General features: G+C 34.4%; 1 protein-coding gene and 1 pseudogene across 3 annotated transcripts; one reads left to right on the top strand and one right to left on the bottom strand.

Annotated features, from left to right (window-relative positions):
* Positions 1-17,510: 17,510 nt before the first annotated feature.
* On the bottom strand, positions 17,511-27,884 carry LOC113766467 (annotated as a pseudogene).
* A 20,531-nt stretch (positions 27,885-48,415) lies between these two features.
* Positions 48,416-65,766, top strand: LOC113764448 (small G protein signaling modulator 1-like). 3 transcript variants are annotated; one of them, XM_027308356.1, is made up of 12 exons: positions 48,416-48,562; positions 49,335-49,584; positions 51,389-51,487; positions 54,379-54,482; positions 56,142-56,956; positions 57,053-57,175; positions 57,294-57,382; positions 57,467-57,667; positions 60,886-61,287; positions 61,898-61,981; positions 62,454-62,696; positions 65,416-65,766. In XM_027308356.1, exons 2-11 carry the CDS (start codon positions 49,378-49,380, stop codon positions 62,493-62,495), a joined length of 2,166 nt encoding a protein of 721 aa, XP_027164157.1. In that variant the 5' UTR covers positions 48,416-48,562; positions 49,335-49,377; the 3' UTR covers positions 62,496-62,696; positions 65,416-65,766. The 3 variants fall into 3 exon arrangements, with proteins under 3 accessions (XP_027164157.1, XP_027164158.1, XP_027164156.1); XM_027308357.1 differs by having other exon boundaries at positions 49,335-49,596; positions 57,065-57,175; XM_027308355.1 differs by having other exon boundaries at positions 49,335-49,596.
* Positions 65,767-72,089: the final 6,323 nt, after the last annotated feature.

The raw sequence follows: 72,089 nt of genomic DNA, 5'->3' as shown, positions 1-72,089 counted from the left end.
GGTTATACCACATAGGTTGAAATTGTTTAAATCCATACAAAGATCTTTGCAATTTTATAGAATAAATATCTTTGGAATTTGATTTACATGCTTCAGGCATGTTAAATCCTTAAGAAATTTTTATATAAATATCGTTATCAAGATTCCCATATAAGTAGTGACTATATCCATTAGACACATATCTAAATGTTCATGCACTACTAAACTCACAAGATATCTGAATGTAATCGTATCCAGGTGAATACGTCTCATCATAATCAAATTCAGGTCTTTGTGAAAATCATTAGACTACAAGCCTTGCTTTGTATCTCATAATTTCATTTTTCTTATTTCTTTTCTTCACAAATATCTATTTATATCTTACTAAATTTACACTTTCAGGTGTTCGAACTACAGGTTCAAAAACTTTTCTTTTAGTCAATGAGTCCAATTTGGACTGAATAGTATCTTTCCATTTCGGTCAATCATTTCTTCGCTGACAGTCATCAACTGATCGAGGTTCATGATCCTCATCTTTTTTCATAATTTTAAGTGCTACATTATATGTAAAAATATCATCAATAATTATTTTTTTTCGATTCTAACTTTTTCCTGTAGTGACAAAATTATTAATATTTCAATAATTTCATCCTCTTCAGGGGTCTACTCCTCAGGAGCTAACTTTTTGGGAGCAAATTTTTCAGGAGGTTGAATTTTGTCATTTGTAGTATTTTGAAGTCTATGATCAATTAGTGACATCTCGATTTTAATGTAATTTAATTATCCTTTCGTTTGAGAATTTTTATCCTTGGAGCCAAGAGAACTTCCACGCTTTAGGCATGCTTTAGATTAATTAACACTTGTAATTTGTTCTTTTGGAATATCAATTTTAACCAAAACATTTTTTTGCAGGAATATATGATTTAGTAACTCTTCTAATGTGAGGATCCGTAAATTTTTTTTTATTTCATAATATTTTATTTTATTTTTCACATGCATTTTCTTCATTATACCCTATTATATTGATTTTTCAGAGATTTTTATAAGTGACTATAGGTTTTAAATCATTTTCATAGTATAAGTTAGTTCATGATAAGTTTGAAGTACGTTGTAGACATGGGACCCGCTAGTGCGCTAAGTGCGATAAATTTTTTATAATTAGTTGAAGTTTTGTAAAGGAATATTATTTTACAAGGTGTTAGGAGATGATTAGAGGTTAGCTAGATAGATTAACCTTTGAGAGAAAGAAGATAAGCTTAAACATTTAAGGTGCCACGTGTCGTGATCCGATTCGTAGTTGGACTTTGACCTAATTCTTTACTTTTACTAAAAATCAAATTTTGAACAAATTTCCTCTCATTTTCCTATGGTCTTGGCCGAAACTTGAGGAGCAAATAAGGAGAGAAAAACTTCATCTTGTTTCTTCAAATCCAAGCCCAAATCTTGAGTTCCAACCATTAGTATCTCAAATTACTCTATAGAAACTTCTTGCTAGGAAGGATTAAGGAGGTTGATGGAGTTGTTTTGGAAAGGAAAGCACTAAGCTACCAATTCTCTTGGGATTTGAAGGTATATTGTCAAGAACTTCCTCTTTACTTCAATTAATTGTTCATTAGTGGGTTATAATTGTTATAGATGTTGTTTTGTGGAAGATTTCATGGTTTGAGCTAGATTTATGTTAAATTTCAGTTTTTATGATGATTTTTCTGCCCACATGTGATGAGTAATGGTTGATCATAGAATGATAGCTTTATATTGTGAAAAATGAATCCGGCTGAGTATCCGGCCAGTTCTTGGCCGGATTTGCAGGGGAATTTGAACATTTTTGAGTTGAGCTACTGCCTCCAATTCGGCCAGGAATCCGGCTAGAAACCGGTCGGATTTTGACGTGGCAGTTACTGTTCATTTTCAGTTTCATTTTCGTTTTTCATTTTTTCTTTTCGTTGAAGTGTTTAATCGAAGTTACATTTTACCGTATGATTTGGTAAGTTATATTTGAGTTTGGTGGTCTTCAATTGTTCGTTTTTTTTGGATTCCATCGCGCGTACTATACGGTTTGTGAGATTCGACTCCATAGTCCTGGCGAGAGTTGGGCGAGCGGTCCGCCGAACCCTTCGGTTCACCTTGGGGGGAAGTGGGGCTGTCACAGTTGGTATCAGAGCTGCTTCGCGTGGTCTCTGCGTGGAGTGAGCTTGGGTCAAGTGGTGTTATGGTCCTGACTCCTGACTTGTGAATGTGTTTAAAGGATTAAGTGTTTTCCTTGGGTGTAAGTTATGAACCGTACATGATATAAGTGTAAAAATCTTTATCATGGAACTTGAGTAAGATAGATATGTATGTCGGGTAGGAATCTTTAATATGAATGATTTACGCTTGGGACCGGCCGGCTCGAGTTGTGAATTATCTTATTTGGGATTCTTGTACCCGGCTACTAAATATATGAGAACCTAAGTTAGAAGAGACTTGGGCGAACTAGAAATGTGATTATATGGAATTTTGTGTGATTTGTTCGGGTGTCATTAAGTGTGATTAACCTTGATTAAGATATAAATTATGTTATTCTTGTAGATTATGGATGAAGTCCTAGAGGGGAAAAGCTTTTCGTTAGTTGCTTTTGTACTCTTGGCCTAGTTTGTCTATAGTATTTTGAATGACCCTGCTATTTTCTTGGATCTCTTTTGTTTGTATCTAACTGACTGTTACTGCGTGACTTGTTCAGTACAGTTGTGTTATGTATATATGCTTTTGATCTGTGTGTATCTCTTGTTACTTGTTTATGCATATAATTATCTTTAATGTTATATTCACGCTTTGACCCTAGATTGGTTAGACCAATGAATGGTACTCGTTGTGGACGTGGTCGTGGGTGCGGACGTAAGCAACTCAAAGGGGTAATCGGGAACTAACGTCTGAACTAAACCCTGAACCTAGAATTGACCCTAATGCCCAAATAGCCGCTGCTATCCAGCGTATGACCAATTTGCTAGCCCATGTAGTGGAACACCAGGGCCAAAATCCTAATCCTCAACCTGAAAATCCTGGTAACAATATAGAAGGCGAGGATAGAGCCCTTGAAAGATTTCAGAAGTTCTCTCCACCAAAATTCCTTGGAGGACCCGATCCAGATGTGGCCGAAAGATGGTTGGAGAAAATCATAGACATATTTGAGGCTTTACACTATACGGAGGAGAGACATGTCATTTTTGCTGTCTTCCAGTTAGAAGGGGCTGCCCGTTCTTGGTGGAACGTAATTCGAATGAAATGGGAAAGAGAACAAACCCTGAGGACATAGGCGTAGGGGTGTCAACGAATCGAATCGAGCTCGAATACTAGTTTGATCGAGTTTGAGTTCGACAAAATGCTTAAGGCTCGAAATCGAGCTTGAGATTGACGAATATTAGTTTTACATGCTCGAATTCGATTCGTAAGAAATTCGTGAGGTTCGAGTTCGTGTTCGAAATTGCTCAAATTGCGATCGAGCTCGAACTCGAGCGAGGTTTGAGCTCGTGTTCGAAATTGCTCGAATTGCGGCCGAGCTCAAACTCGAGTGGTCGAGCTCTCGAGCTCGAACCATTACAAATTGTGCTCGTTTGAAACCTGCTGAACCAAACAATCTACTATCCTTAGTAAGCAGAATTTGCTCTTCGGCAGTGACATTTCCTAACAAATTTTGCCGGTGAAATGACAAGCTAATGCAAATGCAAAAACAAAAAGTATAAATCTCAATTTATATGCAAAGTTACATCGAGACAAAATGCATATGCATCACAAAGATGGATAGACTTGATACAATCTTGAAAATGGAAGATACAAGCCAGCTTTAAATATCAATTTAAAGCCAAAGTATCAAACTATCAAAAATTTTGCAGCCGTTATGCCAACCAATATCCAAATTCATACATACATATTTTAACATCAAAACCAGCATCCAAATTCAAAGATAAGTCAGACAACCAACATCCACCAAGTCACACAAATAGGAAAAATAAAGACAAAGTGTCAACATTCAAGTGCATGTCTTCAACAGGCAATGTTAATTGTCAAGAAATAACCATACTTAAAAAAGCGAAACAAATTTTGCAATTAAAGCAGTCAACAACAGCTTCTTGTCCATTCCACGATAATCCTTTCCAACTTTCCAATTTCAACTGCAGGCCCTATCACAAAAAAAATAATTTAAGTAATAAAATAGTAGTGGTAAAATCTAAAACAAGATATTTGAAGAGGAATCGAAGTGTTAAACACAAACTATGTACCTTTCCAATTATCACATTCATTTTATGGGAAGTAGAATCTCTTATGCTGCCTTCAATTTCTGTAAAATAATAATAATAATAAGAATAACAATAAGTAATAAACTAATTTTGTATCAATAACATGAATTTGAAATAAACTTACTTTTATCTTTTTTTTCACTCCATGAAGGTTTCGGCACCAATCTCCAGCATACATAAGCATTTCTACAGTTTCAGGAGCTAGTGAGGCTCTATAAGAGTCAATTACTCTTGTTCCAGTGCTAAATGTAGCCTCAGAAGCAACTGTAGTAATAGGAATGGCAAGGATATCAGCTGCCATCTTGGATAAAATTGGGTATGTCAGCCTGCTATTCTTCCACCAATTCAAACAATCAAATTCATGTCGCGGCATACTTGAATCAATCTTGATTGGACCCTTTTCCAAATAGATGAGTAATTCAGATTCTTGAGGCGCTCCAGTTTGATATCCCCTCACATACTCATCAAAATCATCCCAACCCAAACCAGAAGCACTGCTTTCAGAAACACTACTTGAAGAAACCTGAGAATCCTTTCTATTTCCACCCTCACGTAATTCATTTGCTTGCAAATATTCATTGTATAATTCAAAGACTGCATTTCTCACCTTTTCAATATTTTGCTAAGCTTCACTAGGTGGAAAAAGTTTAGGAAAACAATATTCTATAGCAATCATTTTCTGTCGAGGATCTAAGACAGCAGCCACAGCCATTAATAGATTATATTCTCCCCAATACTTATCAAATTTGAATTTCATCTTTCTCACCATTGCTCTTAGGAAATCATCATCATCATTAGCCTTACTATCCAAAACTAGTTTTATTCTCTTAATTTCTTGAAGAAACAAATTCGAAGTTGGATAGTCACTACCTGAAATGATGTTCGTAGTTGCCCAAAATGCCTCTAAAATGCTGCATACTTTTTCAACTTTCTCCCAATCTTCTTCGGATGGATAGCAATAATACTGTATGTCTCGTTCTCGATACATTGGGAAAACCTCTTTGAATTTGATATCACAGTTCAACATCTCAAATGTAGAGTTCCACCGTGTCCTACAATCATGAATAAGCTTTCTTCCGGGGAGTCGAAGCTGCTGCACAATTTCTGAAAATAAAATTTGTCGACTTTCTCTTCGGCCCATAAAGTCAACACTTTTACGAACATTTTCTACTATGTCTACAATCTCCCCGAGACCATCTTGCACCATCAAATTCAGCACATGAGCACAGCATCGAACATGAAAAATTTTGCCACCACAAGCTAAGAGGTTACACCTCGAAAACGTGTCCTTTAGTAACCGGACAGCCACATCATTAGCTGAGGCATTGTCGACTGAAATTGTAAAAATTTTGCTCTCGATGCCCCACTCTGTGACACATTTGAATAGAGCATCCGAAATGTCAATACCTTTTCGAGGTGGAGGAAGATTGATAAAGTTCAAGACCCTCTTTTGTAGCTTCCAAGAACAATCAATCCAGTGCCCTGTGATCACCATATACTCGATCTTCTGGTTCTTGGACTTCAACAAATCAGTGGTTAAACTTATTTTCTCAACATCCTTCAACTGATTTTTCAATATCTTTTTCTCAGCTTCATAAATCTTCACACAATCAGCTTTACAAGTATTCCGAGTAAATTTTTTCCACTCCGGCATCCCTAGTTTCTGCATGTAGTTGAACCCCTCTTCCTCTACAACGCTAAATGGGTGTTCATGCATCAACACCCATTTAGCAGCTGCCTCTCTTATCATCTCCATCTCAAACTTCCCAGAATGTAGTAGAGGAATAGGAAATATGGATGCATCAGCCAATGAAAAATTGAGCATTGATTGTTGAGAAACTTGTGATAATTGTCTTAAATGAATCTTTCTCTTGACACAACTGTTGCTATGTCTTATCATACTAGAAGTGGTTCCCGTTGCAGTCCGGGCTAATTTGGTTAGGCAGTGAATACATTCTGCCTTTCTTTTTTCTTTTACTACAACTTCTTGAAAGTCATCCCAAGCTTTAGACTTTTTTGCTCTTTTGCCTTCTTCAGCCTCCTCCGTACCTTGCTGCCCACTTTCTCTATCTCCATCTTCTCTATTTTCAGCTTGTTGGTCATCGTCACCCTCTTGATTTATTGTTTCATTACCTTCCTCACTAATATTGTGTGAGTTTTGAGGATCGGCTTCCATTCTTACCAAATCTTATTCTGCACTATTTGCATTAGAGGAATCTTTCCCTGACATAATTCGATTGCAATAAGATTCAAGTGGGGCTATGGGCTGACCTGAAAATTATAACAAAGAAATTTTAGATAATTTTTGAATCAAAAGCTGCACTTGAATGAGAAAAAAGAGCAAATTCTAACTAGTACAGCGAATTCCAATTTGAATTCAGATAACATATCCTTCCCAAAAACAACAAAATTGTGAGATTACAACAGAAAAACTGGTTGTCATTGCATGCATGAAGTGGCAGAGAGCTGCTGAAAAGGTTCTCATTTTAGGTTTGTGATCATGGCCTACAAGGTTGGAATTGGCAGGTAACAAGCTCGACTCTTCGTGCAGAAGAAGTAATATTAGTCCTCATGCATGCCAGACCAAAATTGTCAGCTTTAGTTTGCATGGTTTTCTATTGTTCTGTTTCAAAAAAGCTAAACTCGCCTGGCAAAAGCTGTGCATGTGAAGGTTGGACCAGCTATTACATGTGTTAGGTTGGAAAATGCTTAATGGAGTACTGACACAGGACTTTAAAAACTGGTTTTGCAAAGACATGCATTACAATCTTCAAATTGCAACTGTGCAACAGTGTAAAAACTAAGAATCTTCAAATTGTCACTGATCATGATGATGGATGTGCTTAATAAAAATTTGTGTTTAATCAAAGTTTAGCATAAAATCATTGATCATGATTTCTAGATTAGATGCAATCATTTTTTAATCTGTGTCCTTATCTTACCTAAACAGAGATATTAGAGGAAGAGCAACATACTAACATCATTTACTTTTGAAATAAAAAAGGATTAGACGTGTTTACATACATACATACATAAAAGAGACTAATCTTTACAAGTTTATGAGCAATGCTTTAAAAGAGAAGCAATTCTTTGTGCCTTAGCCTTAAGACTCATAGAATGATCTTTCTCCATCTTATGTCAGCTACCAAATTGATACAATTGTGTACATTCTTGTTGCTGGTAAGAACTAAGAAATTCTTGTTGCTGGTAAGAACTAAGAAATCTTAAAGTTTTTTTTTGTCTCAGCCTAACAAGAAAAATAAATTCCCACATTATAAGATAAAAGGAAACAAAAACACACAAAGAAAAGCTTTCATCTTCAAAAAAAAAATTTGTTACAATTAGCTTCTTTTCAGAGATCAAAGAACAGGGTCAAATTATTTCTTTTCAATTAATTTGTTGATCTAAAAATTAAAAAAAAATATTTTCTTTAACTATTAGGTTGGAAAAAGTTTGAGAGCTGGTAAACTAATTGTGTTTGCGTATGTATTTCATTTTCATTCAACAATTTATTATTGTCATCAACGGTGTGATAGGTAGAGCAATAGTAAATGAGAATTACGTATTCCTAATACTCTGCAGCATTGCCATAGTCAGCAGTCCTCCTAATTAGCTTTACACTTTTTTACTTGTTAAGGGAAAGATACGAGAAATGGACAAAAATAAAAATGCAAGGAAAAAGAAAGGGTAGTTACTTAAGGATAACATCTTACCTGCTGCACGACTGCACCTGCTTCAAGATCGAAGCTTCCGCTCGCCGCATGGCTGCATCGGCTGCACAATCCAAATGGGTTTGATTTTGACAATAAATGGGTGGAGTTAGCAACAGCGAAATGAAACGGCTGGACTGCTCGAGTTAGCAACCCAAATGGGTTTGATTTGAAATTGGAATTAGGGATTGAGGTGAGGAATGGGGATTAAGGAATAAGGACTGAGCCATTGAGGTGAGGAAGCTCTCGATTCGTTCAAAGAAGGAAGACGGCGGACATACAAGATTGAAGCTCCTTGACCTAATTAGAGTTTAATATGTGAATTTTTTTTTTTTAAGAATTATCTGGAAAGACAAGAATACCCCTATTATATTTTGAATTTTAATAGGTAAAAATGTAATTAAGCTTACAACTATGTATATCTAAGTAATTTTATAAATATAAAATTATATTTATTTAAATATACCTAAAGCTCGAAAAGCTCACGAGCTTTTCGAGCATAACATTTATAGGCTCAAATTCGATTCGTTGAAATATTCGAATAGTTCGAGATTGACTCGAGCTCGATTTGACCGAACTCGAGCCGATCATTTGATCGAGTTGCTCGCGAACTATTCGCGAGCAGCTCGATTCGTTGACACCCCTACATGGGCGAATTTCATGAGGGAATTCAATGCCAAGTTTTTTCCTCCTCTAATCCAAGAAAAGAAGGAAGACAAATTCATTCGGTTTCACCAAGGAACTCAGACCGTAGCCGAGTATGAGAGTCAATTTACTCAGTTATCTAAATTTGCACCCGAACTGAATGTAACCGAACAAAGACGGATAAGGCGTTTTGTCCAGGGTTTAAATGTTGAGATTCAGAAGGACTTGACTGTAGCCCAACTTTGTGCCTTTAGCGACGCTGTGGAGAAAGCCCAGCGGGTTGAAAATACACGGTTACAAGTTAGAAATTTCCAAGCAAAGAAAAGGGGATTTTCTGGGAGTAGCTCGGAACAAGAGGATAAAAGTACACCCCCTAAGATTGGAAAGGGAAATGGGGGAGTACGACAACTGGGGGTGTCAAGTAGTATCTCACAGGAAGGATCGGTCTCTGCTACTCGTGATCCCTGTGGATATTGCAGAGGGCCAAATCATACGGAGGCGAATTGTTGGAAGAAAGAGGGAAAATGCCTGCGCTGTGGAAGCGCCGATCATCGGATTGCTAACTGTCCAGCTCACCTGCGTGAAGGGAAAAGGACCCAGCAACCAACTAAGACTAACCCTGGACAGTCGAAAGGGGAAGGGACTGGATCGAAAATATCGGTTCAGGTGTATTCTATAGAGCACCATCAGATCTCTGACTCGTCTGAGGACGTAGAAGGTACGATCCGTTAGTTACCTTAGATTTTGATAGATTCCGTTGATAAGAAAATTTCGAGAACGAAATTACTTTAAGAGGGAGAGAGTGTGAGGACCGGTAAATTTTCTTTATTTCATAATATTTTATTTTATTTTTCGTATGCATTTTTTTCATTATACCCTATTATATTGATTTTTCAGAGATTTTTATAAGTGAGTATAGGTTTTAAATCATTTTCATAGTATAAGTTAGTTCATGATAAGTTTAAAGTGCATTGTAGACATGGGACCCGCTAGTGCGCTAAGTGCGATAAATTTTTGATAATTAGTTGAAGTTTTGTAAAGGAATATTATTTTACAAGGTGTTAGGAGATGATTAGAGGTTAGCTAGATAGATTAACCTTTGAGAGAAAGAAGATAAGCTTAAATATTCAAGGTGCCACGTGTCGTGATCCGATTCGTAGTTGGACTTTGACCTAATTCTTTACCTTTACTAAAAATCAAATTTTGACCAAATTTCCTCTCATTTTCCTATGGTCTTGGCCGAAACTTGAGGAGCAAATAAGGAGAGAAAAACTTCATCTTGTTCTTCAAATCCAAGCCCAAATCTTGAGTTCCAACCATTAGCATCTCAAATTACTCCATAGAAACTTCTTGCTAGGAAGGATTAAGGAGGTTGATGGAGTTGTTTTGGAAAGGAAAGCACTAAGCTACCAATTCTCTTGGGATTTGAAGGTATATTGTCAAGAACTTCCTCTTTACTTCAATTAATTGTTCATTAGTGGGTTATAATTGTTATAGATGTTGTTTTGTGGAAGATTTCATGGTTTGAGCTAGATTTATGTTAAATTTCAGTTTTTATGGTGATTTTTCTACCCACATGTGATGAGTAATGGTTGATCATAGAATGATAGTTTTATATTGTGAAAAATGAAGCTTTGGTATGCTAGTTTTGATTGCCTAAAGAAATTTCAGCTAGAGTGCATAAATTTCAGTTTTAGGGTTTCAAATCTGCCCTGGTTTTGCACTGCAAGTTTGTCCTTGAGGGAGGACGAATCAGCCCTTTCCCAAAACATGAAAGTTGTTGGTATTTGAGTTATCTAGCTACTGGTAAAATTTCAGCTCAATCTGAGTACTGTATCTTGTGAAATGACCGAAATACCCTTGACTGCCCACAAGCCTTGTTTCGCAGACAGTTTTCTGTCCTCTCTGAGTTTTTGATTTTTGACCATGAAAATGCATGATTTGGCTTTGGAGGTCTTCATAAGAACTGTAGGTATATGTCTTGGCTTCGAAACGCCATAAGATTCGTTTCAATCCGATAAGTGTAACTTCAATTGTGGTTATTGTACCGAAAGGTGCGTGAAACTTGATGATTATAGAATTTCCTTTGCTTGACATGATATTCGTAACCTAAGGCTTGGACTTGAGCAATGAAACTATCTTTGATGGATGTGGAGATTAATTGTGATTGGTTTTGGAGCTATTAATTAGATCAAATTGAAAGGTATTGTGGCCCTAATTAGCTGTGTTGTATAGCCTATGATTTATATGTGAAATTGTGGTTGATTGAGATGAGTTTGGTGTTGATGGGAAAGTAAAGAAATTTAGGGGAAATGCTATCCAATTTTCTAGGCTGTTTGGCTCCTTTAAGTTTGAGTTGCCTTTTGGTAGAAATGAAGGGCTTTTGGGTCGTTCAAGCCCCTAGGTCTTTCCGTTACCTTTTCGTTCTAAAATCACGCTTTTGCACCCTTGTATGTAGTTTATTTGAATAGGCGTACGACTCGTAGTCGAGTTTTACTTGTGTATTCCGTTTATTCTATTTTGGATGTGGAAACTTCAATTGTTTTACTTTGGTTATTCTTAGGGTTTCACGGTGATCAAAGCCCTACTTTGGGGTGAAAACGTTTGAAGTGGTTTGTTAGAATTGGTGAGTGTACCACTCCCCTCACTTGTTGCTTAACTTGGTTTCTGTACATGCAATCTGTGATCTGAATGACTGTACTATTTGTTTATTCTGTTTGAGACGAGGATGTACTTTATCACACTCGTTCTCTTATTTGTATGCCTATTTACTGTGAACATTTGACTCTGTTATCTGTGCTTAACCTGATATCTGTTGGAGACTTGTATCCAATGAACTTTCTGTGACCTCTGAGATCAAAACCTGTGGCTAGTTACTTGAGTCGAGCCGGCAAGGGTCAGGTCGATTAGATAACGAACCACAGTAGTCTGTTTTTGGGAATCTTTAGGTATTGAGACTCTTGATTCCGGTATACTCGAGTATTACCACTTCTGTTTCTGTTGAGGTGTTCGGTCCCTGTAAGGGGTGTGTTTGGTGGACGAAATTTGGCGTAAAGTGAGGTCTACGGACATGTTGGTTCTATATACGTTGACGGAGAGTCAACGGATTTGGATCAAGTACTACAATGAAAATCTAGCTCCTGAGAGCCACCTGTATCCTTCCTATTTGAATCACTGTGTCTAATTGCTTTACTTTGTATCTGGCATGTGTATCTGATTGGTTAAACGTGAAATGCCATGATTTTACTACTCTATGTTTGGTACCTCATTGAGCGAAAACTCACCCCCTTCCCGTTATCTTTGTTTTCCTTTCAGGGGACAAACTTTGAAACCATGGATTTTGGAAGAGTGAGTTGAGCTAGTAGAAGTATATAATTTTGTATAGCTCCTCGACAGATGGAAACCCTAAATGTATTTTAGTCAAATGTTTCGTTTGATTTGTAAAGATACTAATGTGTATATATACAAGTGTTTCCTCATGTTTATATGGTACTTTTACTTGGGAATGTTTACTCTCTAATGTTATTTAAAACTTACTTGTACTTGGTTGGGTTCCGAACAAGTGCGGAAATTGAACGAGGAAAGAAGAAAATTTTTGTCGGGAACTGTTCACGGAATCCGGCTGAGTATCCGGCCAGTTCTTGGCCGGATTTGCAGGGGAATTTGAACAATTTTGAGTTGAGCTACTGCCTCCAATCCGGCCAGGAATTCGGCCAAAAACCGGCAGGATTGTGACGTGGCAGTTACTGTTCATTTTCAGTTTCATTTTCGTTTTCCATTTTTTCTTTTTGTTGAAGTGTTTAATTGATGTTCCATTTTACCGTATGATTTGGTAAGTTATATTTGAGTTTGGTGGTCTTCAATTGTTCATTTTCTTTGGGTTCTATCGCGCGTACTATAGGGTTTGTGAGATTCGACTCCGTAGTCCTGGCGAGAGTTGGGCAGACGGTCCGTCGAACCCTTTGGTTTGCCTTAGGGGGAGGTGGGGCTATCACATCTGACATTACTAAAAGCATCCGATAATTGATTTGCAATGTTTTGCAAATGAATAATCCTTTGAATTTTCAGTTTACATTATTTTGTATGAGGATCAAGGAAATATAATGATACTTTTTAAATAATTTTCTTTTTTGATTCATCCTTTTCTCCCCTTAATATCGAAAAATATGATTCATCAAAATGACAATATACAAATCTTGCAATAAATAAATCACCAGTTAATGGTTTAACATATTTAATTATAAAAGGTGATTCATGCCCAATATATATTTTCAATTTTCGTTGGGGGCCCAATTTATGTATGTTGGGGGGGTGCAATTGGAACATAGACTGCACAACCAAATGAGAAATATTGGGCATATCACCAAACGCTAATTGTTGGAAAAAAATAAGCATTATAACTTATCGGTCTAATTCTCACAAGTATTGCTGCATGTAATATGGCATGTCTCCAAGTAGATAGAGGGAATTTAGATCTCATTAGTAATGGTCTAGTAATTAATTGTAATTGTTTAATAAATGATTCGATTAGATCATTTTGTATGTGAACATAAGTTATAGGATGTTCAACAGCTATTTCAACTAATATGCAATAATCGTCTAAAGTATGTGATGAATATTTACCAGCATTATTTAGACGAATTATTTTAATTGGATGATCAGAAAATTGTGCTCGTAATTTAATTATTTGAGCAAGCAATATCACAAACGCCTAGTTGCGAGTAGATAATAAACATATATGTGACCATCTTGTTAATGCATTAATTAGTACTATAAAAAATCTGAATGGTCCACATATATCACTATGAATTCGTTTTTGAAATGTAGGAGATTTAATTCCTACTTTGGCTGGTGATGGTCTAATAATTAATTTTCTTTTGAGTACAAACAACACATGTGAATTCATTAGAATTTAACACTTTTTGACCTTTTACTGAATGACCATATGAATTTTCGATTCTTCGTCTCATCATTATAGAACCAAGATGTCCAAGGTAATCCTGTTAAATCATAAAGTTATTGGGAATAGTAGACTTCTGGTCTATTAGGTGATGTATTTCAATTGTACTTATTTTTGTATAATATAAGCCTGAGGAGAGTGAAGGTAGCTTTTCGCCTTTTCCAATACATATTTCTTTCCAAAAGTAATATTTGTAATTAATAAATATTCACCATTTGTCTCATTCATGGGCTCAATATGATATCCATTTCGGAGAATGTCTTTAAAATTTAACAAATGTTTTCGAAACTTAGTAAAAAGTAGTGCATTAATGATTGCAATTTTAGTTCTTTCAAGGAAAAATATAATGGCTCTTCTGGATCCTTTAATCAATTTGGCACTACCACATATAGTATTGACATTTGTTTTTCCTATATCCAAATGGAAAAAATACTTTTCATGTTTAAGTATGGTGTGTGTAGTTGCACTGTCAATGAAAAAAATGTCATCATCACCATTATTTAATTCCAAGTATTTGGCATCTATTTCTTCTTCAGCAAGAAATAAGCAAGGAAATAAAAGTAAACATTAATAAAGTCCATAAATTACATAACTTATAAAGTAAATTATATAAAAGATACAAAAATAATAAAAGAACAAAATTTAAACATTCATTGGGTATTTGTCATATCATTTTGCATCTTCAAGATGCGCAAAAAAATTGACAACGTCAAGATGTGTTAAATCAGCATAGATATCATCATCATCATAAATATTCTTTTGATCGAGGAAATTTGTCTCGACATTTTTATTTTTTCTTTTCAATGATGCTTGATAAAGTTCAACAAGATACTCCGATGTACAATAGTTACTGGACCAATGATCTTCCATGCCACATCTGTAACTTTTATTTTCATGATTTTTCTTCTTATCATTTTTCTTGTCAACCAACTTCTGGCAATTATTTTGTTTCTTATCATGATTATAATCATGGTGGTAAGACATATATTTATCACGATCACGATCACGTCCACGTTCTCGACCGTGGTCAAGTTCACCGCCTCTTCCACAACTACTGTCATGTCTAGAATGTGAAGATTGTGTCACATTCATTTCAAGGAATGGATTAACACCTGTTGGTCGGGACTTATGATTTTTCAATAATAATTCGTTATTTTGTTCAAACAACAAAATACATGCAATAAGTTTAGAATATTTTTTAAATCCTTTCTCTCGATATTGCTGCTGCAAGAGCACATTCGAAACATGAAACGTGAAAAATATTTTTTTCAACATATTCTCATCAATCATATTTTCACCACATAATTTTAACTGAGAGATAATTCTGAACATGGTTGAATTATATACACTAACGGTTTTGAAATCTTGCAACTGTAGATGAATCTAGCCATATATAACTTTTCGAAGAATGGCCAACTTCAGGCAATCGAACCTTTCTTTTAAATTATTTCAAAGGTCCAGTGGATTCTTGACCATCAAATGTTTCATTTTTAGCCCTTCATCCAGATGATAACGAAGGAATATCATAACTTTCACACGGTCTTGGCTTGTTGCATCATTATCTTTGGCAATGATTTTTCCATGACCCATGGATTTAAGATAAATCTCCACATCCATTGCCCATAATAAGTAATTTCTTTCAGAAATATCAAGAGAAATGAACTCTTGTTTTGTAAGGTTAGCCATAATCAAAATTGAAATGAGTTAAAGATGAGAAGTATTACCTCGAAATTTACCAGAGAAATTGCCAAAGAAAATGCCTATTAGTTGGCTTGACATCGGCAGAATCTCGTGCTAATAACGTGTTATAAAACTAATGCTATTATGATATAAGATTTGAATTTTTATGTGGTGGGTAATATGTTAAGAAAACAGGAAAATTAAAGAGCTAAAGATAAGAGAAATGTAAGAAGAGAGCTATTATTTCATTCACTCAAATGAAATTTCAGTTTTCTATCACTTTGTTACAAAAGGAGATAGCCACTATTTATAGGAGAAAGTACAGCAACTAGTTTCTTCAAGATGGTGATACAATATTCTCATAAGACATCATAGCTTTATCAACAATCGTGCAATTTTATCAAAAGTTATAATAGCTTTATTGAAAGTCATGTCGTCTCTATCACTTCAAAAGTCATGATAAATTTATGACCTCAAACAATACAAAATATTTGTCAATATTTAGGGGTTGAAACAAATGTGATAGATATCCATAATATTTAATTATTTCATAACAGTCTTATACTTTTGCCAATTTTGTTTATTTATTTTTTTCTCAACTTTTTTTCTTTTTTTCCAATTTTCAATGGTTACTCTAGTGATCTAGTTGCGTAAGATAGTATAATCTATTGCTTCCTTTCGTAATTTTTTTTTCACATGTAAGGCCCAAAATTTTTATTAAATATTTTGTTTAGTTAGTAAAATTTATAGTCTTATTAAAATATTTTTAATAGTATGAATTTGGAATTTTGGATTGTAAAGTTGGATAATAAGTTTGGATAGAGTATTATTTGAAATATTATTTGGAATAATTATTGTAGCACTTTTTATGATGTGACGTATGTAAAATAAAAAGATGATTGAGAATATAAAAATGTGAGTTGGAAAATGTGTTTATGATGCAAGTGAAATATTATTTGAAAAATTTACTATCTAAATGCTTCAGTGTTCAACTTTGACTTGTTCATAAATTAAGGCAGATTGAAACGAGTTTTCTTCGAGCTATGCTCTTTTGAGTAGATTGAATTTTGTTATATGTAAGCTTCAATTTCATGCTCATCGACCTAACTTCGAGTTGAGTTTGAAACTTTACTAAATAGAAATGTTATCTATGTTTGACTTTGTTAGTTGGTAAATAAAAGTTGGGTAATAAATGAGGAAACTAAAACGTGAAACATTAGATTGAAGGTAAATGAGTTTAATTAAATCGAATACTCTACTGTTCAAGATAAATTTGTTCATTTATTGAGCCAAACTCAAATGAAATTTAATCAAATCGAACTTGAATAGCTTGAATTTTTCATATGTAATGAGCTTCAATTATCTTGTTCATGTTTCATTTTACCAGTCGATAAATCAAATTTGAATGATCTCTTACTAAATAAAACTCAATTCAATAGAGCTTAATAATTCATTTTCAACCCGACATTAAATAAAAGCTAATGAAAAGTTTGGAACCATACGAGTGACAAGGATTAGTCAAAATAAGAGAAGGTACTAGAAACTGGACAGCTTTGTGTAGCCATAATAAAATTTTATTGGGTTAAAAATAAAAAAACCCCCTATGATATACCTAATACATAAAATCACTCCATAATTTCAAAACGTACAAAATGACAACTCATATTTTGAACTAAATTATAAACTAACAGAATTCAGTAAACTTAACGAAAATGACGGTTTCGGCTATTAAACTTACCGGATTTCGTTAAGTTTATCAAATTTCGTTAAATTTACCAAATTCCGTCAGTTTTACAATTTAGTTCAAAATATGAGGTGTCATTTTGTATATTTTGAAATCATGGGGGTTTTTTCTGTATATTAGATATACCACAGGGGTTTGTTGGTTTTTAACCCAATTTTATTCGTTCAGCGAAAGGCAAAACATTGAATAAACTAAACATGACTAGCTTTAATCAGCTTTATTGCCAAAGGAAATTTGCTAAACAAGAATTATGCAATACTGAAGAATTTCCATGAATTTATTCATTCAAGCCGACTTGGATGAACCTGTGAGTTGCATATCAATTGCCCCTGTGAAATGGCCTAAAGAAATGAAAAACGTTGATTGTCAAATATAATACATTAAAATTGAGGGATATTTCAGGATCAAAATCACAAGTATTGATTACTCAGAGTTTGTTCTGATGTACCGTACAGAGCCTAAAAACAAGCAAATATTCCCCAAAATAGAAAACTTGCAAAAGCTTCTGTAGACTCTATTTAGTATCTCACAAACTGCCGCGTATTATCTTCAACCACCCTTCCATAAGGGTTGCTTTTGCTGAAACTGTGCCTGTTTCCCACAATTCTGTGCCTTTTCCTCCTAAATTTGGAAGCGTTGCTGTCTATCGTCAGATTTACATATGGAGGCTTAGATAAACCAAATGAGGCAGCCACAGCCTGCAGAAGTTAAATGAGCATTGAAATGTAAGCATTGTGAAAAAAGTAGTCTTGCCTCTCTTGCATGCTATTTTGCACGCTTCTCAACTCAGCGTATACCCAATTGCAATCTGAAAGCACTTTTCAAGTGCTTTACAATCTTTTCTGCAGTAGTGAAGAGGTTTTATCCTTTTATGCAATACTTTCATCCTATTATACAATCTGCAGTTTGCCCTTAAGATGGTGATCGAGGTTAATCCAGAAATTGAAACCTCAGGCAACTTCTAGCTAGTCAGAGTTCTTGTGCAGAAAATTTGAACATTCAATAGTGCTTGTAAATATTGGTATTTATAACTATAAACTTAGCTTAACAAGAACCATATAGTAACCGAAACCAAAATCCCAATTCAGGATAAACTTGCATGGATCCAATAGCTTAGAGTCACAATGACTTGGGATGATTAACATGCTGACATTCCACATTTATCTGAAGTACAAAATAATATATTGGAGCTAAGATACCAATATCAGATACCTGTAGATCCAATTGATGAACATTGAAGATATCCTTCATGGAATGTGAGTGATAAGCAAGAATGTAGGATTTATATGCATCTTTAGCTGACTTGTTTAAATAATAGTTGTTTGCAATCAACTTCTCCTGCATGAACCACCACAACACACTTATCAAAGCCCTAAATGAGACAGAGTATGACTGAGGACCTGAATACTGTGTAGGTCCTAATAAGTCATGAAACCTAGCTAAGCAGAATTACCAAATGAGGCTGCACATTTTTCAGCTTCTTTTCATCAAATTCGTATTCTGTGACTGGTACTTTTGCAGCCTGGTATCACATATAAGGACTTTAGTAAGTAATGGTTCGAATCAAAATCAATACAGCACTTTTATAGGGAGTGAACAAGAAGATGAAAGGAGCTATTTCTGAAAGTAACTGGTAATTATTTGCATTGTTGCTTATGAAACCCAATATTTTGTTCCTTTGGATTTTTATACTATCAATTTTCTGAAAGTTTAGAATACTGATGTAAAGCAGTCAATCTAGTGCATGAGGCAAAGAAATTGACCCGCGGGAGGAGAGAGAGGTTGCTTAACTGACTCTCCCATCTCTTCACATATTCTAAAGACGTGAGAAACTAAAAGGATGGGATTTTGGGATCTTCTTAAACCTCAATCTAATATGAACTAAGTTAGCAAAGAGATTCAGGCCAAATTTAGTTTACCTATCTCAAGTCACCCTTGTGGTTGATAAGATTTTAAGGTTTTGGAACAAGTCCTACTAAGAAAATGCTCCCATGTTTATTGGGGCATTCATCAACTGTATTCTAGTTCAACTTCTATAGTAGAATTTAGTAGGAAATATGGTTATAATATGCAGCAACATCTTTAGCTGGCAAAGAAATTGCAGTTCCTCTGGAATCAAGACAAGTAGAGCATTGCCTTTTGCACCTTCCCCACGCACTGTTCGACCAACCCTGTGAATGTATTTCTGTATAAAATGACATAAGAAACTCCAAAGTATTATAAAATAATGAAGCTGCCACAATTAGAACCATTTCAAAGAGTCCTGAACACCTTTGGCTCCTTTGGGGAATCATACTGCACAATCCGATCCTACAAGAAGAAAAAGAAGAATATGCTTAGCAATAATTCCTAATAATACTCTAGTCAACTGCGATGTGCCAGCTGTAGACTCGCAAGCACTCTCTCTCTTTCTCTCTCTCTCTCTGCCCCCCTTCAATAAATGTAGTGTTGAAAATTAGTAGGTGGGCTGAACGTTCAGACATGAGGTGTTGTAGCAAGGGTGAGTAGAGAATCATACCACGGCTGGGATGTCCAGACCATGTTCAGCAACATCTGTACATAACAATATCCCTTTCTCTGCTTTGCGAAAATCGTCCTGAGTGGAGTTTCATTTGTGCTGCTTTTTCTTTCCATAAATATCATGGCAATCAATGCCTATGTACTTGAGAAGATCAGAATAGAACTTTGATAGAATCCCATGAAGAAAAGAAAACCATCACTTTCATTGGTGGATTCCTCTTTAAAAAGGAATAGAGAAGAGTAAATCTCTTTTCACTTGGAATGACACAGTATCCCTGCTTCATACCTTCATTGGTGACCTAAAAGTCCAAATTACGTTAATCTTATTACATCAGTAGTATCCTACAAATGCTGGAGGAAAATCACAAAGTAACTTACCTTCTTCTGTTCATCATCAACACCAATGTAGATGAGGTTCCCCTGAAGGGATAAGCGTGCAAGATCATAAACCTGAAAATTGTGTATTTGTCATTTAAGTCCAGCTAACAGCAAAGACAGAGTTATTGTTGTTCCTTGGCAGCATTCTACAGATAAAAAATAAATAAATGCTTCAAAAATGAGAAAAATTACTTCTGCCCATTCAGTTTTTATCCTTTCATTTCAGCATAGGAAAAGGTGAAGGTAAAATCTTATTTACTTTTGAAGGTACAGAAATTGATGCTTAAATTCTATCCTTAAAACACATAAAAGATGAGACCATGCAAATTATGGCAGTGATTGCAGTTACCTTCATTGTCTGTGTGGCAGAGAAAAGAGATGTTTGCCTTTTTCTGCATTTGAAGTAGCATGTTATCAGTTAAAGATTAGCATAAAGGCTAACACATATATCAGCTAGCTTATACTTAGTCATCTATGCGACTGAAACCAATTTCTTTCAGGACTATCAAAAAGCTCATTTGTAAATAGTTGCTAAAATGGCTGAATAATGAAGTACATGCTATATTCTACCACATCCCGGGTGAATAACTATCTCAAGCAAGTTCAACCAACCAGTAAGTAAAAAATGTTCCTCTAGTCCTTTCTGTCTTGTTCTTTTTTGTTCATTTGTAAACCCATGGACTTAAACTTCTAACTTGATTAAGTGTATGTGGTTCAAGCAATTATACCTGTGGCAGGATATTAACAATTTTCCTTATTTCTTCTTCAAAATTGGCTTCCAATATCCTATCCGCTTCATCAACTATGAGGAACTGCAAGAACAAATCTAATCAAGAAATTAGTATACCCAAAAATCATTAATACATGATAGATAGACAGGTTTCTTAAAAAAAACCTGCAGTTTTCATGCTAAATATGTAGATTTGAATAGCATGCATGTGTTCAGGTTTGACAGTAAAAAATTGAAGATGAAAAAGACTAACAATCATAAAATCATGTTGAAGTCTTCAATGATAACAACAAACCATCCTAAAATCACATAAATATGGGCTATCTGCACATCAAAATTACATGTACTCATCAGTTTCTGGAGCAGCATTGGAGACGTGTAGCCTTGAGACATTGGCTTGTAAACAAATCTAAAGTAATCACAAACTTCTGATACTCAACAACACACAAAGCGTGTGCAACAGTAGGTGCAAATTGCTGTGACACAATTAAGCAATTTTTCAATTCAAAATTCACAGTTGATATCTCATATTTCAAAAAGGTAGTGCATTTTGTAAAGATAAGTCAATATGAATGACAACATCTATTCATATGAATTAGTTGAACCTTTAGATTTCTGTATGTAAAACCCTTTGTATTTTGTAGGTGAGCTAAAAGCCGACCAGGTGTTGCCATTAACAGGTTCACTCATTTTACAAGATGCACCGCCTCTTCCTTCAGTGATGAACGACCCAAACCTCCAATTACCAAGCCAAGAGTCTGTGAATGATACTTGAGAAGCTCTTTTGCAACAGTGTGAGTCTGCTATTCATAGACTAACGGTTAGAAATCAAAAATCTTTTGTGAGGAAAGCCATTAAATTCAAATCTTGGTAAGAGTTTGTTGATTTGGTAGAAAAGTAATGCTAAAGTGGATTTGATGAACAATCAATTTGCTGATTTCCCGCAAAAAACTGGCTTTCTTAATCTTAATTGTTATTCTGCAGTGTGCAGTGTGTTTTACCCAAGTGGTTTTGTTCTAGTGATTGGGTACTATCAGTTACATTGAGAATAAACTAAAGTTGAAACTGTTATTTTCGATTAACTTTAACCTATGTTTAATTTAGGGTACCATAGAAAGAGAGAAACACTATTCAATCATTTCCTAGTTGAACCACCAAAAAAAAAAAGGGATACGAGAGATTCGAAGCTGATAGCTAGAAAATGATAATCAGAAAGAACTGTGGTCTGCCACATAGAGAGATTCAAGTTTCAATTTATTTTCATAGAATAGCCAACTCTCTGGTGGGACATATGACAATTGCACCAGTCCCTCGGTGAGGAGTAAATTGAGTTTGATACAACAACTCCACAGCAGGTATCAAGAAAGCAAGTGTTTTCCCAGATCCTGTTCTTGCAGCTCCTAGAACATCTTTTCCATCTAGAAGGGCCGGAATTTCTCTTGCTTGAATCTTCAATTACAAGAACAAAATAATACAAATTTGAGAGAAGCTTAATTATTTAAAAACTGAAGATCAGAAAGAGAACACATAATGATTTTGAGTAGGGAAGTACAGAAAATGAGAACGTATTGGCTAATACATATATGTAGCCGTCCTTATCCAGATAAACTAAAGACTATTTAAGATGGCCATTAGACAGTGAAATATGGCAACTATGAGACACTCCATCTTTATGGTAAATCCATTGACAACCATGAACTAAATTAGAGATGAGATAAAGATAAATCTCAAGTGCTAGTTTGCTAGCAAACTATTCATGTAACACTTTATCATCCAACGCCAATCCCTCCACAAAAACAAGCCAAATACACAAACCTGCTCTGTTTAGTCAATCGTCTTTCCTCATTCACCATATTCAAAAGTACAGGGCTGCAATACATTTTGTGCCTGTGCCATCAATCTTAACCAGTGCCCAATTTTTTTAAAGTATTTTTTTAACACTAGACCCCAGTTTCAGTCTGAATTCGGCAAAAATATTTTAATTCTAGCACTAGTTGTGTTATGTACAGAAACGAAACCAAATATATAAATCAGCCCTGATCAATTAATCTTCTTTACTCATTCACCAAAGTATTGGAGATAATGTATATCGTTGTAACTGAGTTTGTTATTAGTTTGAATTGGTAAATAGATATCCTTAGATATCCTTATCAGTTAGGCTTTATCCTTAGCTGTATTTGTATTCAAATAAGATCAGTAGTTATCAGTAGCGAGATTGGAGGTTTTGGGCTGTATGTATATATCCCTTGACGGATGCCTAATGAAAAACATCTTCTTCCTCTGAAATCTTTTTCATGGTATCAGAGCAAGAAACCTCTGTCAACTGAAAAAAACATGGAAGGAGATGGAAAGAAAATAGTGTCGTCATACACCTTGTATGCCAATGATAATCCTGGAAATATAATCACCCAGGTACAATTAAAAGAGGATAATTATGATGAATGGGCTAGAGCAATCCGAACTGCTCTCAGAGCCAAGAAGAAATTCGAATTCATTGATGGAACCATAGCACAGTCAGATGAAGATTCCGATGAATTAGAAGACTGGTGGACAGTGAATTCCATGCTCATATCGTGGATGATGAACACGATTGAGCCAACGGTGCGATCGACTTTGACACACAGGGAGATTGCAAAGAATTTGTGGGAAGACATTAAAGAATGTTTCTCAGTGACTAATGGTGCACGAGTGCAGCAACTGAAGACAGAATTAGCAAATTGCAAACAGCAAGGACTCACCCTTATGAGTTACTATGCTAAATTGAAGCGATTGTGGGAAGAACTAGCGAATTATGATGCGATCTCTACGTGCAAGTGTGGGGATTGTACGTGTAATGTAGCAACTGAAATAACAAAGAAACGAGAAGAAGAAAAACTTCATCAATTTCTGATGGGGTTAGACGATGCATATAGAACAGTGACATCAAACATTTTGAGCACCACTCCATTGCCTAGTGTGAGCAAGGCGTATTCCTTGATGTGCCAAGAAGAAAGGGTTCGAAATATTTCCAAGGAAAAAGAGATCAGCAACGCTTCGTTCAGGCCAAAATAGGAATCAATGATAGAAATGCTGTTTGTAAACACTGCAATCGTGAAAGGGCATGATGCTGAGGGATGTTTTCAGCTGATTGGATATCCCGATTGGTGGGGTGATCGACCTAAAATGTCTGGTTCGGGTCGAGGAAGACAGACTGGAGGCAGAGGACGTGGCAAGATGTCAGGAAGAGGACGAAATGGGGCACGAGTTAATGCAGCTCAAGTAATTGAAGAATCCACTGCTGCAACAAAGGATTTTGCTACTCCTAAAGGACTGACAAATGAACAATGGGCAGCAGTTATGAGTCTGTTGAACGCTTGCAACTCAGAATCAGGGAGTAATGAGAAGATGACTGGTAAGGAAAACTTTATCTGGATAATTGATTCCGGCGCTACACAGCATATGACAGGAAATTCGAGCTGTCTATCCAGCTTGAACCAGATATTAGGCTGTCCAATTGGCTTGCCTAATGGAGAACAGGTGTTGGCATTGCAAAAAGGATCAATTCGGATGGGACAAAATATTCAATTAGACAATGTTCTTCATGCTCTAGGATTACATTGCAATTTAATCTCAGTATCACAATTGGTTGATGACTCAAAATGTAATGTGTTGTTTACTGATAAGCTTTGTTTGATACAGGACCGCACTTCGAGGATGGTGATTGGAGCGGGTGAACGATGCAAGGGGCTTTATTATTTCAAGAAGGAGACGCCAGTCCAAGCACTTCAAACTCGGATGTTGGATTCATGTGATCTTTGACATCGGAGAATGGGGCACCCGTCTTCAACGGTCATAGGTTTAATTTCTAGAATTAAGATTCAATTAGGTTCAAATAAAACTTGTGATGCTTGTTTTAAAGCTAAACAAACGAGAGAAGTATTTTGTTCTAGTGATAATAGAGCTAGTGAAACATTTGAATTGATTCATTGTGACTTGTGGGGACCATATCGAGTCTCTAGTTCTTGTAATGCATCTTATTTTCTTACGATTGTTGATGATTTTTCGAGATGTGTGTGGATATATTTGATGATAGATAAAACTGAAGTTGAAAATATTTTGCCAAAATTTGTTGCTATGGTTCAACGACAATTTGATAAGAATGTCAAGATAGTTAGAAGTGATAATGGCAGTGAGTTCATCAGTTTGAAGGGATATTTTTTTGACAAAGGGATAATACATCAAACTTCATGTGTGGGAACGCCCCAACAGAATGGACGAGTGGAAAGAAAGTATCGACATATACTGAATGTGGCTAGAGCTTTGCGATTTCAGGCCAACTTACCAATCAAATTTTGGGGAGAATGTGTGTTAACTGCTGGATATCTAATTAATCGTACCCCTTCTCAATTACTAGGAGGAAAAACACCTTATGAAATGCTATATGGTCACTTGCCTGATTATCGGTTAATTCGTACATTTGGTTGCTTGTGTTATGCAAAGAACTTGAATCGTGAGAAGGATAAATTTTCCTCTTGAAGCCGTAAATGTATCTTTGTGGGTTATCCTTTTGGACAGAAAGGTTGGCGGTTGTATGATTTAGAAACAAGAAAGTATTTTGTGTCTCGGGATGTTGTATTTTGTGAAGATGAGTTTCCATTTACAGCTGACCACGCACCTGATCATGTTCAAACCTGTAAGCATAATTCAATATCATCTCAAATAGATGATTACCTTGAAGAGGAGGTGAATGGTCAGACAAGAGACAAGGGAAAGGAGCAGCCTGATCATGTTCGTGAAACTCATGAGCATTTAGATTGTGTGCAGAATGACAATGCCGACGTAAGAGAGGGAGGTACAGCAATTGAACCACGAATGGAGAACGTAGAGATAGTAGAAGGTGTGACAGCACTTGGACGTGGACTTCATTCCAAGAAAGTTTCTACAAGGCTGAAGGATTGTGTGACTTATGCAGTTCAAAGTGAAAGCCCCTCTGCAAGTTCAGCCAAACCATCATCATTCTCAGGTATGTCCTATAAATTAGCTCAATATGTTGATTACACGAAATTCTCACCATGTCATCAAGCTTTCTTGGCAGCCATCACAACCAATATTGAGCCAAGATTTTATCATCAAGCAGTTAAAGATATCCGATGGAGAGAAGCTATGCAAAAAGAGATTGATGCACTCAAACAAAATGGCACATGGACTCTCGTTGACTTACCACTAGGGAAGAAAGCAATAGGAAGCAAATGGGTGTACAAAATTAAGTATAATTCTGATGGGACCATTGAACGATACAAGGCACGATTGGTAATTCTTGGCAACAACCAAGTTGAAGGATCGACTACAACGAAACCTTTGCACCAGTAGCAAAATGGTTACGGTCCGCACTTTTCTCTCTGTGGCAGCAGCTAAAGGATGGGGACTTCATCAAATGGATGTTCATAATGCTTTTCTCCATGGAGACTTAGCCGAAGAGGTTTACATGAAACTACCTCCTGGATTTCACACTGACCAGCCCGGAAAGGTGTGTCGCTTGAGGAAGTCACTTTACGGTTTACGACAAGCACCACGTTGTTGGTTTGCAAAATTGGCTAAAGCTTTAAAACGGTATGGTTTTCTTCAATCACAGTCTGATTATTCCCTGTTTACTTTGATGCGAGATGGGATACAGTTGGCTGTGTTAGTATATGTGGATGACCTTATTGTAGATGGAAACAAAACGCATTTGATCAATGAATTCAAATCATACTTGCGCCAGTGTTTTCACATGAAAGATTTAGGTGTTTTGAAGTATTTTTTGGGTGTTGAAGTAGCTCGGAATGCTGAAGGGATTTTCTTGTGTCAGCGACAATATGCTTTAGATATCGTTCATGAAGCAGGATTGTTGGGTGCTAAACCTTCGAAGTTTCCTATGGAGCAAAATCATCATCTCGCTTTAGCCAAGGGTGATTTGCTGCAGGACCCTGAACAATACCAAAGGCTGGTGGGACGATTGATTTACTTGAGCTTAACTCGGCCTGAGTTGTCCTATGGTGTGCATATTTTGGCACAATTTATGCAACAGCCACGGAAAGAGCATTGGGAGGCAACCTTGCGCATAGTCCGATACTTGAAAGGTAGTCCAGGACAAGGCATTTTACTCAAAACTGATTGCAATCTTGAACTGAAAGCTTATTGCGATTCGGATTGGGGAGGTTGTCCATTAACTCGGTGATCACTTACAGGTTATTTCATCTTTCTTGGGAACTCTCTGATTTCATGGAAGACCAAGAAACAACATACGGTCTCTCGCTCCTCTGCTGAAGCAGAATATCACTCTTTGGCTGCAACGGTTTGTGAATTGAAATGGCTAAAAGGTCTGTTATTGTCTTTGGGCATGCATCATGATCAATCTGCTAGAGTATTTTGTGATAGCCAAGCCGCAATGCATATAGCTGCGAATCCTGTCTTTCATGAACGCACCAAACACATCGAAGTTGATTGCCATTTTGTTCGTGATGAACTACAGAAAGGTATGATCAAAACAGTTTATGTTTGAAGCCATGACCAGTTAGCAGACATTCTAACCAAAGCTTTGGGTCGAGCTCAGTTTGAGTTTCTTCTTCGCAAATTGGGCGTTCGCGATTCTCACGCTCCAACTTGAGGGAAGGTATTGGAGATAACGTATATCGTTGTAACTGAGTTTGTTATCAGTTTGAATTGGTAAATAGATATCCTTAGATATCCTTATCAGTTAGGCTTTATCCTTAGCTGTATTTGTATTCAAATAAGATCAGTAGTTATCAGTAGCGAGATTGGAGGTTTGGGCTGTATGTATATATCCCTTGACGGATGCCTAATGAAAAACATCTTCTTCCTCTGAAATCTTTTTCACAAAGCCATCTTTCATTTTTTTGGGATTAAAGCCTCAAAGAACAACAACTTTTACAAATGCAGATAGATAATCTAGCAAAAATAAAAGTTAAGGTTTATCTACCTGAGTCATATACTTGAAACCCATGTCATCGATAGCTTTCGTAGTTGATTCTGCCAATGGCAACGACTTAAACAAATCCATGCTCATAATGCCTGACTCTTTCTTTTGCTCCTTACCCATCTCCTCCACTTGATCCTCACCAAATTCTTCCTCCTTCCCCATATTTTCCAGCTTGGTTTTGCTTTCTCCAGGTTTCTCCTTTGCGTAATGGGGTCTTTTGCGTTTCCGGTTCATCATCTTCATTGCCACAACAGGACCAACTCCATGAATTCGTGCAACTTTGTCTGTGGCCGCTCTTTCCTTCATGATTCCGAGAATACGTATCTATACACATATATGTAGGTTACGCACGGGTGAGGCCTAAGGGGGAAAAAAGAGTTAATGTAATTTACCTCCCTTGAGGTATAAGCAAATTACAAATAAATCCTTGAGGTTTGGAAATATTAAAAAAGGTCACTCGTTATCATATACTATTTGTAACATATGAACCCCTGCCTTTAGTGATTTACTGTTGACGGTTAAAATTTCAGTGATGTCAACGTGAACCTTCATGAAAGCTCCAATTTACGCTTACCCCTAACATTTAATCCTTTCCCTTCCCCTTCCCATCTCCTTCCTCTTTGCTTTCCCTCCTCACTGAAAACCAGCAAAAAATCGCTAAATAAACTAAAAGTACTAGCATCAGGTGTCAAGCCACCGCAACCTTCCTACTCCCATGTCCCTCCATATGTCACCTCAGATTTGAATTCAAAAAAACACTTTTAGACTCAAACTTACTTAGGCCAACTGAAAAAAAAATGCAAATCACAGCTGTTATTATACCAAGAGCCCACATAAAATTCATAGATACTACAAATAATATCTTGTTGGGGCCTTCTAGATCTCCGCTGCCTCATGAATTTGGACGAAGACGCCAGTGAGCAGCATGAGTGCTTTTTGTTCTTTTTTTCGGTTTTCAAAGAGAAGATTAAAGATGGAAAATATGAAAAAAGTGCTTGTAATTAGGATGGAGATATATTAAGGGAGGAGATTTGCATAGTTAGATTAGATTAAAGTTGGATTAGAATACAAATAACGATTAAGGATGGAGGCTTTTTGATGTGAGCACGGGTTTATCAAGTTGAGTTAGATGCGGGCACGCCTAACATGTTTGAAGTTTTCTGGTTAGTGGTGTCCAAAGTCAAGAAATTGTCCCGAAAGTCATTGAAGGTCTTGAGAATGAAAATTGAAAACTTGTTCATCTCATTCAATTAGTGGAAGAGTCAAATGGAGCCATTAGTAGTTTTCACATTTAATACTGGATTTATGTTGATGTTTAAGTCTTGAGTCATTATGTTATTTTTCAGTATTTTAGTATTAATTTAATCATTAATTAGTATTAAAATAATCGGCCAAGTGAAGCCTCAAGTAGAGACGAATTTAGGGTTTCCTTTTCTTGTTAGGTTTTGTATTTTGTTAGTCTTTCTAAAGTCTAATTAAGAAGCTTGTATTTATTTCCAAATTGGATTAGTTTTAGCAGTTTAGCTTTTAGTTATAAATAGGTTTCTTCTATTCTATTGTAAGACAACTTTGAGAGATGATTTAATAAAAGTGAGTTGTTCGCCTTTTATGAAGTTTCTTGATGGAACGTGAGTTTTTTCTTGAACTGTATCAAGTATTTAGCTTGAATACTTGCGGTGTTCAAGGCAAGATGATCACATCATCTTGTTCTTTCAAACCAATAACCTATCTACTAGATTTCTAGAGACGGTTTTCTTTAGATTTAGTAAGGTAGTTGTTATTTCATAATTTGGTTTAGATAGATCATTCCGCTGTCTGATCGAGTTGGTTCTTCAGGACATGTTCTTATTCGGTCGAGTTCGCATCACTTTTGGATTAGATTTGAGGCATTGAGGGTGAGTTCTTGAGAAAAAGTGAGAATATCAGAGATTCTTCAATAACCGGTATGATGGATTTCATGAAGTTAGGATTAGATTTGAGGCATTGAGGGTGAGTTCTTGAGTAAAGTGAGAATATTAGAGATTCTTCAATAATCGGGATGCTGGGTTTCATGAAGTTCTTTTTTTTTCATTTTTAGGTAATAAGTATTGTTTTTTCATGTTTTTCAATCAGTAGGTTACGTACTTCTTTTTTTCGCTTCTAATTTTTCTTCTCAAAAAATCACTTCTAATCCTTTGGTTAAATTTTCTTTAAATTCTTTCGACTTTTGTTGGTTCACACATATTCATTTGTGCTTTTTCATAGCAGTAATTCTTTTATAAATACTAAAGAAAATTTCGTATACAATTTTTTTTTGTTTCATCTTTTCAAAAAGGATATTTTTGACATTATGTCACATCTTTTAACGAGCAGAAACACTATTAGTAGGAAGGAAGGGATGACTATAATATGGTTAAACCTTAAGGTTTTATCTGCAATTTGGTTAAATCTCAAGGGAAGTAAATGTAATTAATCCAAAAAATGATGGGGTTATGGTAAAATCACAGTTAGTAACTTGCTTTCAAGTTACGGACGCTTCTTGCCCGTAGGATGAGTTTGGCATGATTAGGTCACAGGCTTGTCCGGTTCAATGTAGAAACAGAAAAACTGTGCATATTTCCCCACTAAATTTTCAAAATTTGACACAAGCCCCTCGGTCGTCTGCCTGTGTTGTGCCCATTGCTGATGCCACAATAAAATTCACAAAGATCACTCCAATGAGTTTTATTATGGTATAATAGGAAAAAATGAAGTTTTGGTTCTTAATATTCCGCATTTGTACAATTTTAGTCTCCAAATTTTTGATAAAAAATAAATTTAGTCCTCAATATTTGATACTTGGTACAATTCTAGTGCCTAAAGTTTTGCCAAAAACAAATTTGCCCCTAATGTCATCAATTTGAAGCATATTGAAGACAAGTGATGGATTTTTCAAAATATTGACAGATTAGTCATGTGCAATCACATATTTGTTCAATTAAACTTCTTAGAAAAGAAGTAAAATAGCTATTAATCTTTGAACAACGAGAATACCTAATGTGATGCCATACTGGTAACTAATTAACCAAGAAACAAAAATGAAAAGGAAATTTATTAACCTAAAAAAAATCAAGTGTTATGATATTTTGCTTTACTACAATGGGCATAGAGAGTGAAAATGTGTTTTGCATCGATGAACTGAGTTCTTTGACTAGTTATAGCTTTTTAAATTAAGATTTTCCCTGTTTTAGTAGTTAATTAATTACTTAACATGTAAGTTATTAGTCCTTATTCTTTAAAGTTAACTATTATTTGGCTTCTTTAATTTGAAATTACTTTAATGGACACATGACTAGACATGACTAAATTCGGTCCATAATTTTGAAAATTTATTCAAATGCCCCAAATCAGTTTTAAATTGGATACAATGGGGACCAGATTTGCTCTTGTCAAAACTTTAGGAATTAGAATTGACTAAACATTGAGTGCCAAATTTACTTTTGCCGAAACTTTAAAATCTAAAATTGCGCAGAAGCTTAAACATTGGGGACTAAAATTGCATTTTTTTTCGGGGTTAATAACACTTTGTCCCCTTGACCTTTGGGGACAATTGCACTTTACCATTCTTAACTCTGAAAAATATACACTTCAACCCTTGAAGACTAGTCAATCTTGAAAATCTTAACTCCAAAGGTAAGTTTAGGTTATAAAATACGTCATTGGCGCTTGGATATCAAATATTTCTTTATGGCTTTGAACTGATTCTTTAAATTAATTGTGGCTTCAACTCTATCATTTAATAAAGGTTTAACTTTTGAGAATGATTGATAGAATAACTAGTTTTTTTCTTTTAGGTCAAATTACTAATATTTTCCCGGTAGCTAAAGGTTTTAGTCTTTCAGCATCCCAATCCAGTTCAAGAAACATTTACAAGGGAAAGCGATAACAACACATTCATTAAAAGGATACAGGCTCACATGGAACTATTCGTTCGTTCATTCGTTCGTTCATTCTCCTGTCATTCCCCTTATTCCTCCAATCATTTAAAAATGCATTTTTGTAAGTAAAACCCTCATTTGCATTGACATTCGTTCGTTCATTTCATTCACCCCCTCCTGGACGTTGGCCAGGCTCCACCCAACAACAAGGTAATACTCGAGTATACCAAACGTTCACACCCAGGGTCACCATATCGCCGACCGAGTCCACTTCTGACTCGAGTTGATCGGTAACGAAGGGCAGGGCCCAGTTCAGCCAAAAGGCTTACATCATGTACAACTAGCATTTAATCATTTAATCATTGAAAATTTTACATTCATTTAGGTCGAGTGCGATAAAGTACACACTCGCCTAGAAAACTCATTTGAAGCAATCATTGAAAATATTTAACATGTTATCATTCGTTCATAACAAGTCATATAATCAAGAACAAGCCACATAGTCAATGAAAATATAACAAACAAGGAACATTCATCTATTTACGCAAAATAACGTCCAAAGTGTTCTTCCGGTTATTACTCTTAATCACCAAGGAATCCTAATATAATCAAACGAACACATTATACTTCAACCATCAAAGATATAAGTGATTCAAAGAAAATTCGAATACGTACTAGTACTAGGTATAAATATGGTTTTGGTAGTGAAAAGAGGACATAAGTAAAATATTTGTAAAACTTATGCTCACATGTAAACCTTTAAAATCACTATTTGAGTGGAAGTGGCAAATAAAACGTAAATACCCTAGATGGTTCACGTGGTATTCGCTCTCAAGCCTTACTCAAGTCGCAAGTAGGTCTACCTAGTTCTCGAGCGTAAAGTTGGGCAGCACGCCCTTTGTGTTTACCTATTTTTCAGCCATATATGGCTTCATTTTTTTTCCTCAATCAATCCCAAAGTCACACAGAAAATCATCTCATTTCAATAGCCATTCCATAGGCTCAAAGTCATACAAGTACAAAATCAAGCTTGGAACATGTGCGGAAATGAAGTTTGAGTCAAGCAACAAAAGACAGATTTGCCGTCACTTAGCGTAACGGGCACAACCGAAATTACGTTTAACGGATTGGAGTGAAATTTATACCGTTTCGAAGCTAAGACGGATTGCTACAACTTTTATGAAGACTACTCAGTCCAGTTCATAGTGTATCTAGGTCAAAAGTCCGGATTACATAACCAAAATCTCACATTCGGGCTAGTTAACTGCATTACGCGTAAATGATAATAACTCAGGCTACCAAAGTCCGATTGAGGTGTTTTCAGTTGCGTTGGAAAGCTGAAACATAGGGTTAAAAGATTCATGTTTTGGTAAAAGACTGGTTTGGTACGGATCAAGGTGAAAAACGCAGCCAACATGAGGAAATGTTAAAACTGTCTGCTGGACGCTACCTAGGGCAGTCTCAGGGGTATTTTTGTCTTTTTATAGGTTATGTTGCTCCGATTGAGGTGAAATTTTGTAGGAACCTATAAAACATCATTATCTACAACTTTTATGTTTTGTGCTAAACCTAATTCGGCCTCCAATATGGTCAAAAAGTGCCGGTCAAAACAGGAAAGGTGCAAAATCGAAAATCTGGAATTGATGCCTACAAGTGCTAATCTTCATAATTCTAGCTTAAAACACTACCTCACCTCCTTATCTACACTTATTCCCATCATAATCCATCTAAAAAAGAAGAAATATGGCTGATCAATACAAACCCTAACTCACCAATTCTCCCAAAATCACCACAACTACTTCCATAGCTACCAATTTAACCAAATCATGAGTTATATAACAACTTAAACAAAAGTAACAGAACCAAAGATAAGGGATAGCCAAAATACCTCAAGAACAAGCTTTCAAAGGATATCCTGCACCTCTCTTTGAAATTTTTGGTTCCTTAAACTTCCCAAGCTCTCAAACTATTGATTAATCGGTTTAGATTTCTTGTTTTCTCACTTAAGTGGATCAAACTCAAGATGGATTGTGATTTTTTTCTCTTGGCTTTTCTTCCTCTCTCTCTCAGCTGGTAGGCATAAAATGAAGGTTCAATGAAGCTTCAAGAAGGTTAAAAAGGATAGAAATGAATTTGGGTCAAAATGGACAAATGTCACCCTTGGATTGGAAGTCAATTTTTTTCTTTTCTCTCTTGTTTTCTTGGTCAAATATTGTGGCTGATGTATGAGATATTTTGAGGGTTAATTAGCTGAAATAAAATGAGAAGATTAAGGTAATAAAGTATAGGTCAATTGGTGTGTTTACCCGGCAACAAACGGTACTCGTCGGTTCAACCCGTTTTTTCTTAAATCGAGTATACTAGGTTTTTATCTTATAATTCACTAACTTATTATTATCACTTCTAATCACATACTTAATATCATCGAAAACTCACTTTTAATCACCACATTTATCGCACTAGCAGTTCCCACATCGATAATGCGTTCCAAATTTACCGTACACTAACTCATATTAGGAAAATGAATTTAAAATTGTACTTACTTGTAAAAATGTATAGAAAGTTTAATATTTCCAAGGAAAGTATAAAATGTAGGCAAAAGAATAAAATAATATTGAGAAAATGTAAAAAAAAAAATTTTGGGTTCTCACACCAATCTATCCATTTAATAGCTACTAATTAATGAGTTTAATTGGGTTACCCATTTAAAGTTAATAAAATTGCATACCCATACTCATTCGTTGAAGAGCAAGTTGAAAAATTGGTCATTATTTACAACTATATATGGAGAGTAACAGAATATAATGTAAATAGGGTGCGAAATTAGGTAAGAGATTACATAATTTGATAGAAGCAAGTTAGAGTGAAAGAAAGGTAGAGTTTGTAGGATGGAGAAGAGTTTGAAGGAAATAAAAAGTTTGGATTAAAAAGGTGAGGAAGAGGGAAATGAAAAGTAGGTAAAAGTCAATAAGAAGTGACGCAAAAAAAGAGAACATGGTAGGGAGGGTAACATTTTATGATTAGTATGCTTTTAGTATTTCTTTAGATATTTTTGTGACCTTTGTTCATATTTTTTAATATATGTTAAGGTTTTAGATAAAGTACATAAATACAATATAAATTAAATGCTAAAATAGTACTCTTTTGATTTTTTAAACCTTTTTTCATGTAACTAAAATAGTACTCTAATTCTTGAGGTTTCAATCTTAGTTACTAGACCAAAACCTCCTCGATATGTGAAAAAACTTATACACACATAAATAATATATATACATATATATATATATATGTATATGTATGCATGCATATATAAAAACTTACTGTTAAGGAATGTGATTAAATTTGAGGCAAATAACTCTTTTAATTTGCAAAAATTTATATTTATTACATGTTTTTATATTTTTTAAATAAAAAGAAGAAGTTCAGTACAGAATATTAACGAACATACTAGCCAATTTTTTCATGACTTTTCAGCTAAACAAATATAAAATTTATATTTTCATGCCTCATTTTTTTGTTAATAAAACACATGCAAGAGACTTAATTTCCCTTTTCTTTATCTTACCCTCACTTCACTTATCCCATGACACATTTTCTTGTATGACTTTCCAAACATTCAAAAAACTTTTTGAAAAAATGATTTTTAACCAGTACCTAATGGGCAATCATTAGCGTGCCTAAATTACGTCTAACTTACTATGTAATTAAGTGCACACAATCACATGTATTATATGTGATGTATTTCGACACTTTCCTACATTAGTTACACTTTTCTAAAAACTAATACATAAGGCTCTTAAATGAGCACCCACTAACCAAAACCTTTGAGAAAGAATAGTATTTCATTCATGTATCTTTAAGACCCTATTTTCGGGGAAATGATGGATTAAGTGATTTAGGGGGAGGAAGTACAAGTGAAAGGTTATGTTTTAGTCAACTCATTTGGTTTAGTACTAAGTTGTTGCTTGTTTGGGTTTTTAGTCGTTTGTCTCATTTATTTAGTTAATAATTCTGGCCCTCTAGTTTGGGCCATTGATTTGAGTCCAGTCCAATGAATAGGATAAGTGACATAATCTCAGCTCCATTCAGATTCATTTAGTAGTTTGTTTGGCTATGATAGCCACCCTTTTTCTCTGTAAGAATGATTCGAATTTTCCAACAATCATTGAGAGTTTTCTCTTGGCTTATTGTGAGCTTCTTTTAAGTGCTTAGAATTTGTCTCAAGTGTTCAACGACTTATCAATCAAGAGTCACAATTGATTGTGGCATTTTCTACCAAACCAAGGTTCTCGTGTTTCTTTAGTTATCGGGTTGAGATTATATCAATGTTTACAACTAGGGGGATTCGTAAGGTTAAAGTTACTCCCCTGCTCAAATTTAGATATAATTCAGTCTAAATCTGGGGCTTCTGTGACCACAGGTTTCATCCCTTGACGATGTTTGTATCATATACTAGACAAACTATTAAGAAACATTAAAAAATATGTTGGTCAAAATCCCAAACAATGCTAAGTTTCTAGTTTCCTCGCCGTTCGCTACACCTTCCTCCAAGTTGAAACAACCTGCTTCACAGTTTTAAGAATTCATCAGACCACAACATCAACAACTGTAGCTCCACTTCAAAAGACTCGCTAGTTTCTCTCTCCCCAGAACAAATATATAGTAGCTCCTAAGGCTGGAAGGCTTATTGAAGTAGCAAAGTCAGCTGACTGAACTAATTGAACCTATCAGTCAAGCTTTTGTTTCCATCCATAAATACCCCTATACAGCAAGCAACATGCTTGGATTCAATTAGGGTATCAGGCCAACTATTTGAGATTGAAAGGGAAAAATCAACAATTTAATAGAAAACAATAACTAACACGAACGATGAGTAATGCACAAGAGTTAATGTTGTTCGGCTTAATTACCAAGCCTACGTCCACAGAAAGAAAAATCTGTTCTTATTATGAGCTACAATATCACAACTTGATTCTCAAACCCAATTCTTGTATAAATCTCTCATCTACTAAGAACTCTCTCATCCCTTTTCTTATGTGTCTTTGTAGAATGCCAATCTACCTATTTGTAGAGAACATTATTGGCCAAGAACCAAATAACAATTGAAAATCAATTCTAATTCATGGACTTATATATAATAGGAAATAACTTCTACTTCCTAAATGGAATAGGAAATAACTTGGCAACTACTCCAAGTAACTAAACAATTAGGAAATTAGTTACTTCCACACAAAATAAGGATCTTGACTAAAACAATATTAAGCCAATTTCCTAACAAATCTCTATCTTGGTGAATATTTCTTTTAGCAAACACAACAAACCATCCAAAAAACTCTATTTGCCTTTTTTTTTACCACAAAATACCTTGGTGTCTAGCTACACACTGGAATCAATATGGCCTTGTTTTTAATTGATTTAATCAGCAAATGAATGTGTGTAGTTAACCAAATCCAACATCTAGTTGACTCGTGAGAGGTCTCAATTCACCCTCTCCCATAGTAAGATTTTTTCTCCCACCATCATTTGTAATTTAGAAGCATTTTTGGAACCCCTTTCTTGCACTACACTCCCGACCCATTGAGGTAATCAAATGGTACAAATTATGATACTTCTTCCCCATCAACAGGATCATCTCGCCATGTGTGATTTTCAAACCTCTGCCTATAGCCGAAAAATGATAGCCTTCGGAATCTAACTGGCTCAAAGAAAGTAGATTCCTTCATAACTTTGGGACGTAAGCCACACCATCCAAAGAACAAATCTCTCCATTTAGCATTTTGATTTTTACCACTCCAACACCTTTGACTTTACAAGGAGATCCATCATCCAAAGACACAAAATATGCCTTCTTTCTTTAGAGAGTATCAAAATTGTCTAACCTAGAGCAAACATATGAAACACATCCAAAATCTAAAATGCAACCACCACGAGAAGAAGTATTATTACTTTTGGAGATTGTGAGAATATCTCTACTCAATATATATCCAGCAACATCATCGTGCTCATTCTCATCATTTTTCTTTCGATGAGGGCAATATGTTTTGATGTGATCAAATTTACGACAATCAAAGCACTAGATTCTACGCTTTCTCTTGGCATTTGAGCCACCTCTCTTAGATTTACAGCCAAGTTTTTTTCCACTTTTATTCTTACCTTGAGCAATTAATGTAGGTTTTTGTGTCACATCCTGGTTTGCCTTCTTTAGTTTTTCATGATCCAATAAAGATGACTACACATTCTCGAACTCTAAAGTGTCTTTCCCATACAACCGAGTCATCATGACACTTTTGTAAGAATCAGAGACTGAGGTAAGAAATAAAAGGGACTTAATTATCTTTTTCCTTAATTTCTATGCCAACTTTTTGGAGCTGATCCAAAATTCTGTTGAACGTATTCATGTGATTCATGAGGCTGCCACCCTCCTCCATCTTTAGCTTATAAAGTTGCCGCTTCAAATGCAATTTATTGGATAAGATTTTAGCTAAATAAAGCTTTTTCAATTTTTTTCAGAGGTCTGCTGTAGAATTTTTCTCATCTATCACATTGTTTATGATGTTATCCACAACATAGAGTCGTATTGTGCTTGCACACCTTGTGTCCAACTCTTCAAACTCATCATTCTTCATACTCTCTAGCTTCTTGTTCTTACCATTCAATACTTTTGCCAAATCTTGTTGAACTAGAACATCCTTCACTCTTCTTTGCCAAAAGCTGAAACTTATAGTTCCATTAAACGGTTGAATCGAAAACTGTATAGTTCTAAACGCCATGGTATACCACCAATCACTCAATCTCAAATAGTTAACCAGAGCCCCAACGAAACTCTGATACCACTTGTTATGGTATGAAGCCAAGTATTTGAGATAGAAAAGGAAAAATCAACAATTTAATAGAAAATAATAACTAGCACAAATGATCAATAATGTACAAGAATTAACGTGGTTCGGCTTACGCCAAGCCTACATCCATGGAGAGAAAAATTTGTTCTTATTATGAGAGAAAAAAACTAGAAGATTACAACTTGATTTCCAAACCCAACTCTTGTACTCAACTTTTGTCTTGTTTGTCATTGTAGAATGTCAATCTACCTATTTATATAGAATATTATTTGGCCAAAAACTAAATAATAATAGGAAACCAATTCTAATTCATAGACTTATACAGAATAGAAAATAACTTCTAATTCCTAAACAGAATAGGAAATAACTTGACAATTACTTCAAGTAACTAAGCAATTAGGAAAGTAGTTATTTCCATACAAAATAAGGATCTTGACTAAAAGAAAACAATCCAATTTCCGAATAGATTCTACTCCATACATAGGCTGAAAACATATACTGCAAGAATAAATACTTAATAGATTCTACATCTTGTGGACACAAAGGACACCAAACATCAACATCAATACCCCATTTAATCAATCTATAATGCCTCTCCACCACCAGTAGTTTCTCCCTTTGTCTATACTATCCCCCCATCTCTTCTTCGAAATATCTATGAAAAAGCCAAAAAAATCAACAAAGAGAAAGAATGAAGAAGAGGAATGAAAATAGAAGGAATTTGCTAGTTGTGAATTGAAAAATTTTGAAGAATCTATAAGATCTAAACTGAACCAATCCCATGAAAGACTCTAGAGATTGTGCCAAACCCTTGAAATAACCATTAAGGTTTTGTGACAATTATGATTAATCAAAGAATGCAAGATAAACCCTCCTAAAAATATCTATATAATGATGATCGTCCAGTTCCAAGGCGTCAATATCGGTGACCTGAATAAATCAAAAACTTTGATTAATTTATACTAAATGTACTATCTTTATTTTAGATTTAAGGGTTTGACTTATTTCTATTGCAACACATTAGATAAACTAAAATATTTCTTTTAGTTCTTCTAAGGTTTTCTTGATGCCCTTTGCATTGGGGCTCTTCACAGAATAATTTTTAAAATCATTAACTATCAAATAGAAAGAAAACCTAAAAATATCAAGATATTAATGCTACTTGTTTACCATAGTAGTAGGAAGATTGACTAATTTGGGGATTTTACTACAGTTAATCTAGCCATCACCTTCATCAAGCGTGCAAATCTAGTTGCCTTTTAATTTAGATATATATAATTCACATCAGATCAGATAGGGGTGGCCACAGTTTAAATTTCAATCAGAAGCGGAACCGAATTTTGGAAACTGAAACCATAACTGTAACTAAAGGTTCAGGTTTATGTTCACTAAAATTCCGAACTGGAACTAAAACTTGTGATTTCGGACACTTTTAAACCGTTTAAGAAAATATTTGCTATCTAAACCTATTTGGCTAGTTTAGAATTGAATATCAATAGTCAATACCTTATATTAGAGGTGTCAAAATGGGTGACTTGGGCGGGTTTGGGTTGGGTAAAATGAGTAATGGGTATAAGTGAGTCAACTCATTTATACCCATTTAATTAGATGGGTAAATCAAAAAATGAATTGGGTAACCCAATTACCCATTTATAACCCATTTATTTTAACTTTTTGTAAACTCATTTAAATTCATTTTTCCAAACTAAGTTATCAATTTATACCACTCTTTGTATCCATCATTAATTTTAAATATTTATTTATAATTTTCAATAAACTTAATTACCAATTTTTTTTCATTTATACTCTATGTCACAAAATTACCTATTATTTAATAATTGAATAATAAGAATATAAAAATTTGAACTAAGTACTATAAAAATTAATATAAAAACTTAATCCAAAAATTTTGAACTCCTAACATTTTTTTCATATATAAATTTAAAATTTCATTTTAGAAAGATAAGAAAATAGGCTAAAATTTATCATAAATTAATGAGCAAGTTAACAAACTAAGAGAAAATAAAATAATAAGATAAAACCAACAAATAATATAATAATATAATAATAATAATAATAATATATAATAATAATAATAATAATAATAATAATAATAATAATAATAATAATAATAATAATAATAATAATAATAATAATAATAATAATAATATAATAATAATATAATAATAAATAAGAATAAAATAATAATAATAATAATAATAATAATAATAATAATAATAATAATAATAATAATAATAATAATAATAATAATAATAATAATAATAATATAATAATAATAATAATAATAATAATAATAATAATAATAATAATTAATAATATAATAATAAATAATAATATAAAATAAAATAATAATAATAATAAAATATAATAATAATAATAATAATAATAATAATAATATAATAATAATAATAATAATAATAATAATAATAATAATAATAATAATAATAATAATATAATAATAATAATAATAATAATAATAATAAAATAATAATAATGAATAATAATAATAATAATATAATAATAATAATAATAATAATAATAATAATAATAATAATAATAATAATAATAATAATAATAATAATAATAATAATGAAACAAAAGTAGTTAACATCATGACAAAATGAAAAATTTGAAAAAAAAATGGGTGGGGGAAAAGAAGAGACTTGGGAGGAAGAGAATTCTAAATGGGTTAATTGGGTTTGATGAGTTACCCAATAATACCCATTTATTAAATGAGTATTATTGGGTAATCCATTTATACCCATATACAAAAATTTAAGATACCCATACCCATCTATTCATGGGCGGGTATGGGTAAATTTAATTAAGTGGGTTGATTTGCCACCTCTACCTTATACCAATAATTCTAATCCTAATCCAACAATCCATTGTCCCATTGTCCAACAACCCATTCTAATATCCTATGACTAGTCTAAATCCAAAACTAATCTAATCTTATCAACAATGAGATTTTTTTATTAGGGGTGGGATCTACCCCGTGCACCATTTGGCTAACCTAACCCGCACCTTGCGGGTTAGTCATTTTCTGATATTTATCTGCCCCGCATATTAGCTGATACCAAATAACTGAGTTTCTGTTGAGATAGAATCAGGTCAACGGTACTCGTCTCGCCCCGTCCCCTCCCGTCCTGCTCCACTTATCATTTAATTTTAAAAAAATAATTTATACCAATTTAATTTTCTATATTACACATTCATTTAAAATTTAATAAAGATGTTTTCTCAAAAAAAAAAATCTCCCACCAAGAAACAAACATGCGAAGAGAATACAATAAAAAGGAAAAATATTAAAAGAATTCAAAATCAATGAAAACTTGAAATAAGTAGTACATTTTTTTAAATATATATTCCACATTAATTAAACTCTTTTTTAAAAAATAAGATCATAATCTCTACAAATGAATCTTGTAAACAAACTATAGTCTCCCATATTTGTAATGCAATTTGTTCAATGAAATTACTTATTTAACTTTAAAAACATTATTTTGTATTATGTGTATAAAAATAAATAAATATATATATATGGGATGGGTCGGGTACTTGTGAGTTTTTAATTATATGACCCTAACCCGTCTCGTATCAAAACGAGTACCCGACCCTCTTTTGACCAAGTCAAATAATATGAATTGGATATCCGAATTTTCGGATTGGATTGGATTGGATCAGGTATGGTGGATTTTCGGTTAGCAGGCATTTTTGTCCATCCTTAATTTTAACATACAATTTCCATCATTTTTATTTTTTTGCTTGTACATGATAATACAATAAACTTCCTATATATATATATATATATATTTTACATTCATTGTCATATTTTCTTAGAATTAATTTTGTAACAACAAGTGTTTAATAATTATAACTAAAACAACTGGAACTATAATAAAAAAATCAAAATTATAATCAGAATAAAATCAGAATCATAACTGAAGCTGAATGTTCAAGAACCGTAACCATAACCATCCTTATAAGAACCGATTCAGGTTTTACCTTTTAGAAAAATCAAAATCATTGGTTTTTAAACCAGAGCCAACGGTTCTGGAACCGTGGCCATGTCTAGGTTTAGAAATTGAGAAAAATATCAAAAATTGAGATTCGTAAGAAATTGATTAAAAAAAGGGATAGGAAATTGAGAAGGATATTGGAAATTGATTGAAGCATAATATACCAAGGGTGGGACACACAAGACTATTTTTCCTTTATCTACTTTACCATGCAATTTCTCCATTTCTCTCTTTGTTCTCTCTATCTCGCTATACTCTCTCTCTCTCTCTCTCTCTCTCTCTCTCTCTCTCTCTCTCTTCCTTCTTCGGTTGATTTTGAAACTAAGAAATAAGAGAGAAGATGTTAAGCGGATTATTAATAAGGAGTTAAGAAGTGTATTTGTACGGCAAATTTGTCTACTTATATGGTATATTACCAATATGCTTTGAGTACTAAAAGTAAAACAAGCCAAAAGGGTAAATAAATGCCATCACTTACTTTCCTTGAATTATATAATCAACTCTTTTTTACCTTTCCACCGCGATAGGTTTTCTTAAAAAGAAAAAGAATAGAAAAATATTTAATTTTGAACAAAGGAGTCTTAGTAGCCAAATGATTTCTGCATACCAGCCAAAGTACAAAAGCATGACATGGTATATGTTTCTTGAATCACACTAGTTTATGCCAATATTGTGACCATAAGCTAAGCTTAAAGTTTGACGTATATTTTATTATGTGAGTGCCTTAAGTTCTGAATTTTTTTTTGCCAATTCGGTTCATATGGAGTAATTGGAGAATGTTGAACCTCTAGTTGGAGTAATTGGTTCATATGCTCCAATTCGGTTACCCTAGGCCCTTAAAACCTGCCATTCTATGAGTATCTTTCTTGCTCCAATGCGGTTACCCTAGCCCTTAGCACCTACCATTCTATAAGTATCTTCCTTTTTGCCCAATTAGTTTCTTGTTGAACCTCTAGTCGGAGCAATTGGTTCATATACTCCAATTCGATTACCCTAGCCTTTAGCACCTTGATCTCATCAGGATAGGCCTCCCTTTCTCCTAGAAGGAGATCCCTCTCCCATTGTTTAGGTTGTCAAACAAATTGCATCATGTTAGTACTATATGCAACTTTTGGCATACAAACTAATGAAACAAAAGAAAAGAGAAGCAATGTCACCAATCCATATTGATTCAAATTACAACTTCGGTATGCATTCAGTACAACCAAAAAGCAAGACCAATCTCTACTTTGACATGATCCAGGACTCTTAAGCTCTTAGCAAAGAAAGAGCGAGTACAAATAAAAATCAAGCATAGCCAACGAAAAAACTCAAAAATTAATAAAATACTTTCTCTGGAATCACAAATTATTCTTTCTGAACCTCAATGCAAGCATGAATTTCACTACCTATTATGATAGGGTGAACAAAATTTATGTTTGTGCCATAATGAACTGTCATTTGACATTTTCCATCCAAACAAATAAGACAATGGCTAACTACTAAACAATTATAGAATAAACCTAAAACCAAATGGATACAAGATTTGATCAAAGCTAGAAAAAAAATAAGTCACAAAGAGCAGCCAAGCACTTTAAATAAAAAAAAAAGCTTTCAACTAAAGAATATACTACTGATTTCAAGCACAGACAAATTAATAATATTTTTCCTACTTTATCTTTGCTTTGCTACATAGTCATTCTAATGATTACATTCACTACATTTTTACATAGTTACCAGAGTTTATACCCAAATGGAGATCCATAGAAACCAGAACCTTAGTGAGAAAGATAAAAAATGACTCCTTAATAATGAATTTATTGGCCTTAATGTGTATTTTCTTTTTGAGTTCTACTGGAATTTGACATTGACACAGTGACCAATTCATGTAACATAAAATCAAAATAGAAATGGGTTGATTTGACATTGAAACAAGGGGAAGACATGGGCAAGTGTCTGCAATAGCAGTTCACCTGCTCATTTCAAAGGCCACAAATTTGTGGTTTGGTATAAAGAAAGAGCATCAACAACAATTTGTAAGGAATACTTGAGTTAGAAGCATGCCACCAGTCAAATTATTAGGAAGTCACGTGGCAAAAAACAAAAGAAGGCAAAACACTAAACCTCCATTCCTTCTTATATACATGGTAGAAGGATAAATGTAATATCCCTTACAGTGTTGGAAAGTGAGTCATTATTTGTTTTGCCTTTTTAGCCCTTCATAATTTGTAACAAATACGACCCTACAAAAGTAATTATCTTATTTAAGGTTAAGAAAGTACAAATTTATGAAAGAATTTTAATGCATAGGGTTCTTGAATTATAACTAATTACCCCACCTAATCTCTTAAATTTAAGCATAGATATTTTAACTAGCACGTAATTGTAATTTGATAGGTATTTTTTCAAGTTATAATTATCCATACCACCTAATCGCCTAAATTTAACACACATGTTTGTCTTAGTGGATCAATTAACTGTACCCTACCTAATCTCTTAAATTTAAGCATAGATATTTTAATTAGCACGTAATTATAAGGGTTAATTACAAATACTCCCCATAAGGTTGCACTAGTTTGCACTTTACCCCCTAATGTTATTTTTTTTTCACTTCACCCCCTAAACTGTTAGTTAACTCTAACATTGTATAATGGAAATATCAAATAGATATTGATACCCCTAAGGGTTAGTTACAATAAATCCCCTTAAGTTATGGCAATTTTGCATTTTACTCTCTAATATCAATTTGCAATTTTGCAAGTTATTATTATCCATACCACCTAATCGCCTAAATTTAACACACATGTTTGTCTTAGTGGATCAATTAACTGTACCCCACCTAATCTCTTAAATTTAAGCATAGATATTTTAATTAGCACGTAATTGTAAGGGTTAATTACAAATACTCCCCATAAGGTTGCACTAGTTTGCACTTTACCCCCTAATGTTATTTTTTTCTCACTTTACTCCCTAAACCGTTAGTTAACTCTAACATTGTATAATGGAAAGGGTTAATCACATTTATCCCCTTAAAGAATATCCTATTTCTCAATTTACCCTCTAACCTTTAATTTTGCTCACTTAACCCCCTTTAGGACAAAATTGCCCTTGCATTATTTTGAATTTTCATTTACCTTGTTTTCCTTTCTTTTATTTCTTTTTCTCTTCCTTCTTTATTTAATTCTGCCTCTTTCCCACAAAAATCTTCACCTTAATGATTGAAATTAAAAAAGAGAAATTGCAGAGATCTATCTTCTCCTTAAATGATTAAAAAAATATTCAAATCACTTTCCTAAAATACAATTTTTTTAGCCTTTCAATTCTTTTAATTTTGGATTTTCCTCTTTCCTTTCTAGTTTCTCATTTTATTCCCAAGAAAATATCTTAAGATGAAATTGTGACTTGATTAATAATCATCAATTGAAATTTGTGACACGTGGCATCATGCAAAAAATCAAAATTAGTTTTTGATGCCTTTTAAACCTTCACTCAGAAATATGCAATTAAAAACTCAAAACAAAACTTTTCTTTGAAATGGAATTTCTATTGGGAAAGATGAAAGAGAGAAGAAAGAGAAAAAGAAATAAAAGAAAGGAAAACAATTTCATCTTATGATATTTTCTTGAGAATAAAATGAGAAACTAGAAAGGAAAGAGGAAAACCCAAAATTAAAAGAATTGAAAGGCTAAAAAAATTTTATTTTAGGAAAGTGATTTGAATATTTTTTTAATCATTTAAAGAGAAGATAGATCTCTGCAATTCCTCTTTTTTAATTTTAATCATTAAGGTGAAGATTTTTGTGGGATAGAGGAAGAATTAAATAAAGAAGAAAGAGAAAAAGAAATAAAAGAAAGGAAAACAAGGTAAATGAAAAGTCAAAATAATGCAAGGGCAATTTTGTCCTAAAGGGGGTTAAGTGAGCAAAATTAAAGGTTAGGAGGTAAACTGAGAAATATGGCATTCTTTAAGGGGATAAAATGTGATTAACCCTAATGGAAATATCAAATAGATATTGATACCCCTAAGGGTTAGTTACAATAAATCCCCTTAAGGAATGGCAATTTTGCATTTTACTCTCTAATATCATTTTCTCTTAATTTGTCTATTTGTTTCTAAAACCATTAGTCAACTCTAATATTTTGTATCACTCAAAACAAATAATGTTTAAAAAATTAATATCCCAAACATAATAATGAAAAATATTATATATTTATAGATATATGTCTTGTTAAATTTATTTCCATAATTATTGATTTTTAGATAAAAGAAACCATGGCCACCACCAAAGACTTTAAGTCTTGGTGGAGTGGGAGATCAATGGTTCAAACCTTACCTCCCATTACTTGCCACAATACATGGTTTCCTCAAATCCATACGAGTGTATAGTGCACCCGTTTGGTCCGATGGTGGTTCAATTCTCGTCGATTCCCTTATAGGACCAGTTGACCCCCCCCAGGTTAGACTAGATAGGAGTAGGAATAGAATAGATAAGTGATAAATGACAAAAAAAAAGACAAAAGAAAATATCTCTCACATGATAAGGGAAAAAATTTTAGTGCAAAACTAAACTATAAGAATATTATTAAAGGTCTATAGAAGGGTATGTTTGGATTGAAGATTATTTTAATTTTTTTTTAGAATAATAGCACTATTTGCAATTTGATATTTGTGAGATAAAAAGGTGATTGAAAATAAAAAAAAATGATTGAAAAATATGCTTAGATGTAATTAAAAAAATTTTAAGAAAAATTTATCAATCTAAATAAATTTTAATAGCATCTGAGCATGGAATACTAAAGGAACAGCCCTAGAAATTTTGAACTCTAAATCAACCATGTTTCTGTTTTTTTAGTATTACCAAGAAAAAAAAATGTATACTTCCATGCAAAGAAAACACCTAATTACCAAAAGAAAAGTTTAACTATATGTATATTTCCAAAGAGAAATTGAAAATATCCTGATCATTTTAGACTTTAAAATATTTTCAGATTTTAATTTTTTAGTAACAATTTTTGTTTACCTTTTCCCATTATTAAGTTAAATTAGCAAGATATTCTTCTCAATCTAAAAAAAAGTGCAATTATGGAATCAAATTTAATGAGGACCATATATATAAAAATATTATTTTATTATTATGTTAGAAATATTGATTTTTTAGATATTATTGTGCTGGGTGTTATCAAATATTAGAGTTCACAAATGATTTTAATAACAAACAAATTGATAAAAAATGATATTAGGGAATAAAGTGCAAAACAAACTATATTTTAAAGGGATTTACCATAGTTAACTTTTAGGGTATAAATGCCTTTTTGATACCACTATTATACAATATTAGAGTTGACTAATGGTTTAGAGGATAAAGCGAGAAAAAAAATGACATTAGGGGACAAAGTGCAAAAGTGGTTATACTTAGGGGGAGTTATTGTGATTAGGTATTTTTCAAATTATAGTTATCCACACCACCTAATCGCCTAAATTTAACGCATAGTCGTGTCTCTCAGTGGATCAAGAATTTTTCTACAATTACAATTGGCAGTGTAGATACTATCACAACAAATGTAGATATTATAACAATAAATGTAATCACAAACACATCATTTTAAAACATCACAAAATTTTGAACTCATTGAAATTTGTGCCAAAAATTTATATAGTATTTTTACATTTATTGTGGTAGTGTCTACAGTAGCACAACACTAGTGGCATTAGACATTACCAATTACACATTAGATTTATAACTCAATCACATATTTTATATAAAAATAGTGTAGATCATTAATTAAGTACAAAAGCAAAAACCAAGAAACTAGGGGAATACTTTCACCATGTTCCCTATTCTTTAATAGGTGCATTTTACTATCCTAAACATGGAAAAGTACTACACTCTGCCCCTTCCTCATTAAATAGCACTAACTCTTTAATTTGGGAGTAATCAAATGTGATTACCCCATACTTAAAGGGGGTCAAAATGTGATTACCATGTTCTAAAATTCCTTGGGCAACAGTTCATTGACCAAAACCCATAAACCAAAATAATAAATTGAAAACGAAAATTTTCCTAAGCAGGAAAAAAAAAATGGAAACGAAAGAGAAGACTTGGAAACGGCCCCTCTTTCTGAGTGGGTGTTAATGGCGACGGAGCTCTCGTTAGAATTAGATCGCCTCTTCTTTCCCATTTCCGTCCCCGATTTCAATAAATTTATTTAAAATTCCTCTCTTCTCGGGTATCCGCTTTCTTCTCTCATCTCATGGATTTTAGACTGTCGCATGTATTGAATTGTTTACTATATCATGATCGGTGAATTAAGATTGTACTGATTATTGATTGGAACAAGGGTTTTTGTCAATGTACTTTTTTCTCCTTATTTTTTTTTTGAATTTGGATCTGTTATTATTATAAGGGACGGTTTTTTGAAGATTGGTAAGAATGTTGGGTTTCTTTTTTTAACTTCTTACATACATTTTCATGGAATGTACCTTCTGTTTGATTGAAATACTTTTGGTTTGTAGTTTTTTATTGTTCACTTTTTATTTTCTCATTCTGGGGTAATTTTTAGCTTGTCCTGGTAGAAAATGCAAGCTGGATTGCGTTTAAAAATTATGTGCTTAGTGAACTTAATCAATTTTTTATTTAATCCGTCTAATTGTAGTAGGATATTTCTTTAGGATAATGTGGTCATGTGGTACATGTTACACATAAATACAGTCCTAGGTTATGTTCAAGTATGTAATGCGCGTATATAACAGATCATCAAGAAGAACTTGAAATATTTGCACAGCCATTTCGGCTGTTGGTGATAGGAAAAAGTATAAATGTTAAAGATATGACAGATTTGTGCACTAACTGGAATGAGTTTGATGATATTTAGTCAAAGCGGAGTGAAGATTCTTGTGCAATGTTTAGTAATTTTAATGTAATGATGAAGGTTTGTAATTTATGAACAAGGTAAATGTGCTTTTTGAAGCTTGTTACTCATGTTATGATCTGATTTGTAGGTGACATGCCTATTACGTATGGTAGATTTTTAGAGGCATTGTGATGATTGATACAGCTTTAATAGCAGAGAAGTTAAAAGAGTTTGGGTATCAACAGAGATATTTAGAGAGGAAGATAGGTTGGCTGATGTCTTTTGACAGAGACATAAGGCAATGGAAATGTGGAAAAGCAGGTGTGGTGAATCTACAAAAAGTGAGTTCTATTGTACGCGACATCGGGGAACCTTGTCTTCATCAATCATCCATAAAGGTTGTTATAACTGTAAGATTCTTAAATCTTTCTTACTTTTCCTTCTCTCTCTTTTGTCTTCTTGTGTTGTTTTGTTTTGTTCTTTTTTTTGGTTGTTTCTTTTTAAGCCAAAAGCACCTATATCCTCCCTCATTTTCATTGGCCTGTTTGAATATGTACATTGGGAGAAGTGTGTTATTGTCAGCATATTTGCCCTTAGGCTAATTTCTTGGAGTCAATATTATAGTTGGCTGATTTATTTCCTTGTGTTGACGATATGTTAACAAGCTGTTAGACTGAAATTTCTTTTGTATCTCATGACTAAAACTTCAGTTGAATAAAAGAAAGATGACTGTTGTGAACTGAGTCATCTGCTGTTCCATTTTCCCAATGGAATCTGGTCTGTATAGGGACTCATATGGTGGTAGATTAGATAAGACTCCAGGAAACATGCAACTTGTATTGCTAAACTGATATTGGGTATTAGTCTTTCACAATTAACACAGTCAGTTACCAAGATTGTAGTGGAAATTCATGTTGATCCTGACTGGTTGGCTGACTTAGAGGTCTGTCCTGATACTTGGGGATGTCTGAATAGGATAGATTTTCAAAGAAATCAATTGCTTGGTAAATTTTTTGACATTACCAAAAGGATGCAGTTCTTGATCTTGCATCTGGGGTTCCTCCAGCGATGCATTTGGGACAAAGTTCACTCTTTTTTTGGATAGGTTGTTTATATGTGTTGATAAGGGGAATGTTGAAATTCTATTTGTGTTTTACTTAAGCTGGTGGTTTAGCTTTGCTGGTTGACTTTTCATCTCAGAAGAAGGGGGATGCAAGTTCGTATTCAACATTGGACTAAAGAAGATATGCTGGATGTTAGTTTCTAATGAATTTCTGTGATTCACTGAAAAAGAAATGAAAAGTTATTAGAAAGGATATATCTTGGAAAACATTAAGGGATTTAACAAGTGGCTTAGATGAAAGTTGCACTGCTACATTTCAAAGTTTCCTATTCAAGAAATTTAAGTGCAATAAAAAGAGAAGGATGATTCCTTGAAGAATTTGAATGAAAGCACAAGTATCTCCCAGAGCCTTATTGTCAGAGATGGTGCGACAAGAAGACAGATTCCAAAAAGCGTATGCTTAGGACTTCTGATGTTTATATCTGCAGAGTGTAGCGCCCTTTCGGATTAGACTTTCTCGTAATTGTAGCAGCTTGATGTTTACACCAGTTCACCCTTGTTCCACCATCAACTAAGGATTTGTTCCTTGCAGGATTACAAATATCATGTGCTTTGAGGTAGTACAGTCTCTGATAGGGAGGGTTTCTTATTTGTTTGATGATGATAAAACCATTTCCGTTAAGTTAGAGCTTGTATGTTTGTCACCTAGTGTATCTTCTACGGGGAACTTTGCTTGGTGTTCTTGGCTTAGCTTCTCTTGCTGTGCACTTTGCACTGTAGATTCATACTCTGGACAACTTTCTCCATATAGTTTGTTTTTCATAATTATTTGACGAAGTTGGAATTTGCTACTCTCATATTGAAATGGTATAGGAGACAATGGAATATGTAACATTTACTTTTAGCGATTGGTTCTTGTTCTGTTTTTGATAGTAGTTTAGAAGCATAAATTTAATTAATTCCCTCCCTCCCTCCCTCTTTCTTTCTCTGGAAACAAAAGATGTAAATGTTTTTTGAGGTTGGAGTTGGAAAAAATCTGATTTGATTTAACAAATGTATGCATTCAATTTTTGTACTGCATGGTAATTCATGCCTTATTTTTTGATAATTTCTCTGACCATTGTCTTAATCTTTTGCAGATAAACAAAATGCTCAAGCCTGATAAGTGGCAGGCAACTTTCGATGGAGATGGAAAAGTTTCTGGTTTTAGGAAAGTTCTGAAATTGATTATTTTGGGGGTAAGACTTGTATCATAATTTTGTCTTCTACATCGGATCTCTTATTGTTGACTTGGCTTAGGTATGTCTTTATGAAATACACTTTCATTTCTGCACCACGCTATATGCTTTCACTTGTCTAACTATTACCGTAATACTTTTTTAAATTAAATCAAAAGAAAAGTTGAAAAATAGTAAAACATGCATAATTCTGGTAGGGCCGATCCCTCATTATTTCTCAAACCTGAACTTGTTATTAGTCCCAACTTCTTAGTGCGTTATCATATATTTGATGCGTGCTTTTTTCTGTTGTTTTTTTTTATTACAATCAGACATTCAATTTAGTGGATTTTCTCTGATGGAGAACTCTATCTGCATTCATATTGAGATCAGTTTTCCTTAGTTCTTACAAAAACTAGAATAGCATAGAGTAAACCACATAAGTTTTGTAGTAATTTGTGCCACTCATTCAAAATCTAGATGCGGTTATGGAACTAATGGTGAGCTTTCGGAACTAATGGTGAGCTTTCTCGGATCAATGTAGAAAATGGTGTCATAAAAAATTATAAAATCTTTCAAGAAATTCCTATAATTTTACCATCAACCATTGACTAGGAACAATGCAGATATTTCTAGCATCGGTATATCTGAGGCTAGGCACTAAACAGCAGTCTAAGACATGTGACGGAGGGTTCTGCAGTCACCAAGATGGCCTTGTTGTATTCCAAGGATTTGCTACAACAAGTGATCCTGTGGAACTGTTTCTGTGTATGTTAACCAAGCTGTTTTCTCCAGTGATGATTGTGTTGAACAGTTTGCTCCCGCAAACAACAGCTTTGAAAATGTATGTGTAGTTACCTCTTGCAGTTTAACAGATATATTAGTCTGTACATTTGGTGGCTTGAATGCCAAAACTTTTTGTGAGACTATCTGGGTGCTGTTCATTTTCAGCATCCAGAATCTAGTTTATAGGAGGTCTTGTTAGGCATAGTTGCTGGGTGGATTTTTATTTCAGATAAAAGATGCAGCCTTTTCTTTAATTACTTTGGAGGAGACAGTGGATGGGGCACATTAGTATTGATAATGCTAATTCTGGAATTAAGAGATAGAGCTTCCTGCTGCATTGCCCAACAAGTTAATTATTTGGGAACTTTGAATCTCTCTACTGGTTCTCCTGGGAGACTGAACTCTTTCTGTTGATTCCCGTCTTATGTAGGCTGGATTGTTTCAGATGACACAAGGTTCGTAAACTTATTACCGATTTGGCTGTTACCCAATGGCATCAGTAATTTAAAAAGATTTTAGTAGGAAAAGGCTGGTGACAAATGCCTTTTGATTCTGACCGCTTTTGCTTTGACTTTTGTTTTGCTCCATTCAAGTGAAGTCAAAGAGGTAAATGTTGGAGCTAATTACCACTAACCTGAGAAAAAAGTAAAACGTTGGTGCAGACAATGGAGTATTTGTCAGTTATTTGGTTACGTATCTATGGAAGGAAATAACTAACTGCATAATTAGGGCAACTGGAGTACATGGTTTAAGTTTATTTATACAGATTCGTGGCATGTTTGTGCTGAGAGGCTTGACACAAATGTTATGTCTCAAGCTGCAAAGACACGTACGCTTAGAAGAGTTTCACTTAAGTTCACCCCTCTCCTGCTCCTCTTTTCACAAAGTACTAGCAACCTGACTCTCTATCTTTTCTATATTATTTGTATTAGCAAAGAGAGTTTAATAAACAGTTGAAGCTGAAGCTTCAAAACGTCTATGCTTTGCCTAGCTGATGCTCATGATAGCAACTAATCCTGTATTTGCAGCCTAAACTGTCCTATATCAGTTAGAATTGTGGTTTTCCTCCTTGCTCTTGAGCCATGAACCTATTTCTGTGACTTAGTAAGCTAATTGGCAGCAGAGACTTTCTATCCTGAAAATGGTTTACTCACTGTATTGAATTTTTCTTCTTTATCTTTTTTCTAATCGTCATAGTTCCCAATGATCTACTCTCTTTCTCTCTCTAATGATCTATACTCTTGTTTATGTATGTATGTGGGATTGTCCCTACAATTATTTTATCTCAATGTGCTTGTCTTCTCTCTTTACTAATTGGGATGTCTACTCATATGGTTTATTTCTACCAAGTAGTATGTTCTGCAGATGGTTATATTCTCCCCCTTTTCTTCTCTGGGGTGGGGGTACTCTTTTCCCTTTTTTTTACCAATTAGTTATGAAAATTTACGAGCTATAGTCGTTTTGCCTTTTGTAACTTATCAGGCAATTTTTGCAATGGAATAGTATGAGATTAGACTCGCCATACTGTGCGTTTTGCGTATAGAAGGACTGCATCCATTTTAACAGAAGATTTATTACGCCCTTCTTTTTTTAATAAATATTTTAAAATTTCTTGTAAAAGTGTATATACCAGATATAAAGTCACAAATGAACAAGCATGAATGTCAAATAAATTTCTATGACTCCAACATTAAGGTCCACACTCTTGGGGGCGGCGGCCCCGGGGGGGGGGGGGGGGCGTATCTCTGGCATCTGCTTCCATGTTTTTGTCACATCTGGAGCACTTGAATTTGTGACTTGATTGTTCGTGTTTTGTCAAACATCAAACAGCTGCTCATTTTTCACTTACTACACTTCCCATTCACCCATTCTTTTCTTTCGCACTCTTACACAGTCATGTTTAGCTAAATTTTGCTGCTTGAGTGTGCATTTTCACAACTAATTTCTGATTCAAACTGAATGTAATATAGAAAATTGTTCCTTGGAATTGTCTATCGAGTAGTGACAGGGTTGTCTTTTCTATCTTTGGGAGTTCTTTTTTCTGCAGGACTTGGAAATTTCCTCCATTAGTTGTACCAAAAAACTTGATCTTCTACTGTTAAGATCCTTATTTTTGTGCATGACAGGGTGTGGATCCATCTATAAGGCCTGAAGTATGGGAGTTTCTGTTGGGTTGTTATGCTTTGAGTAGTACGGCTGAATACCGTAGGCAGTTGAGAACTGCCAGGAGGTACTTCACTCTTGTTTTATCACGTCTTGATTTTTCAGTTCAGCTACTCTGTCTGCATAGTCAGTCTGTTTATTTTACAATACTAAAGGAAGTTGTGGACTTATTTAAGTCCATGAATGTCAAAACATTAACTATTTGAAGTTACACTTTGCTTGCATCTATTAATTGAAAGAGCACAAATATAGTTGGAGAATGTGTCTTAAGCTGAGAAGGATCTGTTTTTGGAGTTTTTTCTGACTCTGAAGAGCTAAGCTTCAAGCAGATATCTACTCAAATGTTGCTGACGGGGATTTAGAGTTGGAACTGAAGTCAGAAAAGTTAAATTTTGTAATCCTTGTTCCTGAGAATAGTGAACTGATACTGAACTGCTTTAGATACAGTTTTGCATGGTTGAAATTTTGAATCAAATTTTCGTCAAGTTATACATTTGTTGTCCTTTCTGCTTGTACTTTTCCATTTATGGTGTACCTTAATGTTTATGTTATTGACTTCAGACAACTTCAAGTGGAGCACAAGCACTTGTAACAGTGCTTACTTTTTTTTAAGCAGCTATATTATTGTCTGCCATATAAATTGGAAACGTTCTTAGTTTTGGACGTGCAGATGCTCCTAAATTTATAAAAGTCAAGGACTTCATGTCTAGTTCAGCAGTTACCTGAATTTGCTAGCTTATGCTCTAAAGTTCCTATCCTTCAAAATTTGTTATTGCTCATGCTTGATGTGATTCAACGGCAAGGTTGACTGTATGAAATGAATAGGAGATTGTTATCTGGGACTAATGCGATTATTTGTAGGATGAAATATTATTTGATATTCAGCCCTCAATCATGGCTGCATGTTCTTTTTGCAGTCATTTTGTTCCAAGAGTTTTATATCACTAGACAATGCATTGCATTCTGTGCTGTAAACATCATTTTTTTCTCAAAACTTACTTCTCTTAGATATTCAATTGTGGAAGTGTTCTAAGTTTTTTGATATGACAGTTCTTATCCTCTTTAATCTGTCCTACAGGTCCACACATTACTGCAATATATTCTCTTAAACTAGAAAAATGGAAATAGTGCATTTGCCTAGTCATTTCAAGGAGCCTATTTCATGTAAAACTAATTCCATAAATAATAGAGACATCCACTGCTCATGATAGATTTTTGTGATTTTATTTTTTTACATCTTGATATTTGAGAAGAAAAGGAACAGAAGTAGTCTTTTCTTGTGATTAAGGGGTTTATAAACAAATCTTTAAAGAGTCTCTTTAATGGTTTTGAAAACTTCTTTGACTGCCTATAGGATAATTCAAATTATCTCAAAGAAGGCCCATAGCCAACTATTTAAGGTCAGCTGACATGATTTTGTTTCTACACTGTCTTGTTGAAGTCTAATTTTGTCCATGTCTACAAAGTACTAAATCAGCTAAAATCAAAATGGACTTACTAGCCAATAATTTCTTTACAGCTCTCATCTCAGCCTTTTTCTTACAAAGGACAATCCCTTTTGCCACATGTTGCTTGTCTAATCCAATTATCCCAGTAACCATTTTAAGATATGGATTCTTTTGTTATTTGCCCTCTAAATGTTGATTAGAGACTCATTGATGTTTTGTTTTGGATTTTGTGATTTGTGCCATGCTAAACTGAGTAAATTTATGAAAATGAATTGCAGGGAGCGTTACACAGAACTTATTAAGCAATGTCAAACGATGCACTCAAGCATAGGAACTGGTTCCCTTGCCTACGTCGTTGGATCCAAGGTCATGGATATGAGAACCAGTTCCAAAGATGAAGGGAAAAGGGAAGCTGAAGTCCAAAGTAGACAAGCCTCTGATGTTGATACTAACAAGCCAGACAGTTACACTAATGGGAATAATAATTGTACAGATACATCACATGCATATAAAAGGGAAAGTTCTAGTGATTCTGGTGACCTTTTAAGTGTAAGAGGGAGCTTAATTGGTGCAGCATATGACTCTTCCTGTTTCCTGCCTGCCTCACCTATTTCTGTTCATTATAAGTGCAGTTCCCCAAATCCTGTGAAAGAAACATTTGGATCAAATTTTCAAGCTGAGAATTATTTTGATTTCCCTCCCTTACCTGTAACAGATTTGTTTGAGAAACGGAAAAAGGATAAGAAAGGATGCAGGTCATTTGATGGAGGACTTTCCACCCGCCGTAGATTGAGATTTGGAGATGAGCACATGCATAGTTTTCGAATTAGTAACAATGCAGATCTAGTTGTTGAATCAAACCATTCTGCACCTGATGATATTTTACGTTGTTCAAACTCTGAAAGTGATGTTTGTTGGGATGGGCATAATCCTGTTTCATGGTCTGAGAATCTAGTATATGAAACTGAGATGCTTAACAAACTTAGGATATCTGATGCACCAGAAACTCCACCTATAAATGCAGCCACATCTCAAGCGGGGACTGTTAGTGAAGACAGAGCGTCTGAATGGCTTTGGACACTGCATCGGATAGGTAAATGACCAATCTAGGCTGATTGTAGTCTAATAACCCTCTGTACTTTCCAAACTTTTGTGTTTATGGTAGTCTAATAACCCTTTATGGTTTTAGTTGTTGATGTAGTTCGAACAGATAGTCATCTTGAATTTTATGAGGATACAAAAAATTTGGCACGAATGTCTGATATTCTTGCTGTTTATGCATGGGTTGATCCTAGAACTGGATATTGCCAAGGTTTGTGCCACTCTCCCTTTGGCAGCTTTCTTTGCAATTGCGGCAGTCACAGTTCTCATAAGTTTTCATAGTCTTCTCAACATTTAATGTTTCAACTCTTGTTGAAATTTTATGGTAGGTATGAGCGATTTGCTGTCTCCTTTTGTTGTCCTCTTTGAGGATAATGCTGATGCTTTTTGGTGCTTCGAGATGCTTCTAAGGAGAATGGTACTTCTAAATAAGCCTTTCAGTTTGCAGTAGTCTTTTTCTGTTTGGTTTGTCCCTGCTTACAAAGAACTTTTACTCCGTCAGCGTGAAAACTTCCAAATGGAAGGCCCAACAGGTGTCATGAAACAGTTGCAAGGACTGTGGCACATCTTGGAGCTTACAGATAAAGAAATGTTTTCCCACCTATCCCTGATAGGTGCTGAGAGCCTGCATTTTGCTTTCCGGATGCTACTGGTACTTTTCCGGCGGGAGTTGTCTTTCAATGAGGCTCTGTCTATGTGGGAGGTTTGTGTTTAGTCATTCTTTTGGCAGTATATTGATTGGCCATGTTGCACATATCTCTAACTAATTAATTAATTGAGCTTAAAGTTTACGTTATTGTGTCAATTTAATGAAATTTCTGTGCAAGACAGCAATCAGGTGATTTTCATGTGTATCTCTTTTTATGTTGCTTAGCTTATATTATGGGTCCCTAGCCTGGTGAATTCTTTCCCAGAAATGATATTCTTTTAGCTTGTAATAGCTTTGGCTGTATAGTGAATGCATTCTTTTGCTGTTATATGGAAGAGGAGGAACTTACACCAATTGTTTACTGGTTTTGTGCTTGGCCAAAGAATCATGATTAAAGTGCAAATGAACTAGTGTTCTCCTGCTTCTTTCTTTCTATCTGGATTTTTTTTTTAATTTTAACCTTAATACTTGAGTTGTCTGGATCCCCACTTTTTGGATTCTGATGGAGTGAGATCCTTGTGCTTCTTGTCAGCCTATGTTTTACTAGAATACCGTTCAACATGAAAATGAAGAAATAGAAAAGCAATTGAAAATTTATCTACTTTTACTGAAAAATATGTAGGTAATGGTAGCAGCAGAACGTATCTTTGAATCACCAATCATTGCAACAAATTTTCTGGATGTCTCAGGCTACAAAAAATATGCTTTTTCCTGAACTTATATGGAAATGTGGCAGAGATTTTGGGACACCTGTAGATTTAGTTTGTAAATGCTGGATCAGTTGGATGATCACCTAAATAGTTTTCTTTTTCTGATTATTTCTTTTCTGCAATTGTTCTGTAATGCCATCTTTCCTTTTATAGTTGGTATTTGCCAACGTTCCCTTCAAAACTAAAGGGAAAAAAAAAGAAAAATTTCTATTATTTTATTAATTTTTCCTGAAGAAAAAGATACCCCCGCCATCCCATTGAAAGTGTCAAACCTTCCATTTTGGGATGTCCCAAAAACATTGTCATGTTAGAAAAGTCAAAGCACCTTTTAGTCTCTGTTTCCAATATAGCCCTTCTTTCTAATCATATACATATTACCATTCATATTTAAATTTTGAATTTGTAGCGGTAAAATTGAAAAGAGAAGCACAAACATCACAATCAAACCACTATTCTTAAAAAGTTGGAGTTCCCAAACATGACTAAATAAATGGGACGGAGGGAGTAGTACTTAATAGTAGGTTATATTGTTCCAGGATGAGCATCTTGAGTATAGGACTGAACTGTGATGGATGATTACCTGATAATTGTGTGATGTTTGGCAAATGTGTGATTTCTTTTTAACATTCATTGAATGTTGCATTATGTGCTGTAATAGCAATAACCTTCTGAGCTTATTGATTGGTGTGAGCAGCCTTTTATGAGAATTGTGTTTGGTAGTATTTTTATTGCTGGAAAAGATTGGTTGCAACAGTAAGCAAAGGATCAGATGATTGAATCCTAGTCTTTTGGTTGCAATGGTAAGCAAAGGATTAGATGATTGAATCCTGGTCTTTGAAACTGGCAACTAAATCTTTTCTAGCAATAGAAATATTACCAAACACAGTTCTCATAAAAGGTTGCTCATACCAATCAATAAGTTCAGAAGGTTATTGCTATTACAGCACATAACGCAACATTCAATGAATGTTAAAAACAAATCACACATTTGCAAAACATCACACAATTATCAAGTAATCATCCATCACAGTTCAATCCTATACTCAAGATGCTCATTCTGGAACAATATAACCTACTATTAAGTACTATCTTTTTCTTCAGGAAAAATTAATAAAATAATAGAAAATTTTCTTTTTGTTTCCCTTTAGTTTTGAAGAGAACGTTGGCAAATACCAAACTATAAAAGGAAAGATGGCATTACTGAATAATTGCAGAAAATAAATAATCAGAAAAAGAAAACTACTTAGATGATAAGCAAATTGATCTAGCATTCACATACTAAATCTACAGGTGTCCCAAAATCTCTGTCACACTTCCATATAAGTCCAGGAAAAAGCATACTTTTTGTAGCCTGAGACATCCAGAAAATTTGTTGCAATGATTGGTGATTCAAAGATACTTTCTGCTGCCACCATTACCTACATATTTTTCAGTAGCAGTAGATAAATTTTCAATTGCTTTTCCTATTTCTTCATTTTCATGTTGAACAGTATTCTGGTAAAACAAGTAGAGGGATCTCACTCCATCAAAATCCATAAAGTGGTGATCCAGACAACTCAAGTATTAAGGTTAAAATTAAAAAAAAAATCCACATAGAAAGAAAGAAGCAGGAGAACACTAGTTCATTTGCACTTTAATCATGATTCTTTGGCCAAGCACAAAACCAAACACAGTTTAAATCTTTTCTAGCAATAGAAATACTACCAAACACAGTTCTCATAAAGGCTGTTCACACCAATCAATAAGCTCAGAATGTTATTGCTATTACAGCACATAACGCAACATTCAATGAATGTTTAAAACAAATCACACATTTGCAAAGCGTCACACAATTATCAGGTAACTATGCTCATTTTTTGGTAGATCAAGTAGACCCATGGAAGTTTGATGTTTTTCTTTTTTTTTTTTTCCAACAAACGTTAACAGCTTTATAGATAGTAAACTTGATATTACAAAATTTAATTACAAAAAGGGGACACTGCCCTCATTTCCTTTCTTGCTAATTCTAGCAGCCATATTGGGAAATCACATTCCCATTCTATGTCATGGCTGCATCTATTTTCTGCTCTCTGCACAAAAGAAAAGCTACAGCTTTGAAACCATTGCCTTAACTCCTGAATATCTTCCAAAATAGTTGCATTGTTGTAGTTATTTACATTGCATGTGTTGATTTGATCCGCCACTGATTGCAGTTTGTGTAGACCTCTATTTTGGTCCACCTTGCATCTTTGGCCATCACTAATGCATTTCTTATAGCTAATGCTTCCACTAAGTTTGATGTTTTTCTTGCTTTTAGATTCTTGCTACATTGCTTGTCAATTCTGATGATCATTTGAGCTCAATGGCTTGTTTTGATTCCTTTCCTTCTTCTTGGGTCTTATTTCATGCTTCTGGATTCAAGATAAATTAGAGATGTGAATTCTTCAAAATTATATTCCCTGCAGTGTAAATCTGTTTAGTTCAGTGCTGCAGTAATCTACTTTCTTCTGCATATATCAATTTATTTTTCTGGCGTACACATTGAATATGCTCCTGCATTAAGATCACTTGTGTCCCTTGCAGATGATGTGGGCAGCTGATTTTGATGAATCTTTGTCTTGCCATCTGGATGACAATTGCCCAGAACTATTAGTAATACAGATCCCTAGGGACTCTAGAGCAGAAATGGAACAAGAAAGCATTGACAATAGTCCTAGTTGTTTAAAGGGTGGTGCATCATCCAAAAAGGGACACCTAGAACACTCCGTATCTGACAACACAGGCATAAAGTCAGCATCAGCTCATCCCTTTTGTGGTTTGGCAAAAACATTTTGGTCCAGAAATGACCGCTTGCATGTTGGTACTGCATTATCAACAATGGGAAATGGCGATGATGAATTACCTGTTTTCTGTGTGGCAGCAATTCTTATCATGAACCGTCAGAAAATTATTCGAGAAACACATTCCATAGATGATCTAATAAAGGCAGGTGGATTACATTTATGCTTATGAGTAACTTGAAGGCCTTGCAGATTTCACCATCCTTGCATACTTCTCTATTCCTTCTGCACAAAGCTGTGGAGTGCATTGGATTCCCTTTCAAGAGGAATCCTTGATAGGATTATGTTTTTTTGTTCAAGATGTTCGTTTCTGTCTGGATTTTAAATCCTAATCTTTTCCCTGAATTACCGTTCTTTCTTTGATTGATAGCAGAAGTAGTTGGGTCATGTTTATTTCTGGGGTTTCAGTTTTATGGATGGCCTACATCTTTGAAATGTTCATGGTTCCCAAAATCTAGCTTTTTGATGGTTGCTCCTTTTTTTTTTTTTTGACAAAAAAAAAATTCAGCTACCTGTCTAATCTTCCCAACAATGTTCAAACCATTCACTTCATTACTATCAGTGTAATATCACGCGCTTTGAGTATTTTTATGAAGAGTATTGTATCATTTACCATGTCGCACTGCCTAAATCTTTTGAAGTGGAATTGATGGCCTGTGCATACCGCCCCAACATATTTTCTTCTTCTTGAGTTCCTTTCTGACAAATTTACTGTATTGGATAATAATAAGTTACTCATCTTCATTGAATTGCAGATATTTAACGACAATTTGTTAAAGATCAGGGTCAAGAGATGCATACGTACGGCTATCAAACTACGAAAGAAGTACTTTTACAAAGTTGGTTCAACTAATCTTCTCCATTCTAATCTTTAGATTACTTTTTGAGCGATGATTCAGTGCTCTGCTAGCTACTAAATGAGTTTATTGCTTTGCATAACATTCTTGTACCAGTGCTGTCATATTTTACAAAGTTGGTTCAGCTAATCTTCTTCACTTGAATCTTTAGCTTACTTCAAGTGATGATTCTGCTAGCTAATAAATTGGTTCGTTGTGCTGCATAACATTCTTGTACTAGTGCTGTCATATTATTTCGATTGTTTCTTCAGTTAAGGTAAATGCTGATTATGCCAAAGTATGTGTATGTTGATGTCCTTGTCAAATCAGCTTATTGCTTTGTGATTGATCAAATGGGAACTTGAGGTGATCTATCTTTTGTTTGAGTTGAATAAAAAATTGGTGTATCTTGTTGCAAGTATTTAATCATGCATCTGTCATGTTTTTTGATAAGCTTCTGTACCTTGTGAAACAGCTGATCAAGAGCAGGAGCCCTGCAGCTCAGAGTGTTGACTAGAGTTTTTCCTTCATTATGACATAACTTGATGACAATACAGTAGCACTTTGAATTGATGCTGGTTATACAAGATTCCAGTCTGTGGTTTGGCAATTGCTTTGCAAATAAGTTTTATCTTTAAGGAGTTTAAGCAAATTGCTCGTGATGTTTGGAGATTATTTGTCTGCTCAAACCCTAAAACTATTCCACCACAGTACAAAGGTATTTCTGCTTCTTCATCATTCTTTCTCAAACTTGGGAACAATCTGCCTGCTTCTGATTTTTTTTTCTTTTGGCCCCCTTCTTTAGCTTGTTATCGCATGTTAAAGATTGGTCAATGCAAGTGTAGCTTCTCTTGACGTGGAATTCCTCTGATTACTTTGAATAGAATGGAGTATTTTTTTTCAGTTATTGGGTCCAAAATCCTGTAAGAATTTCTATTTCTGGTGTCAACTGATAAGATTTATATTGGATTTACATCTTTCATGTTATTCGTTTCAAGGAGAGAACTTCTTGGGCTTTATTCAACATTTGTGTTGGTTTTCAAGTTAAATAGAAGGCTTTGCATTTTAAGCGGCTTTGGTTATGAGCCTTATGCTCTTACGCTTCTTGGAGTGTAGAGGTTATGAGTTCTCTTTTAGAGTCTTGACAGATTTCCATCGGTATATCTGATATATTTTTTCCTCAAAAAAATAAAAGAGAGAGAGAGAAAGATACACATACATAGAGAGAGAGAGATAGAGAGAGAGAGGGAGGGAGGGAGAGAGAAATGTTTAGGTTGTCTATAAGGTAAAAATTTCAATTTGTCTACTTTTAAAAAATTGTGACACTATAGAGTCTCCAAACCCTGGGTTGTATAAAACATTACCTTTGGACTGAGTAGGCTTTATTTATCTTTTAAAGAAGTCCCAAGATTTAAAGAAGGTTGTTGGACCTAGTTGGTTGATAGACTCGTGTATACTGATCTAGTGAACTTTGGGAATAGTTGGTAATATGCATATGCAACATGACTGTTTAAGTAGGCTTTCTGACATTGGTAAATAATTGCTTTTGGTTTCTGTTCTGCTTAGTCATCTGGTTGCAAGCATTTCTTTGGGGTGTGTTTGGATCATTGGATTTGAATTCAATTAAGGATTTCAAATGAATGGATTTTAGATTAATTGATTTGAAATACCCACTAGTTCTAGTACATTGTTTGGGTGCTGCATTTGGATTGAAGGACTTTATGAAAGATTTGGAATGCTCTCAAATTCCTTGAAATTGTTTGAATGGCTGAGCAGATATTGAGGTTTGCAATTCACCAATTTTTTAAATTCATTTAAGTACTAAAATAATTGGGGATTACAAATCCAAATACCTCCCAAGTCATCCACACAACTTCGGGGGATTTGAAGGGATTTCAAATCTTTTTGTCAATTTTTTCAATCCAAATGCAGCCTAAGATAAAGAGCATTTTGAGTTGATAAAAAAGGTTGGGGTTGAAAATTTTAAAATTAGAAAATTTGGGGATTAATGTAAAATTTTTCATTTTCCCTTTCTTCTCTTGCCTACGTCAAACCTAATAGCCTTCCTGATGCCTCGTCTCCAAAATATACAGCGACGGAACCACAATTTTTGCCATCATCACTCCTCTCACAGACAAAAACTCCTACACAGTGTTCTCAGACCACATCAAAAATTGGTCACTAGTGCTTGAGATTTCTTTTTCTGGCACCTCCATGGGCAATGGCGGCAGCGGCTGCCCAAGGTGGCACCCAAATTCCTGCCTTTTGAGTTCATACACAAAGATAAAGGTGTTGGAGGAGGTGTTTAAATTAATCTAATTTGGGTGAATTTCAAAAATCTTGATTTTAACTCTTGAAATTCTTCCTTTTTATTAATGAATTTGAATCCAAATCTCTTTCAAGTCATACAGACAAGCATGAGGATGTGGATGAAGGATTTGAAACCCAAATCCATTTGGAATACTTGGTGTATTTTCTGAAATACATGGTTAAATTAGTATAAGTTGAAAACCAACCTGTGATGTTCTGCCTTGAGAGTTTAAATTATTATAAGTTGAAAACCAACCTGTGATGTTCTGCCTTGAGAGTTTTACATCTGATGTACTTTACATGCAATTTGCTGTGGTCTTTGAATGAGAAACTTGGTAAATAGTCATTTTGTAGCCGCAATAATTGAGCATTTTGCCTTATCTGGATCTCCCAGCTTGTTGAACCAACAGATGGAAACGTGATACTAACAGACCATTAGTTATCACCGGGGCTGAAGTACAACATACAATCACATAAATTTAATTGCCATTTTCACATTCTACCTTACTGATGAAGGATGAAGATGCAACTGGCACATCTTTCTTTTCTTTTGTGGATTGTGTAGTTTCTGAATTTGACAAAAAATTCTTAATTGATTGTAATTAGGTAGTAGAAAACGGAAGATGACAAAAGACAGAATTTTAACACCTGATAAATCATTTAATTTCCAGGAGAACAAAAGAATTCAACAAACTGCATACATGATATTTAATGCTTTCATCTAATAAATATCTTCTCATCCTATACTTTCATCTATTAAATATCATCTTTGGGTCTGTCTAACAATCTCCATTTTTCCTGTCTAGAGTAGTTTGCTACACTTGCAAAAACAATTGCAGTGTATTGTATTAAGAAAATTTAAGGAATTGTATACAAATTTGTAATATGCTCCAATTTCATCTCAATTTTTTCGAAATTTGTAAATGAGACTGCTTTTGAGCAACTATGTAAATCATGAAGATAGAACAAAGTTAAAAAAGTAAAAATAAAAACTATGTGAATCATTTCTTGGCATTTGATGGCATAAGAACTTTTGCATTCTCTAGTCATTATTGTTTTTAATGGTCTGCGGGTAAGCTATAGTGATTACTTATGAAGCTTCTAATTCTCTGAATCTTTTTGTTCAGGACACTAAAGTGGAAATCTTCCTTCGCTTTGTTTGGGGCTGTCCACGACTACTTCTTGCAGGTTAGGAGTAACCAAAGTCTTTTTTCTTTTACACATGTTTATAGACTTTGGATTGACATCTCAGGATACAGCTTACCGACCGAACTTATAGACTTTATGTGCTATTATTTATTAGAACATATCATCTTAGAAATTCTTGATAGCGATATTTTTTGGATATCATTGTACTTTTAATTTTTTTATTGCTTGGATGTTCTTCTTCATCTTGTTTAATGCACTTGTACAAAAATGACAAATAGTACCTATGAACTTATAATGGATCTGCCTACATGATGCTGGGATTATTTCCATTTGTGAAACGGCAATTTCAGCATATATCCCTCTTCTTCCCGGTCAAAATTTATGGCCTCCTAGCCTGTTTATTTGATTAAGCCAATTCTCCGGAGAACTGTTCAAATCATTTAGCAATAGTTACCCCACAATACCTGCTGATCAACTCCAAGAACAGATTGATATGATCCGACCATTTTGTAGTAGCTGTTTGTAAAGTGTAAACCTCTACCGCTAGCCATTGCAGGGTTTAAATAGACAAGGGGATCTCCATTGCCATTTGGTGTATTGGGAGGGCATTGCTGTCTCAGACCTTTCAGTAAGGATTTATCCGTGCCGAGAAGTGGTTTACCTATGTTCTTAAAATTGTAAAGGTGATTGCTTATGAATTAGCAATGCGTTCTTCCATCATACGTGCTCCTCCAGTGTCAGTGCAAAGAGAATAAAATCAATCTAATTACACTTGTTGTAAAAGAAGATACACGGTGATCCTTTCATAATGAATTTGGTACAAGAATCAGATTTGCAGGACCAACATTTTATATGTGCTCTTAGGGTCTGTTTGATAACATAAAACAGTGTTGAATCTGAACTTTTTCAGATATTCAGATGTTTTGAGTGTTTGATAAAAGAAAATCCATTTGCTGAACTTGTTAAGCAGTTGCTGAACTTGTGTGTATTTTTTTCAGCACAAGAATCCTAATTGAATGATTAATTCTGATAAAAATCAATAAAAGTATTTCAACTACCTTATCTTATCTACCAAATCTACCCTTGTTTATTAATTATGTTCAAAATTCTTATATAATTAAATAACCTAATATTCTCTATCTAATGATTTTCTATTTCTCTTTTCTCCCTTATGAATGATTTTCACTTATTCTCCATACTTCTCATATAATATAAATCATCTTGTATATTAATTTGATTTAAAAATAAATATTGTCATTTTCATACCTAACATTTTTAGCTAATTAAATCATAGGTTTTATTTCTTTTTTGGATGAAAAGATATGAGGGCAAAATTGTGAAATTTAACTTATTAAGCATTCAGTTATGAATGTTTATCAAATAGTATAAATAGATTTAGCATTAAAATTCAAACATTCATAAAATTTTTTTCAGTGCTTAAAATTCAGCAAATTAATTGTTTTAGTATTTAGATTTCAGAATTCAGACTTCAGACTTCAGAATTTAGATTCAGTTTTATTAAACGGAACCTTAGTCTTATTCATCCAACCCTAAGAGTGGCATACCTCACAAATAGGGGTGGCCACAATTCAAGTTTGAACAGGAACCGGACCAGAATTAATTTGGTGGTTTATTGAATCGGAATCGAATATTAAAATTGGAATAGAAATCATAACCGTAATTAAGGTTTAGGTTTGATAAAAATTTGAATCGGAACTAGTGGTTTACAACCCGTTCAAATGGTCTAAAAAAGCATTTGCTACTTGAACATATTTGACCAATTAAGAATTCAATATCAATAGTTAGCATCTAGTACTAACAATTCCAATCCTAACCTAACAACTCATTGTTCCATTCTATTAACAAGTCTATATCCCATAATTAATTTAAATTCAAGATGAATCTAACCTAATCAACAATGAGATTTTTTTTCATAAAATTTGCATCATTTTTTCTTTTTCCTTACTCATGATAATACAATAAAGTTCTTTTTATTTTTTATATTCATTGTCATTTTTTTTAGAATCTATTTTATAATAATAAGTTTTTAAACATAATTAAAAGAACTGGAACTGTAACCAGAATCGGAGGTTCAAGAATCATAACTATAATCGTGCATATAAGGTCAATTTGGGTTTCACTTTTCAAAAGAATTGGAACCGATGATTCTGAAATCATGGCCATGTCTACTCGCCAGTGTTCCGGAGGTTAAAAATGAAGGGTAGTCTGTCTAGACAGTTCTAGTCCATCTCTTCTCCTATAGAACATGAGACATGAAGGTGCACTTTCTCGTCTATTGCGTTGCATGCGTCCTGTTAGTCTAGATGTAGATTGTTTTCAACATTAATTAGACGAAAATTAAATTCTTATTGATGATTACACTATTGATCTGTAAGTGTGTATGGCATTAACCACCAGCTCTTGCCCCTGGTGGGCAGGGGAAGAGAATTAAAGCCCTTTCTTGTTGCTTGGTCAAGGGATCGATTCCTTGGCCAACCAATTGGGGTAGGAGGGAATTGGGCGAATTTCTCTGTATATTATGAAAAGAAGAAAAAAATCACAAAAGTGGGGTTATTTGGGATTGGGTCCTAAGTTAAGGGTCGTTACAAATGGCAAAGGACGTTTTAAAAAAATTGATTTAAATTTCATTTTTTTTCCCGCCGAGGGAGTAAAAGGAGCGATTTTTTTTCTATTTTTTTTAAGTCTTCACCGCACCTCAAATGGGCAGCAAAGCGAATTATTCTTTTAAATATCTCAAATAGGTGGATGTCAGATTAGTGTGCCGATTTGAGGTGGATGTCAGATATATTTTTTGGGTGTTCGTGGAATAATTTCAAACATTTGTTTTTTTTTTATGAAAATTACACTTCAAGTTGGACGATACGATGTCGTAAGCGGCAACTGACCAATTACAATTTGCAACTACATCAATCAAAAGTTCAATAGGGTGATACATAAACACCGCACCAGGCCACCACCTAATCCAAACATCTCTAAACAACTACACTCACCGTCGTATAAAGCAACAAACATAACAACTACACAGTAATAAAACTACGTAAACAAATGCACATCCTAGAATGTTGATTGAGATGTTGATTCCTATTTCAAGGAATATTAATTATTTTCAAAATTAGGAAAGAAATCTCATTTGATGTGATATATAGGCCAGAATTTTGATTGAGATACATAGCTAATGTACATGTATGTACAAATGAAACGAAGCAAATCCCAAATATAAGAACTTCTGTCAAGCAGCCTGTTCCCCATTCCAATTTTCATTCTTTACAACACACGGCAAAGAGAGAAGTTCTGTAGGCTCCAATCGATACTTGAACCCTCTAAGATGGTGCCCAAGTAGCATGCACCTTAACATAGATCAGAAAAGGTGGATATCAGCGTCTAAAGCCAAAGAACCACATTGGATATGAGCTAACAAAATAGTAGTCATCAAGTTAGATATAACCAATAAGCTTAAGGGCTACATTTGGCAGATTAGAGGATTAGAAAAGCTTGCATGCTCAAACAAAGAACCAAGAACACCCTCTTAGATTTTCCTTTTTTTAAAGGCTTCGCCACACCTCAAATTGGCAACAAACCAAATTTAAGAAATTATTAAAAAAAAAAAATTGTGGCGAAGGAAAAAAATTGGCACACATGGGATGTGCAGCTTGTCAAAAAAAATTTCAAACAACCGCAGATTCCATTTGCAGGGATTTTTCAGCTGTTGATCAACCCGATCAACAATTCACCACTTTTGCTACAAATTTAATGTGCGACTTTTAAAACAAATTCCTCAAATAAATTTCGTTCACTGCAAATTTTGTGTGCGGCAATAGAATTTAAAATTTTGTTCTGAAACGCACGTGGGCTGCTGTACTCTTTTGCCACGTGGTCGAAGGCCACGGGCTGCTTTTGCAAAGTGGCCCCCACACAGATGAACAAGGCAAAAAAAGAACCGGGTAGAGGACACCACTATTACAATTTTGAATTCAACATTCAAAATTGAAATTCGAAATTATCCCACCAGGGGTGCGATTGCTAACACGTGTCCCTGGTTTGATTGGCAAGGATTGCGACACGTGTTATGAGAAAAGTCGGATAAATGCAACTGAAAGTGGAGACTTTCAGCCTTCCTTGTGCAACATGCTCAGAAGATTGGTTGATACACTGCGTTTTGAGAGCTATAAGTTAATTCGCAGGAGTACGAGTACGACATCAGAAGAAATGGCAAACATGAGGAACATAGCAAAAATTTTCAGGGTCATGAGGAACTGCGGCATGGAGCACGTCATGCTCTTGGGGATGTATTTCACTCTTCGCATGAGGAGTGTTCGATTCATCGCAAAATTAGATCGGCTATTCGGGGTAGTGGAGGAGATGAAGGGATTCCTGATGGAGTCAGGGGATGATGCAGAGGATTCGTGCTCTTCTGGAAGCAATTGAGCCTGGTACTGGCATGTGGACGTACTTCGGTGGAAGATGTGGATCTCACACATGTATAAAATACGTAGGTGTGCAATGTAGGATACGGCGTAGTAGTGACACATTTGTACGTAGGTAGGGATTTAATGCAGTAGTGCCACGTGTAATTAATACGCAATATGAAAATAAAAATATGTCAATCCATTTCATCTTGGATTAAAATACTTACAAATTCGAAATCTATTCTTTGCAGTTAATCCAGACACGTGGCAAGAAATTACATGCTAATTTTAGATGAATCGGACTTATGACACCGTAATTATATAATTAGCTCATGATAAGAGCCTTGACCCTATTATTCATTCTAGTAGGATCCGCGTCCTTCAAGAACCAAGGAGTCTTGATCAGGAGTCGTGCCCACATTTTGGTTAGGCGGAGTCTCTTGTAGAGGTTGTAATTTGCCCGAATTGACACCGACTAAGTGGTGGAGTGGCTTGGAACATGGTGAAATGGAGGGAATCCTTCTTGAACTCTTAGGAATAACTTCCTTGTTTCATCAATATTGAGAACGTGGTGCCCCTTATTACATTCATTGCGGTGGAACAAGCAGTAGCCACACTGTGAGGACTCAAAATTTTTGTACTTTTCATTTTGGCTTACTTGCTTGTATATATATAGCAAATGATAACGGACAGTTGTACCTTATTTCTTCTTTTAATTGATTGCCTAATGTTTTGTGGCACGAGATATTTATGGCAAGAAAGAGATTTTAATACAAGAGATTTCAAACCCTAGCTTTGACCAAGAAAAAAAAAGGTTTTATTGATTTTTGCTCACTTTTAGATGTTTGCAAGTTGTGTTGTAACCCGATAGTTAGTTACATATTTTCATTGATTTCATTTACTTGCCTTGAATTATTGGTTATTTTATTAATTGAATCATGATTTTAAACTATTTCTTATTTTACTTTGTGCATTTTTCATGTGATACATGTTAAGTCTCATAGTGCATAATACTAGTGTGACGACTAGTGAAGTGTGTATCATAAATTGGAGGATTAGAAGGAGTTTTGTGTAAAAAAAAAATTATGTGACAAGAGTTGTTACAAGCTAATTGGAGCTTTTGGATGTTAGGAAGCTAAATGGGTAGATATTACTTCTTTTTCTTGCCAAATGTCCATCATCCATGGAAAGTTGACTAAGACCAAGTCTTTATATGACCAACCAAGTTTTATATCATCCAAATCATTTTCTTTTTTTGCTTGTCTTGGCCAAAAACTTGAGGAGAGAAAAGGAGAGAAAACCTCCAAGTTCAAGCCTTGATTCTTGTCCAATTAGTGAGGGAAAACAAGAGAAAACTCAAATCTACTCCGACAAATCTTGCATCAAGTTTGGAAGTGAGCTTGTGGTGAAGTTATTTGAGGAAGAAACCTCTTGTCTTGCATCTTATCTTGGGGTTTTGAGGTATTATACTAAAAAATTCCTCTTTTTCTTCTTACTTTGTAATTTAATCCACATATGACTTGATATTGGAGGATTTCATGGAAGATGTCATGATTTTACTAGGTTTTGGTGAAGTTGTTGCTAGGGTATGGTCAATTTCCAGTTCAATGTTCAATTTTTAGCCTTGAGATGAATTTTCCAACTTTGATATGGGCTTTTATAGCTTTGATATGAGGTTTTCTAACCTTGATATGAATTCTCTAGGTTCAATATGTGATTTTTCAGCTTTAATAGGAGATTTATAGCCTTGAGATACAATTTCCAGTTTTGAGAGGCAAAATTCCAGCCTTGGTAGAAAATTTTCCAGTTTAGGTATATGTTGATTATAGCTAATTTTGTGACTAAAATAAGTACTCTATGTATCCTATACCCTGTGAACTTGATTTGGGGCTGCCTTGTGGTGAGAATGAAGCCTTGAAAATGGCTGGAAATTAGGGAAAATAAGGGGAAGTGCTGCTAAAAATTTTTCCCGCAGGAGACTTTGAGCAATCTTGGGAAATCTGTTATATCTTGGTCTAGAAAAATCCAAATTGAGTTATGTTTATTGCATTTGAAACTAGACTCATAGCTCTTTTAACCGTGTAAAAATCAGGGGTTGGTTCAAGTCCTATAAATACCACCAAATTTACAAACTTTCTTGAAAAACCATGACTGTTCGGTTTTGCACATGAGACAGCAGTGATTTTGAACTGAAAATTTGACTAACCTATGAGTTGAATTTCATA

The sequence above is a fragment of the Coffea eugenioides genome, chromosome 3 (genome assembly GCF_003713205.1).
Source record: "Coffea eugenioides isolate CCC68of chromosome 3, Ceug_1.0, whole genome shotgun sequence".
NCBI classification, from domain to species: domain Eukaryota; kingdom Viridiplantae; phylum Streptophyta; class Magnoliopsida; order Gentianales; family Rubiaceae; genus Coffea; species Coffea eugenioides.
This window is presented reverse-complemented; position numbering and strand designations above follow the sequence as displayed.

Bases quoted from the DNA above. Each gene is read 5' to 3' on its own strand.
- LOC113764448 (XM_027308355.1), top strand. From the start codon at position 49,378: ATGATTGATACAGCTTTAATAGCAGAGAAGTTAAAAGAGTTTGGGTAT. The intron at 61,288-61,897 runs GCAGGTGGATTA...ATTGAATTGCAG, and splicing joins CCATAGATGATCTAATAAAG to ATATTTAACGACAATTTGTT. The intron at 61,982-62,453 runs GTTGGTTCAACT...CTTGTGAAACAG, and splicing joins GAAAGAAGTACTTTTACAAA to CTGATCAAGAGCAGGAGCCC.